Genomic DNA, 72089 nt, shown 5'->3' on the forward strand with positions numbered 1-72089 from the left:
GCGCGGCGGGCAAGACGCGCGGCTCCGGGGGGATCGGACCTGCGGCGTTCGACGAAGAGACACTGCATGTACATGTACACATTTTAACACTACCGACATACGTTGTCAGTAAATTTTTAAGGGAATTCTGTTCCCTTTCAAAAAACAACATTTTATCACTCAAACTTTCAATCGTTTTCGTTAGTAGGTGAAGCCCAATCAAAATTTCATTACTGTCACCCATTTCGGTTATTATCAAGCGCTGATAATAGGGAACAGAAACAAAATTGTAGCGCGACAAAAAAGACGTGCGTTCCGGGCGATATAAAATGAGCGTGTTAATAATGCAATTGAATGATATCTGGATCACAACAAGCTATTTATAAACAAACAATATTTGACGTGACCACATACGGAAGATATTGTAGACGCGAAATTCATGACAATATTACACTATGACGTGCCATAGACAAAAATATTTAACATAAAAGGTGGCATAGACAGAAAAAGTTAATGTAAAATGCTCTGCACATCGAGATTATAAAATGAGAAAGTGAAAGAGTTTAGGCTTGACTGAATTTAAATAAAAACAGGACAATCACAAGATACAACACGCAACATACTCCCGGCTTTGACGGCCGGCATAGTCCAGTGGTAACGCATTGGACTGCCATTCCGAAGGTCGCGGGTTCGAACCCGGCGTGCGCAAATAAATTTTATTTGATTAATTTATGTTATTTCACAATTAATTAATTAAAATAATATATAGTATATTTGCGGCACGTTCCAGAGTGGAAGATACTACCAGTGTCGCCCTGGTGTAAGACCACCATTCAGAATTGAAACGTTGCTCCAAATGGCTTTAGCCGTGTTTAGTGACTAGATCTGAATAGCCAGGTACTTCTCCACCTTCCTCTTTTCCTTCCCCACTTACCTTCAGCCTCACAACATCCCCCAATTGGGGATGCCATAGTCTCACTGGCTCCAGACGGGAGCAGTTGGGACTCTTGTGAGGTATTTACTATAAAAAAAAAAAAAAAACTAAGTTTGTTAACAAAATAATTGTTCATGATGAAGTCGATGGAAGTAAGGTTCACTGTGTTTCACTGTGGGGAATGTCACTGGAGAGTCATTGTATACATTTCACTGGAGAAGTTAGTGTAGGAAAGTCACTAAGGTGACAGATATGATGATGATTATGATGACGATGATGATGTTTCTGGTCAACGGGTAGTAGACAGAGCCGGTTGACAGCCCTTGTTACTGTCGATTTAGAGGTAGCGACAGTAGCTGCTCGTGTGATACCATCAGCACCAGGGTGTAACGTTAGAATGCGACCAAGCGCCCACTTGGTAGGAGGTAAGTTGTCCTCAAAGAGCAGCACCAAGGAGCCTGGTTGCAGCACGTCTGGGGTTTTGGTCCTCCATTTAGCTCGTTCCTGCAAGAGAGAGAGATACTTCTTAGACCACCTTTGCCAGAAATGTTGAACGAGCTGAGTGGTTCGTTAAAATCTGGAGAACCTTCCAGAATTCATAGCGGTCAGGTCCAGTTGAGGTGTAGCAACCAAAGATTCGCCAATAAGGAAGGGACCCGGGGTGAGAGGAGTGAGGTCAGATGGATCGGTGGAAAGGGGAGTGGGTAGTCGAGAATTGAGGCATGCCTCGGCCTGCGTTAAGACAGTATACAGCTCCTCAAAAGTCAATGACAAGTTACGGAGAACTCTAGTCAAATGATGCTTGGCTGACTTCACTGCACTTTCCCATAATCCGCCAAAATGAAGAGATCTAGCTGGAATAAAGTGCGATTGAATAGAATGAGAACAAAAAAAATTCCGAAAATTCTTTCTGAGTCGAAGAGTTCTGCAAAAAAGAGGTTAAGGACTTGAGATCATTTGAAGCTCCTGCAAAATTCCCAGCATTGTCTGAGTAGATATGAGCACATTTTCCACGTCGTGCGATAAAGCGATTGAAACATTTGAGGAAAACCGTAGTAGATAAATCCGTAGCAAGCTCAAGATGAACTGCCTTGGTAGAAAAGCACACAAAGATACACAAATAAACCTTGAGAGTTGTTTTACTACGAATATTTCCAGATTTAATGTAGTAAGGTCCTGCGTAAAGGAGATCGTAGACGTAAAAGTCATGCAGGATGCGCTGACTTGCGTCTGGCGACGATTCTTGTGAATCCAGTGCTAGTTGCCGTAGACATCTTGTCGCTTAATACGGAGCTGATGCTGTACCGTACGTAACTGTGTTGAGTCTGAAATGAGACAATTTGTTTGAAGATGGGTTTGACCAAACAATTCTTTTTAAATCACGATGTTTGGGAGTTATTAAGATCCGACGGTACATTTTTTCTATGTCCGCGGATATTACATATCTGTAAGTTCTGAAACGTAGGATTATTGAAAGGAAATCATCTTGAATGGTCGGTCCAACCATGAGGATGCCATTTAGAGAGAGCCCTTTGGAGAGGAGGTTTTCGCAGATCCATCAAACACCACCCTCAGTTTGGTGGTCTCGCTGGATTAACGTAGAATAGAATGGTGAGGTAAGTAGAAATGATGGTTAGAGGATGAAGTGGAATATGCAATTGGCCTATACAAATTACATTAATATCATTGAAAAAAACATCAAATCTGATCCCAAGTCGTTCTGGAAATATGTCTCATCCAAAAGAAGTGATGGTGGGTTTGTCGACCATGTCACTTGGAATGGACAATCACACTCGGGAATTGATATTCCCGAAGCATTTGCGGACTATTTTAAATCGGTTTACAGTCAGCAAGTTACGGATTTAAGTTCATTTAAACCGGGGAATTATACATCATCAGCAGCGCAGAATGTTGATATTCCTAATATCACAAAATCTGATATGTTAGCTGCAGTTAAAAAACTCAAAGCGAAAACGTCATTTGGACCTGATTATATTCCGTCATTTTTATTAAAGGGTTGTATTGAGCCTTTATTAATACCCCTACTTTACATTTTTAATTTTTCACTTAGCACGGGAACATTTCCTAATTTATGGAAGATCTCTAAAGTTACACCACTGTATAAGGATGGGGATAAATATTTGGTCTCTAACTACAGACCAGTAGCGATCCTCTCCTCTCCGGCAAAATTGTTCGAACTAATAATTCATAAATATATCTACGCCCAAGTAGAACCTTATTTAATAGACGAACAACATGGTTTTAGATCTGGCAGATCAACTGTGTCAAATCTGATGGTCTTTACGGAATATGTATCTCAAGCTCTTGACGGTAACAACCAAGTTGACGTCTCATACAACGACTTCGCAAAGGCTTTTGATACCGTAGACCCGCTGATACTCTTAAATAAATTAGACCGTTTTGGATTCTCGGTAAAATTTTTAAATTTATTTGCAAGCTATTTATCAAGTAGACAGCAATACGTAACGTATGGTATTTCTAACTCGTCGTACTTTCCCACAAACTCTGGGGTTCCTCAAGGGTCTAATCTTGGTCCTTTACTTTTTTCCCTTTTTATTAATGACATTCATCATGCTATAAAGTTTGCGAAATTTTTGTTATTTGCAGATGACTTGAAGCTATTTTTAAGAATCCGGACCTTAGAAAACTGCGCACAGCTCCAGAGAGACATAAATGCTATCGTGGTATGGAGTGAAATTAACAAATTAGGTTTTAATTTTAAGAAATGCGCCATAATGTGCTATACTAGAGCAAACACTGTGATTTATTACAACTATAGGATGTCCCAATGTTCTCTTAAACATATTTCTGAACCGAAAGATTTGGGAATAACCTTTGACCCACACTTAACATTTCACGTTCATATTGAAACGATATGCAGCAGGGCTTTGAGAATGCTTGGATTTGTGCTATGTAACTCCAGGCATTTCTGCAGCTCTGCCGTGGTTCGCTTGCTATATTTTAGCCTAGTACGTAGTATTTTGGAAAGTGGCTCAATAATATGGGGACCAGGGGATGCAACGTACACTTCTATGGTAGAGAAAGTACAAAAGAAGTTTCTACGTTATCTTTATCTTAGAGACTTCGGGTACTATCCCTATTTATACCCATCAGCCTTCCTTTCCGGAATGCTAGGTATCGATAGTCTTGTCAACAGGCGGAAAGCTGCGTTGCTGATGATGGCCTATAACTTGTTGAACGGTCACATCAACAATCCAGAAATTTTGAATAAAATTTTATTTTACGTCCCTGATAACTTCGCAAGAGCGCGTAGACACAAACCATTCATTCTTCCGAGATGTAGGACTAACTTACCATCAGCAATGCCTCTCGGAAGAATGATAGGCCTTCTTAACTCACTAGCCTCTGACATCGACATTTTCCACCTGCACATCACTAAATTTAAATTGCTAATTAGGCAATTATGATTGTATAATGTATGTTTGTTAATGGATATTTTTATTCTGTAAATATACATGTAAAATATAAATAAATAAATAAATAAATAAATAAAGTGTTTTTCTTAATAGATATTTCAGACATATGGTTTAGTTGAATATATTCATTCATGAATTCAGAGTATTGCAATTGTAATGAAGGTGAGAGTTTCCGTTCAACGGAGAGCCATCGTTTTGTAGCTGCGTTTAGCGAAAAACCCAAGTCTTGGGGGTTTCCCTTGAGCGAAAGCTCCACGACGAATCTACCATCTTCATTTCTGTAATGTGTGTCAATGAAGTGGGATTCGACAGCTTTTTCTTCCAAGGACTGAGGTGGATGAGAAAGGTTTTCTTCCATATGCCAGAATTTAGTCATGAGATCATGAAGAGCATTGTTGTCTTTAATGGAAAATAAATGGTGTGTCGGTGTGTGTAATTACCCAGCCGAAAGCGGTTTGTTGAAGCTGCATTCCTGAAATGTTTGTTCGCCTTTGTTCTAGGCAACTCCAGAACATGTCACAGTCAAGAAGGATGTCGATTGATGCAGGTTCATGATAGGTTGGGTCTGCTAGCTTCATGTGTGGTGGGAGCGTAGCTGTTGCGTTGCTGGTGATCTTGTGCACTGGAATGTTTGGAGTAATTTCATTTAAACAGATGCAAGATAATTGTTTTACAAAACTTTTTTATATTGTGAAGCAATGGTTATATTAGTTTTGAAATTACTGTTGAATGATGCGCCGGTTATTCCAGTAATTGGGCTATCTGACTTTATTAGCTGAACGCCTAGCTTCGTAGCTAATTTTGTGGAAATGAAGTTGCTTTGACTGCCAGAATCGTGTAAAGCTCTGGCCTGGATAAAATGTCCTTGCGCATTCTTCACATTCTTAACAGTATATAGTAAGGCATGAGATTCGTTTGCCATGGATGTAGCGGAGATGATTGGACCTTGTTCAGATTCAGTTTGAACTTCTTTGTGAAAAAAAGTGTGATGTTTTTTGTTACATGTTTTGCAACGGAATTTGATTTGATATTGTTAGTAAGAATGACCCTTTCCTAGACAGTTGTAACATAATTTAAAAGTCTTAGATGCATTCATTCTGTCTTGAAGAGTCATTTTCTGAAGTTTAGGGCGTTGATAGATAGTATGATTTTCAGAACAGACATTGCAACAATTATTTTGAGATGTTACAAAAGTGCAATTTGGTTTTTTGCTATTAATTTTATCAGATTAAGTAGCTGTTACAGATGACTTTGGAATAGATTGAAGCATATTAGATTTATCGGTTAAAAACTTTATGAATGTTTCCATAGAATGAACGTAATTATTTGGTTTTGGAATAGGAATTCGTTCCCACTCACGAGATGTTATTGGATCAAGTTTTGTTGATAAATAATGAATTAGTAAGGCATCCCAATGTTCTGTAAGTAGGTTTAAATTTTTCAAAGCCCGTAAATTAATTAAAATTTGATCTAAAAAAGCTTGAATTTCTTTGGAAGATTCAAATTTAATGTTTGCAATATTGTATATAGCTTGGATGTGGTTTTGAATAATTAAGCGTTTATTTGCGTATCGATCTGTTAATAAATTCCATGCAATATGATAATTATTTAATGAGATTTCCAGAGATGTTAATAATTTTGAAGCGTCTCCGGTTAAGCACGATTTAAGATAGTGAAATTTCTGAATTGCAAATAATTCATGGTTTGTTTCAATTAATGATTGAAAAGATTTTTCGAAACAAGTCCACTCAGAGAATGTCCCAGAAAAAGTAGGTAGTTTCAAAATTGGTAACTGAATTTTAGAATTTATATTTAATTGTGATTGATGTGAATTAAGTTTGGAATCGCTCGTCAGACGCGATTTTGCTTCGGAGATGGCCTTGAAATACATTGTTTCAAAGCGATCGGTCTCATCATCCGAATCGAAATTCAAACTTTCATCACACATACTGATTCTAAGTTAAATTTCCATGAATGAGTCATGCAAAGGTTCGATTTTTGCCAATCGGACTTGGATGATTGACGGATCCGTTTGGTCTTCTTCTAACAATGACTGAAACTTCGTTATCAGCCCTTTGATCTGACCATTTCTGGGTATGAGAGCCTTCAGGTTGTCCGCCATTGTCAGATAATTAGAGATCCGTGCCTGTTATGATCAAGAAACAGCAAAAGTTTTAACAGTAAGGAGGGAAAGTTGAAAGGATTGACATAACTTTGGTGCTTGCTGTGATGATTGCTGATTTCTCCTGTGGTGGTCTGGGTGATGATTGCTGGTGCAATCCAGCTCGAAGGACCATGAGCAGCGTCCTCGTTCGTGACTCCAGAAGCCTCCAGTCAGGTTGTAAGGCTGATCGGCTTGTTGGGCTTCCTTCGTTTCACGCCAAGGATTGGCTTGCCGTTTAGATAGATTAAGAGGTTCGCTTCTGAGTAAAACACTTGTGTTTTTTCTTGATATGTTTTAATATGTCACAAAGAAGAGGGTAGACTTTAAAACTTAGAAGGAGAAGCGAGAGTTGGTTGATAATGAATGTTGAATGAATGCTAATGTAGAATTGAATGATATCTGGATCACAACAAGCTATTTATAAACAAACAATATTTGACGTGACAACAGACACAAGATATTGTAGACGCGAAATTCATGACAATGTTACACTATGATGTGCCATAGACAAAAATATTTAACAGAAAAGGTGGCATAGACAGAAAAAGATAATGTAAAAGGCTCTACACATCGAGATTATAAAATGAGAAAGTGAAAGAGTTTAGGCTTGACTGAATTTAAATATAAACAGGACAATCACAAGATACGACACGCAACAGGTGCAGGTGGCGCATACTGGCGATTTCTTCTTTTTGGGGCAGGCATCTCGGTTGTGGCCAACTTTGGCACAGTTGGGACAGGTGGGTAAATCTACTTGGCACTTGGAAGCTGTGTAGCCATATAATTGACAGTGGCCACATTTTAAGCTATCTACCCGCGGTGTAGCTGCCAGTCTATAGCAAGCTTTGTACGTGATATTAGAGAGTGACGCACCGTTGGAGGAACTCATGTGGGAGAAATGTGGATGCAGTTACGAGTGCGAGGGCATGATTTGTAAGAAAAAGGCATGTTTTCTTTTAAGTTTTCTAAAGACAAACTAGTGTCGTCAGAAGATTGTTGATAAACTACATTTATGATTTCATCTGCCAAAATGTCTTGAGGAAGGTTGTGAATGGCGATGCGAGGGAGGCAATTTGGGGCAATGATTGCTTTAAGGCCCGCTTCCTTTAGCGCTGGAGCATTTGCGAGTTATCTGCCTCAGCAAAAGTACTGAGGTGTATAAACACCCCACCTTTTTTAGTTCTCTCATTCCAGTGACACGGATGCCCAGTTCACTTGGATCAATAGCATTTTTCAGCGATTTTATTGTAGACTTGGAAGTGGACGGGGCGTCGGTTGGTTGATAAATTATTACTGAGGGTCTGGCAGGTCTTAGAGGAGCATTATTTCTGGTTATAGGTGGCAATTGGGGAATTTTTCCGGTTCAACTCTCGAGTGATGCTCTTCAGTCTAGAGTTGAACACTACTGTTGATCTCCCTTAAAATTGTATTTTCACATTTTTGCCGCCATTTCGCTCATTACACCTAATATAGTTATAGTATTTGGATTTAATTTGTCCATTTGTTCTTTGGTGAGTTTCGTTGAAGTGTCATTAATACAGTATTACATCTGTTTTATCGCTTCAGATGCTTTTGTTATGTAGCTCTGGGGATCCATCTTGAGTTTATTTTGTAAATACAAGATTACGAAAAATTTGCTATCCACAACTTGAATCACCGTCTATGTTTATGTTTAGTTGATAATTTGCGCCTATAAGCTGTCAAGTAGGCAATAGGGCTAACTTGCCGCACCCTTGAGGTGATTTCTCACGAAAACGGCGCTATATAAATTAGCCAAATATTATTAAATATTAAGTAGGCTGTTGGTACTTGACTTCACTGTTTTCCAAAAGAATTTAAACAAGCTAACCAAATATTAATAACAAAACCAGGCAAAGACCCAATTTTTAACAGAAAATTATCGCCCAATTAGCCTTCTTCCTTGTCTAGGAAAAATTTTAGAAAAAACTATCATCGTAAGACTAAATGAAATTGTTAAGGGAAAATATGTTTAACTATTTATAACTTTGCCGATGAAGGAACATCTGCCATTAATTGATCATTCATTCATTTTTAAATCTCACATTATAGAACCTATTTACGAGATGATATATAAATTTGAATGAAGCAAGAGGTGTATGCCGAAATAGAGTTGTATGGCGGTCGATCCTCTCTGCCTACCTGCGGGGATCGGCTTGATGTTTATTTGGATATAGATTCTCTCGAGAACTTTTTCCCACTCAGATGCTGATCAGCTTTCATTTGGGTCGACGACTTTCTGCTGGTTCTGATACGTTTACAAAAAGTAATTTAAATTAAATTGAAAATAAATAAATCGTACATATTTTTTGTTAATATCAAAATAATAATTTATAATTTTGTTGATATTCAGCTTAAAAAGTATTATTCTTTTTGTATTCAAAGTGTTCCAAACAGTTTTTCATGACAACTGCAAATTTCCGAAAAAAATTATTCGATTACTCATTTTTAATATTCAATGTTTATAAAGCTATACAGTTCAACCAGTCAGTCATTACCTACCATAGATAACGGAAATAATGTATAGGGCCAATTATTGCATGAAACCGTGCACACAAAAGTAACGCCAACATTTTTCACCCATCCTACTGCAAATCCCCCCTGCGTACAGCGGATTTGTTTCTACCACCACACCAAACGCACAACTTGCACTGCGCCACTTTGATAATCTGTGCAGTTTGATCTTAACTTGGCAACGGTTTGCACGATTCCTTGTTTCATTTTTTTTTGTTTATTATACGGCCAGTTTTTTTTGCCTGAACTGTGAGTTTTGAAATGGAAATTAGTATGACGCTCCAAACTCCTAACTAAAATCAAAACTATTTTTTTTATTTTTATTTATTTAATATTTGAATGTTTTTTACAATAAATATACAATTTATACATATTATGCAGTGTTATAAAGGTAAATAATAATAGCTTTTCCTCACCATAAAGAGACGAGGCTCTTGTGTTTGGTGAGTGAATCCTAGCTCAATTATATGGAATCATGTAAGTAAGTAAATAATATATTTGCAAAACCAAAAGGATAAGTAAGACATAGGCAAGATTTATCAATAATACAGTTTCAAGAATTGAATGAAATAATAATAATAGTAAGATATGGACTTTTATAGTAGTTTTAGGTAATTTTTTTATTTTATTTTAAATTCCTAAATATCTTCAATATTTTTTAGATATAATGGAAGGATGTTAAATTTCCTCCAAGTTCACATCAAGAATATTTAATAATAATTGACCAAAACATCAACTATACTTAATATGTGTAGGTATATTACCATCATATACTTTTAGAGAGGATCCGATCAAGTCTACAATAATTGCATCAGCCGATTGGCATTTCTGGGATGCGACAAAGGTGGCTTTGTGGAATTATTCTAGATATATCATATATATTCAAATTGATAGACAGCCTATCAGGTAAAGTGGTACAAACCAATGGCTAAATAAAATACTCTAAAAACCATGTTGCACATAGCGCATGCAGCGATTCCATTATATGTCAATAAATGAATCTGACTGTATAAAGACAACTCGGATTGTAATATTAATATTCAGTGTGTCTCCTTACAAATAACTAGTCTTTTTTTCAGGTTGCATTAAACATTTTACTACAAATCCCAAATCGATAAAAATAGTTCAGGCTTGTTTTCAAAATTGAATATTTTGTTACACTAGTTCAGTCATACTCAACCTGCGGCCCGCAAAGCTATTTTGTGCGGCCCTCAATACATTTAATATCAGGAACATGGTTTACAAAATCTGGCATTCTATATCACGTTAATTTGAGATTAATTGCGACTTTGACGTACAGACATTGAAACCGAAGAGGATAGTTAGTCGTTGTCGTGTCAACATCAGATCTGGTATAAGAGTGTTGCTACTGCACACGCTAGATCTATCTCCAAAAAACAAAGATATGACAGACAAATATGCGCGCAAATAATTTTGCTCGTGGCAACACATACATTTTTGACAGCTTCAAAGTTAAATGCGTCACATTCACAGTGTTGCAAACGGGGGTGGTGGGTTTTATGATATTTTTGTCACCAGTATTAGTGTTGCCAACGAAAAAATCTATAATCCCATGGATTTCGAAAAATTGGGGAATCACATATGATGTTTTTGGCTGTGCGGAATTTTTTTCAGCGAAGTTCTGTAACGACCCCCCCCCCCCATGGATTTCTAATAAATCAAGCTCACGTAGAATATTTGTGGGGAATGTGTTGGCAGAATTTATGCGAGTTCGTTAGGCTAGCATTACACTTGTAAGTTTTTTCGTAAATTTACGACTTCTAGCCAATGGGCGCATTGGATTTTCAAAATGCAAGATGCCCATTGGCTAGAAGTCGTAAATTTACGAAAAAACTTACAAGTGTAATGCTAGCCTTAGAATTACTGCAACTGAAATTGAAAAACGGCGACATTAGGCCAAGATTCGTTGGTAACACTGACCAGTATAGTGTTGCGGCCCGCGTAGCTTTACAAACATATGAATGTGGCCCGCAGAAGAAAAAGGTTGAGTATCATTGCACTAGTTAAACACTTTTACACCCACCTCACTGAATTTAAGCGTCGCTACGCCGGGCGGTTTGTTTAAAAATTAACGTTCAGATCATGAGCAGAAGGGTCCCACAGTGGACTGCGTTGCAAACCTTTGCCTTACTTTAGCGAACATTACTTCTGTCACGTGGTTTGTCTCCATTGTCTATGATGTCTATAAGAAATACGCATTTTGTAGAAGGATTTGCATTTTTTCAAAGCCGATAAGTCACGAGGGTTGTTATTCAATTTCCTATTAATAACTGGAATATAAACCAGCATTAGAAATATCGACAACTACTTGGGACTAATTAGCAACATTCAGATGTTATCACGGGCTTTAGTCAGTTACAAGGTGGGTGGTTTGTTTGGTTACAAGCGTGCACCGAGTACGGGTCTCCAGCGGAAACTGTGAAATGTCTACATGTACGATTTAAAATTAAATTATAAAATTGAACTCCAAGCATATTCAAAATACCTACCTCTATCTTGGAATAACTTAATGTAACAACATTTTTTTTATTATTTATTATCAAAAATATTCATGAATTTAAACCTAAATTTAAAAATTATCCAAACTGCTATGAAAAAAAATAAATCTTTTTTCTGCATCCATAATCTCCCCCCCTCTGTCTGTTGGTAATTTCCTCCAGTATCGTTTGGAAGTTAAGAACGTGTAAGAAGAGGTACAGCTAGTGCGTACTGAGTTGACTTTCCCTCGAGCCTCACCCCATGATATCTGGGCACCCCTGCGAAGTCACCAAATGTAGCGAGCCACTTAAGGTGACCTATGGCAGGGGTTTTGGTTATCCAATGATTGGTTCCTGGGACGGTTGTACCCAAACCTGTCTTCCAAATTGAGACAATAACTTGATAACATTCATCAGTGACACTTTTATGATATTTTACATAAATTTTAAAAATACTCTTCCTTGCAAATACACAGACACTTCTTGGCTGCGATAAATTACTAACTCCATTAACTTCCCTCAGGGCCTGTGTCATTTTCGGGGATGATATGTGGTGGCTATTTTTAAGATGAAGTTCTGGGAAGGAAAAGGATATAAGGCAAGGGGTGAGAACCTAGGAAACAGTGTATCCAGGGGTGCAGGATATTTGAATCCAAATCTCCCACTGCAGTGCAAGGTGATGGGTCGAGAGAGTCTGGCTGGAGATATCAAAGGTATTCGATATGCGCCCCGAGACAATTATTCCTCTTCACACTGTCTCAGGGAAGCCAAAATACATAAACCAAATCACATTTAATTTAAATATTGTGTTTTCTAAAACTATTTAACAATACCAATCAATTTATTTTTAACCCCTTTAATTCAATAACTTGTTTTTTTCTAATTTATAATTCCTTTGCACATAAGGAAGAGCGACTTTGCCAAACAAATAGAATAATACGAGTGAGATGTACGGAACATAGTTCATGGCCGCTGCATGGAGGAAAATGGTTTCATATTTAAGACCTATGAAAGATATATACAGGTGACCACAGATGTGCGCCTGGATGGTCCACATTACTACCAGGAAGCCTGCTGAATACTGGAAAAACATACTTTTTATTAGATAGATAAAAATATCATAACATTATAATATTGAATCAGGTTTTTAAGATAGTAAGATATATACATCAAACAAATATTTTTATACATTTCTTAAAATATACATATATATGTATATATAAAATTTAAATACTGTTAATTTATTATAACCTCGTAAAATTATTCGTTTTCCTATTAAAAACGGGCCTGCATGCCTTTAACGAATAAATTGACAGAGTTCCTAGTTGCATGTGGTTCAATTTATAAACATTTGCTCAGTTTAGTTGTAGGATAACATTAATATATTGTCATTTATTTGTGTTCTTATATCCTATGTTATTTTAATTTTGTTTAATATTATTTTGTATTTTTTGTAAATATTTTTAGCCCACGGGTACTAGACTCTTAGTTTGTTGTTATAATTTTATATTTACTTGTAAACCTGTAATTATATTTAATTTGTATTGTTTATAAGTTTATTATTTGAAGATGTAAAAAAAATATGTTGGCTTTCTTATAAAAAAACAAGAAATTTAAAAAAGATATTTCTTATTAAATGTCCTTATTCCTATACAGACGTAAAATTGTCATTTAATCAATGGTTGGCACTACTGACTATAAATAAACCACTCACTGCTACCAAAATAACCTATAATGTTAAAAATAAGTCCAACTCCAGTGAAATGGTGGCAATTTCAACAACTCGCCGCTAGAGGGAGCTAGCATGTTGACTTGGAAATTCCCTTCAATCGCGGCAAAATGAATTTATTTAATAAAATAAAATACTTTTTTGTTTTAAAACCACGATATTTATTAATTTAAGAACCGACCGGTTTCGCTTTACTTAAGCATCATCAGGGTACAAATTAATAGTATTAATTTGTACCCTGATGATGCTTAAGTAAAGCGAAACCGGTCGGTTCTTAAATTAATAAATATCGTGGTTTTAAAACAAAAAAGTATTTTATTTTATTAAATATGTCAAACCACAAAGTGATTGCTTTCTACAATAATATGAATTTATTTAGTTTTTGGTGGCAGTGTTTTGCACTTTCAGCTACTGACATCATTTAGGGTTTTTTAACCAAACTAGAGACTAGCCATTTCCAACACATAAGTAGGTAGGTACTATATTAATGAACAAAAAAACGCTACATATTATACGAGTTCTATATACAATCACCAAAGTGGATTAAAATTTCTACATTTTAAAATTGCAGATATATATTATAAATATCTAAATATACCCCAAGCCATTTTTTTTCTAGAGGGGTGCTCAGTTTTAATTGACTAAAAATTAAATATGAACCCTGCAGGGTGAAGTTTCCCTTACGATAGCTATAGCCAACCTCCGATAAGAAACACCACAAGAAAATAATAAACATTAATGGGATAGGATTATGTAAATGGCTGTAACAAAAGTTGTTCGGGAGTAAAAATAATCGCACGTGATCCAGAGATCCAGTTCTCACTGAGAACCACAGACATAGGAATTAATAGACGAGAAGCTAATGGCGAGGGGTAAAATCAACTGTTGAAGAACGAAGGGAGTAAGGCTGACTGTGATTCGTCAATAAATCAATCTGACAGTAAATAGGCATCTCGCATTATAATATCACCATTTAGTTCTTAAAAGTAAAATCTGCTTTTGAATGAATAGACATTTCTACATGGGAGCGCAAATTACTCGCCACGTTATGAACTAATTTGCGAAGTCCAAATTCGGCAAAGTAAGGCAGCTTCTATTTTCAGAGTCGTAGTTAGTTTCAGAGTATTTAGTTAAGACACTTTTACAAATGTCTCATAATTTACTTACCCCAGTAAACAACGATGAGCACACTTGAGAATCGCTACATTGAGATGTGATAGTATATGTTTCTAAAACTGATCCATATAATACGGTGTGAATAAGCTTAAAATAAATTAAAATAATGCTTACTTATGGAATGTAATACGACAATTGGGTTTATTCTCTTTTTCACATCTATTTTTACAAGTTTTCATATCACAAGTCAACATTTTGCCGTTTTATTTCGTAAAATGAACCGATGATGCCTCGACCATAGTTCGCACAAGAATGATGACGTCACGTTTTCAAATTTTACTTGAGGCCATATGCGAGCCCAGCCGGCTCAATGGAACCGGTATGGGGAGTGGGGATAATACGCTTTTAATCACTTAGGGCAGGTCTACTAATATTCATATGTCTATGCTGAGAACCAACAAAAAATTTCATTACCCATGCTTTAAAAGCATATTGCTGACGATATATAATTAAAAACAATTTTCCGGGAACTCCAGAAGACAGCACTGGGTCCTTCTATTTTTTTTTTTTTTTTTTTTATATTTACTCCACACAGGAGGCCCTGAAGAAAATAATTTCCCTCAGGGCCTATGTCATCTTTGGGGATGCTGTGTGGAGGGTCTTTTTGTGGAGAGGAAGGAGTGAACATGGGTCTTGAAGAGTCCCATGTTGTAGGAGGGAGGAAACACAGAGGCCGGCAGTTCGTTCCACAGCCGAGCTGTTGAACTTAAGAACGAATCATAGAAGCGACCCGTTCTCATGTGACAAGTGTCAACTGTGTACAAATGTTGGGCGCGCGTTTGGCGTGTATCCCGACTACGCACCGGTGCCGAAGGGATCAATGACGCTAGTTCCTCAGAGCATCTTCCATTGTAATACCGATAGAACAAGGACAGCATACCTACCTGACGCCTGTGCTCTAAAGATTGCAGTCCGTTTGTTAAGATTGGGGAATCTATCAAACGGACCGCCCGTTTCTGCACAGAGTCAAGGGTTTTTTTCAGGTATTTTGGGGCTCCAGACCAGAGATGGCTGCCAAATTCGACAGTAGGGCACACTTGCGATTTGTACAGGGTGAGCAGTTGTGTACTATTAAAGTATCTGCGGGCCCTGTACAGTACGCCCAGCTTCTGAGAGGCCAACTTTACTCTGGCTTCGATGGAGAACCGTACCTGAGCTGGTCACTTATAGTTACACCAAGCATATCAATGGAAGGCCTGTTCGGAAGATTGCTTCCGTTGAAGGAGACTAGATTATCATTTGGATCCCTTTTAGACGTAATCAGACAGGATTGGGTCTTTGAAACATTAAATTCGACGAGATTATTTTTACCCCAGGAGGAAATACTCTCGAGATAACCGTCCATTCTCTGCTTCAAAGCCCTCCGAGCCGTTGGAGTTTGTGTGCCCTTTGGGGGCTTGTCAAACAAAAAGCTATCATGAACTGTACTGTCATCCGCGTAACAATGAATCGGTGCACATGTCAAAAGGTCATTGATGTGCAACAAAAACAAAGTCGGAGACAGAACCGATCCCTGTGGGACGCCAGCATTTATGGAGTGCGAGGAAGAGGTGAAACCGTCAGCAACCGCCTGAATCGACCTATCCCTTAAAAAGTCAGCAATCCACGTACACAGGGATGCGGGAAGTCCGTAAGAATGCAATTTGTTGACAAGTCCTCGGTGCCAGACCCGGTCAAAGGCCTTGGATATGTCTAGTGCGACCGTTTGGGTCTCACCGTGACGTTCCAGGCACCGCCCCCAAACATGCGTCACATACGCGAGAAGATCACCGCACGAGCGGTTCCGCCGGAATCCGTATTGACGGTCGTTGATAATTTTGTTCTTCTCGAGGTATGTGAGCAGTTTGTCGTTGATCACACGTTCCATCACTTTGGACAGAACTGATGTGATCGCTATGGGGCGGTAGTTGGCCGGGTTGGAGCGGTCACCTTTCTTGGGAATAGGGTGAATTACCGCTTTTTTCCAACCAGAGGGCACAGTGCCACACTTCAGGGACATTTTGAAGAGCTTTGTCAAAACTGGAACTATTTCCGCAGCACACCTCTGCAATACCAGGGCAGGTATTCCATCAGGTCCACTAGCTTTGTTAACATCGAGCCCCCGTATGACGTGGAGTACATCCCGATGCCGGATCCTCAGCTTTTTCACATAGAAGCCGCAGTGAGGAACCGACGGCGGAACAGCACCCCCGTCGTCGAGGGTCGAGTTTTCCGCAAACATTTTCCCTAAAAGGTTTGCCTTTTCGGTGGCGGTGTTTGCTGGTGAGCCGTCAGGTCTGGTAAGAGGTGGCAAACTGGGTTTGCAAAAATTTCGACCTATTGAGCCCGCAAGCGACCAGAATGCTCTGCTGCCATGCGGGCAGGCAGCCAGCTTTTTGCTGATCTGCAGGTCGTGTTCGAATTTTGACCTATTGATGATTCTCTTGCATTCCTTTGCCGATTTGTTGTATGCTGATCTGCTTTCGGGCGTTCGAGATGTGTTGAATTCTATGAATAAGCATGAATATAATAAATTAATGTTTGACATACCCATCCGGTTGTGTACTCGTACATCTTGTGGTATGGCTTCTCTGCCAGAAAATAAACACCAAACAATAGCATACTGCTAAAGTGACCCAGTTCTAGACCATGCCAATTTGCGGAGAACAACAGTGTGGCCAAAATACTGAAAAACGACAAGGATCATCATTACAAATAACAATTTTCCTTTTCAAACCATTACATAATTTGGAATAGTTTAAATAGTTCTCTGGGCACGAGAGTGGTTTATTTATGCTGGGCACCCTCTGTTGACGATAAAGCAGTGATGGTGTATCTAGAGGGAAAAAACGATCAATAGATCAACAGAGGTGCACAACCCGCTAGCTCTGTTCGAGACTGTTTCGAGCTACCCAATTAACAAAATAAAATATCATTCCGGAAATTTGCATAACACTTTTACCAACAGTTCTACTGACCGATATTTGGTTGAAATATTCTTGAATAGTTCCTTGTGTATATACCTCCCCATGAAGTATTGAATGTTCTTATTCCACAACCTCCAGAAGTCACTTTGCCAGGGCGTCCAGTAGATCTCGTACAGAGTCTGAGTATTGATCGTCTCGAAATCATACTCCAGCTTATCTGCTTCATCCTGTGTTCTACAAAAGAAATAGGTACAATCAACAGAATAATACTTTGTAGTACCAAATCTATGGCGTGTCGGGTGTGACGTCATGGCTTCGCAATGACATTACTGTTAGCTACTTCCCAAAGAATCCTTACTTACATATTTTTGAGGTGGCTATAGTCTTTGGTGGGTCCATTGCACGGCTCGCTCCGGAGGGATTTGGGGTAGGCACCTACACCCACGATGCTGGTGATGGCTTGCACCATTAGCAGGCCTGACGTGAGTGATGCCTTGAACCTTATGAGGTGGATGAAGTTGAAGTAGTTTTTGTAGAGGAAATGGCTGCTGGCGAACTCGGCGATCGAGAGGTACTGGACACAAAAATAGGAGAGAATTGATGTCGTTTAGAAACAATATGTGTGATCAGAAAAGATGAATTCGAATAAATTGAATTAATGCATGTGGGGTTTCGGGAATGGTCTAAATAATTCCAGTTTGGTCAAAAAATGTAATCTCGGGTTATTCTCAATAAATCAGGCCGATATTTAAGAGCTTATCACAAAAAATCTTTTTTCAGGTGATGCCATGTTAAATTGTGTTTTGGCTTGAAAATTTCACAAAGAAATATTATAAATGCTTTATACAGCGAGTAGAACACAGTTTATCCTTGAGTTTAATCAGGCAGTTTTATGGTGGAAACACATTATTAAAACCCGACGCGACCCGATGCAACGCGATGCGTGTTGAGTCGAATCAAATGTATTGTTTTCTTATGACCAGAATCACACTATGAACATCCGACGCGACGCGATGCGCGCACACGCCACCCGATCTAGACGTGCCAGGTCGGCGTGTTGCCCATGGTGGGGGTAAACACGCCACCCGACGCGGCCTGCGCAGTATGTTTCTAGACAACACCCGACGCCACGCGTCAGTCGTTCGAGAACTGTCACACCGAGCATATAAGGAATTTTGGACAATTTAATATTATTTTTGCATTTATTTAGCGAAATGACCGACGAACAATTAATTAAGTTGGTAAAACGATATTCTGTTCTATATGACATGAGTTTAGCTATATACAGGGATCATACTGTGAGAAATAATCTTGTGTATGTCACTTTGAATAAATTCGTGTATTTCTTCAAATTGTGTTTTAGTAACCCGAAAATACATATGAAATCTTTCAATATCTTAAAGTAAGTCTGGATACAGAGTATGATATTCACCACACATACTCCTCTTTTGATTTATTTAATGAACCCAGTAACGCCTAGTTATTCTCTTTTTCTTGAGTCGTTAAAGTATCATATATGTACCCATAATTTGCATCAAATCTTCTTCAAAGTCTTCATCTGAGTCGTTATTTATTAAATACATAGTACAAAACCATTCACTTCCACTGCTGTTAACTAACTGTTTTCAGAAATTGCTAGTATGTCGTGGCGTCGCGTGTTGGTAATGTGCACGGTGCACATCGGGTGTCGAAACGTGGCGTCGCGTCGCGTTTTAATAATGTGTTTCATCCACAATTCTTTGTCTATTTTTAAAAGTCTAGAAAAAATAAACCTCGTATCAGTAAAAAATCTTTACAGCATAGAATCTCCTCTTTTCCGGATTTAGTATAATGTGGCAAAAAGAGATGTTTACGAAAAAATCGAAAAAACGCATTTGTGCCCGAGCTTCACAAAATAAAATATAGCCTGCTTTTTATGATATCTTTTTGTATACATCGAAACAAGAGGCCGACGTCAAGTGGCAAAAAATTCAATCTTATCGTCTTTACCGTGTTCAAATTCTAAAGTTTTTAAATCAGTCCTCAGTTTAGTGAGCCTCTTTGTTTTTTTTTTAAGCCATGTTTTTTAAATCAATCTGTTTTTTCCCAATAAACAATATGCTATGAAAACGTTTGGAACCCATCGGGACTTGAACCCGAGTTATAAATTGGCTAGCTCAGTAAAAGGGTAAGCAGATGAAACTCGGATACGATCAGGGGTGAGGAACTTCTTTATTCATTACTTCGTCCATCGGTCAGGAGTTTGGAAAGGCCAACACCAAATAATAACACAGGAGTAACAGGCACATGGTATATTAATCATTTAAAGAAACACAGAGTTGAAATAGAATCTCTACTCTCTTCTCTCTCTAAGACGACCGGGTGAAACGGGGATTTTACATGAAGTTAATGGATTTGAACACTAGAAAGGGGTATACTGGAAGCTTACGGTTCGCCTTGAGGTGAGGTAGGGTACATCATGCCGAGCTGGTTCTGCCCGCGCCCAAAAGGGCTGCGGTACCGTGGTGGTGTTGTGAGACACAAGATGATTTGACGGAAGCGTGGTCCCGGCGAACAAAGGTTAACTTAGGATGTTGAGACATGTTTGTGTATTGGTTACGCGAAATATTTAGTTATTCTCAAGCATGAGTCCGCTTTTTAATATGGCGGGATTTCGCGCGTCGAGCGTTGCAGTTTGCTCCGCGCGGTACACTGTTGATGTGACCGGGGTCGAATTTGGACTGGCGGCGCGGCGGGTAGTGATAAGTTTTGTGCCGCGGTCACTCTGGGTGGTCTGTCACGTGTGCTGAGCACGCCGCGGCCATTTGCATGGGGGAGAGTGGTGTTAGAGTGACCATCCTTTTTAATGTAAGGTGACTTTATTACGTAACACATGATAGGATAAAATCGTCTAGCAAAAAAATGTTTCGGTGTGATAGCCAAAAAATTTTCCCTGACTCCTGGAATAGAATCTAATAGGCAATAAGGATTTGAGTCTATTTTTTTAATCTACATCGACATTTAATCTTAAATACTGGTATTTTTTTACTAGGTACTTTTCTTGGTTACATTATTTTTCCAAATTTTATATTTTTGAGCACGCCAAAAAGATCGCAATCCGAGCGATAAGAAGCGGGTGGGTGCGTGACGTCATCCGTGCGCTCAACCTCCTGTGGTTGGTTCATTTTTTATCGAGATTATTTTTATTCCTTAGTAAAAAATTCCAGTACACTTTAAAATTAATTGTTTACGTTAGAATTTGTTATGTATTAAATAAATCATCTCAAAAACTCAGATCATCGTGCCTAACTACACAATCAAACCTGTATAGCGACCTCTCCCTCTTATTATCAAAGTTCGCATGTAACAAAAAGAGATGTTTGTTGTACAAACTTAATACGGAGTACATTTGACATTAGGTTTTGTTCGACCAATCATGGAGCATATGCACAGAAACCTTTTAAACCATTTTTCAAGAACGATGTTTCATTTTAAAGATTTATATAATATTGTCAACAGATGTCACTTTAATTTAGTAGATTCCTATGTTACCATGATAATGTCTTTTTGTGTTTTCTGTTACCATTATCTATCTTCAAATTTTCTAACTCTGAAATGAATAGCTTGTGACAAAGAGTCGTCGTCTTTTTTATTTTATAAAACAAAAGGATTGACATGAAAAGAAGTGCATCATTTAACAAACGACTTATTCATTCTGAAAGTAAAAATACATATGTATATTCAGAATCGGTGTTTTTGATCAAATGAATATATTTTTTTAAAGTGAAATATTTTTTACTCAAATTCCTTATTCCAAAACTAGGAATTCTATTTTAAATAGATAAATTTGTTTCAACAAAGATGACTGCGATAAGATGCTGTTTTTATAAAAAATATGACTTTGATCCAAAACTCAGCGTAACTCGACTCATGTAACACAATGAAGCCCTGATTTACATTTATGAATTCCACAAGAAGTCTTCAATAACAAAAATATAATTTCCATTCGAGGTTCATAGTATCCAAATCTCATATATCGTGAATATACTTGAATAATTATTATATAAATTCGATAAAAAGAGTCAAAAGCCTTACGCAATATATTTTCGGGGTCCTATCATCTGGCATATTTTCTACATGACCATCCCACCGCAGTATTTGGGACCAGAGGCGGTTCCTTAGTGCATTTGTGCATTGTACTGATAGTCTTACTCCGGGTTGTCCTGCAGGCAGTCTATCCACCTCTTCCTCGGCCTGCCACACAGTCGCATCCACTCGATCATAATTTCCGGTGTCCCATTATCTGGCATCTTTTCTACATGACCATCCCATCGCAGTATTTGGGACTAGAGGCGATTCCTGAGTGCATTTGTGCATTGCTCTGCTAGTCTTCAGTCTTCACATAACTTACAACAACACCTGTGCCCCACAGATCACACAAATTACGGCAAATCACGTATTAGAACTGTTGGGGACGGATTTAGCACCGTCGCAACGCGGAATAATAGGATTTGAAAGGTTCGGAATGCCGACTTACCCTTTTCTACTCTTCCACGGTTTTCAATCCTTATTTGCGCTGGTTCACAACAATTCACAAATTTCACAATGCGCGAGCTCACGATGGCTTTGATTTACGACACGGTCGATAAGAGGGGCTCCGTAATCAAACGATGTTGACAGGACGAATATTTTAACTCAACTAACGTCGGCATAGGAGAGGAGAGGAGGGGAGAGGTCGATAGGCCACAATAATTTTACAAAGGATATAAAGGTAGGTAGCACGATGCTAGGTGCCAACATTTCCGCCCACCTAATTTGAACGAATTAATAATTATGATACAAAATTTAATAAAAGGTAAATTTAAATATATACATAGGTAAATTGTTCATTCAAGTTGTATCCGTAATGCCTCGCAGAAAACAATTAAAAAAAAAATAACTTTTACTAAATTAAGTATAACTTTTCGAAGAATGGTTCCTGGACCATAACAAAAATTTTGGTTTTGAAAAATATTTAAAATTGCTAATAACTCCTTTGGTCTAGAATCTGAGTAAGAAACAAAACGAGAATTAGAGTATAGACATCTAAACAACAACAAAAAAAATATACATAGATCCCAATGGTAAATAAAATAAAAATAAAACATAACAAAACTGGAAAATGAAAACGTATTCTATTTTAGATGTATATCTTAAGATTTATCACTAATAATACTTTTATTCCTCCGGTAACGGGCAAAGCTTTATCACTGGTCGAACCAAGGAACCAGTTTGAGTTTTAACAGTAGCTACCCTAACTATTCCATCCTTACCGGAATGAACGTGGATAATTCGTCCTAAAATTTCCTTCATCGGTGGAAAACGATTGTCCTTTATTAACACTAATTGACCTAATTTAATGTTTGGATTAATTTTGCACCACTTTGATCGTTGTTGAAGCGTATTTAAATATTCTAAATGCCAACGTTTCCAGAAATGTTGCGACATCTTTTGGAGATGTTGCCACCTACTTAAACGATTAGACGTGGTGTCAAGAAAGTCATATTCAGGCAAACCTAGTAGGAATCCACCGATTAAAAAGTGACCCGGGGTGAGTCCATTCATATCCTCGGGGTCTGAGCTCATTGAACAAAAAAGGGCGGGAGTTGAGGATGGCCTCAATTCTAGTGAGAACTGTCGCAAATTCTTCATAAGTTAGAACGGTCTCACCTATCACCCGTTTTAAATGGTATTTTACAGATTTTATCCCTGCCTCAAATAAGCCTCCGAAATGAGGACTTGCTGGAGGGTTAAAATACCAAATAATGCCGCTCTGAATTAGATGATTAGATATAACATCACGCTGTGATGCCAATAATTTATTTATACCAAGTAGGTACCGATTTGCACGGACGAAATTGGTTCCGTTATCACTTATAATTTCAGAACATAACCCTCGACGATCTGTAAACCGGCTAAGGGCTGCAATAAATGCTTCAGAAGATAAATCAGACACGATCTCTAAATGAACTGCTTTCGTCGCCATACATACAAATAGACATAAATAACCCTTTGACGTTTTTGCTCCCCTACGTTTGTGATCTTTCAAGGTGAAAGGTCCTCCGAAATCTACACCAACTCGAGAAAAAGCACGGCTTTGTTGCACTCGAGAGGGAGGTAAATCACCCATTAGGGGAGGTAGCACCGACGATTTCATTTTATAGCAGACAATGCATTTCGACAGTTGTGAGCGAATTTTATTCCGTGCAGCCACTATCCAAAATTTACGCTGAATGGTGAATTGAAGGCTTCGTGGCCCAACATGAAGATATAGTTTATGATAATAATCTATAATTAAATAAGCTAAATGACAGATTTTCGGAAGTAAGATCAGAAATTTACTTTCATATGACAAATTTGAATACTTGAGTCGACCGCCCACCCTGATAATACCGTGGCTATCAAGAAACGGTTTCAAGTTTTGAATTTGCGTTGAACATGGACTGCCATTTCGCATATTACGTATATCAACAGAAAAATACGTTTTCTGTTCAATGCGTACGATTTTCATAAGCGAATCATTTAATTCGCGAGAACTTAGATAAGTCGAGTTTGAATTTCCACTACCAGGACGTTTCTGACAATTATTTACGAAACGCATTATCCAAGCGACGACGCGTTGCAATTTATAAAATGAAGAATATTTACTAATAATCGAATTAGGTTCTATTTGAGATGATACAAACGTTTTAAGGTTGCATGTTTTGAGTTCTGGTATTTCTCCGTCAGATTGATTGTACACAGCTGAACAAGGCCAGAATGCTATTGGTTGGTGAAGCCATTTTGGTCCCGTAAACCACAAAGGGTGTGATATAATGTATGCTGGGAAAAGCCCTCTTGAACCAGAATCGGCATAATTTTCCTCCGAGACAACATGCTTCCAAACAGCATTTGGTGTATTTTCCAGTATTTGTACAACCCTATTAGCGACAAATGTTTTCAATAAATATGGCGGTGTTTTTAGCCACGCTAGTACAATAGTCGAATCTGTAAATAGAAAAACGTTTTCTATTTGTTCGGCAAACTTTACAGATGACATAATATACTTTACAATTTTCGTGAGAAGATAGGCCCCACATAATTCTAGTCGTGGAATTGACAGGGTTTTCAAAGGAGCGACCTTCGATTTTCCCATTAAGATGTGAGTGGTATTGCTACTACGCTCTAATAAATATACTACTGCAGAATAACCCAATTGTGAAGCGTCACAGAAACCTACGAGGAAAAGACGACTTGTCATCACCGTGTTGTAATATCTAGGAATATTGAATGTTCGAAGTAATGAAAGTTGACTTACAAATTTACTCCACGTATTAAAAATATTTGATGGAACATCACGATCGTCCCAATCGACACCTAACTTCCATAGTTCCTGTAATAGACATTTTGCGAAAAATGTCACTGGGGTGATGATCCCAAGTGGGTCGAATAAACGAGCTACCGTTGATAAAATTGTTCTTTTTGTGCATATCTTATTTGAAGGTAGATCGACCTTGTAGGTAAAATTATCAGTCGTTGGACTCCACTGAATGCCTAATATTTTAACAATTTGATCAGTTCCGGCGTTATCAAAAGAATTACCATCTTGCTGGTGCTCTTGCGAAACGTGATCCAAAAGTGACGGTGTATTAGATTGCCATTTACTAAGTTCTAATTTCCCAAGATTTAACAATCCAATGATATCTTGTTTTAGTCTGAGGGCTGTGCTAATCGTTTCTGTCCCTGTTACCAAATCATCTACATAAAAATCATCGCATAGAACCTTGGCAGCGTCAGGATACTTTGATCCTTCATCTTGTGCTAGCTGGCGAAGAGTACGAATGGCCAAGAATGGTGAACTAGACAACCCGAACGTTACAGTTTGTAACTCGAAATCAATAACCGGTTCATTCTGAGATTCACTCCACAAAATATTTTGGAATTTACGCTGAGATGGAATAATTAATATTTGCCTATACATCTTACAAATATCAGCTGTAAATACATACTTATGAAAACGAAAATTTAAAATCATACGTGGAATTTCAGTTTGCAATTTTGGACCGTTCAATAATAAGTCATTTAGAGATAAGTTATTTGGTTGGGTTTTTGCCGACCCATCAAAAACCACACGTAGTTTTGTAGTTTTACTGTCAGGATCAAAACACAATGATGAGGTAAATAGAATGCATCTAAATTCCGAGGTAACCGTGTCATATGTCCCAGACCCTCATATTCTTGTATAAACTTTCCGTAATTAATTGCTAACATGGGATCCCTTTTAACGAATTTCTAGTTTGTTCAATCGCGATTCCGCAAGTTTTAATGAATTTTGAGAAGGCATAATTTCAGATTTTGTTAATAATGGTACAACATATCTACCATCACATTCTCGATAGTGATTTGAAGCGCGTAGATTGTTTCGGCTAATTCGTCGTCCGGATTACTCATCACAATTGAAGGTGTTTCTTCAATTTCCCAATATTTTTTAAGAGTATTGCTTAACGAATTTGTTTCAACAAATAAAGACGAAGGCGTTTGAAATGACGAATTTTTCATCTTCCCCATTATAATGTAACCGAATACACTGTTTACAGCACATGGAGAGCCGTGAATTATTTCATGGCCACTATTAAATATATCCAAGTATACGTCAGCTCCTAACAAAAGGTCTATTTTGCCCGACATGTAATATGATTCATCAGCTAATTTTAAATTTTTAAATTGTGACGTTCCACTAGATGGTAAATCGTATGACGGATGATTAGAAGTGATTTCTGTAATCACGACAGTTTGAAATTGAAGAATAGGCCCTTTTTTACTTCGAGGTTTTATAAAACATTTTGTTTTTCCATGACAAGAATTTATACTAGAATTTCCTAAACCGTTCAGTGAAATACGATGTTTTTTAATTGACAAACCCAAGAGCTGAGCACATCTTTCCGTAATCAGAGAGACTTGACTCCCACAATCCACGACGGCGCGGATAGGTATATAATCATTATATTGATTTCGGACCTCAAGTTGTACAGTTCCTAACAAAACGGTAGAAACGCTCGGAATCGTTGTTGCGGCCAGGGTTGCACTTGAATTATTAGGTTCATTTTCGCCCGATGGTTCGGCGGCAATGTGCAACATTGAATGGTGTTTTTTATTACAAACCTGGCATGTAAATTTTGATACACAATCTTTTACATGGTGTTGTTTCAAACAATTGAAACAACGGTTTAAAGTTTTAATTTTGTCCCTCCTTTGATGGGGACTTAAAGATGTAAAAGATGCACATTTGTAAATAAAATGTGCACCTTTACATAATGGACAATGAAGGTTATTATCATTCTTATTGGCAGATAACAACGTTTTAAACGAACCTTTTTTCTCTTTTGTAGTATGTGGAGATAACATTTCTAAAATACGCGTTTGATTTCTCAGAAACTCGAAAATTGAATCCAATTCTGGAATCTCTTCACCGGGCAATTTGGATTCAAATTGACGTTTAGTTGTCAGATCCATCGATCGTATCATAATATGACCAACAAATTTATCAAAGATATTTTCTATCTTCATCGCCTTTATAGCGGCGCAATTCTCTTGAAACGTACTGAGTAACCGCGCTATACCTGACGCAGACTCGTTTTGTAATATTTTGAAATTAAGAATTTCATCAACATAATGCGTGAAAAGAATTCTAGAATTTTGGTATTGATTTACCAGAATATTCCAGGCGATGTCATAATTCTCTTTGATAAGAGGCAATGATTGTATAAGTGCCAGTGCCGGCCCTGTAATTACCGATAAAAGATAATGGTATTTTTCTACATTAGTATATGCATTGCTGTCATGTATAAGACTTTTAAATAATGAATGAAATGAGCACCAACTTTTAATGTTACTATCAAAAGTGGGCAGCCTTATCACTGGTGCGCGAATCACCGAATTACTTGCCGTTTTAGGAATTGAATTTTCATTATTACTAGTGATAACGCTTTTCATTTGCATGATCTCGAAATAAATTGAATCAACATTATTCGCAATGTTTCCTAGTTCTGACATTTCTGTAATCTTGTCTAATGACAGTAATTGTTCCTCAATCTCGTTTTGAACTGATTCAAATTCTTGTAACCAATCTTTTAACTTTTCACATCTAGCAAGAAACGTGTCTTTTTTCTTGCTATCATCATAAGTGCTCGCTATGAGCTCTTGCGTGATACGAATACGAGATACTATTCGCTCACGTCGGGATTGCAACAAAAGTACTTTTTTCTCTGCCATTGTATTGAGAAATTAATCTGCACGAAAATGCCGAGTACAACAATTTATTTTAAATGTTAACAAATTTGTCACCAGTTTAGTATTTTTTACTACCTACAGGCAATTTTCGCTAACAGCACGGCTGACGCGAATTTTACACATAGATCAACTTTTATGAACAATCTAACCTTGAAATAATTAAACGAACCACAATTTTTTCAATTAATATTAATTATCAGGCTCGAATGACCAATGTTGGGGACGGATTTAGCACCGTCGCAACGCGGAATAATAGGATTTGAAAGGTTCGGAATGCCGACTTACCCTTTTCTATTCTTCCACGGTTTTCAATCCTTATTTGCGCTGGTTCACAACAATTCACAAATTTCACAATGCGCGAGCTCACGATGGTTTTGATTTTCGACACGGTCGATAAGGGGGGCTCCGTAATCAAACGATGTTGACAGGACGAATATTTTAACTCAACTAACGTCGGCATAGGAGAGGAGAGGAGGGGAGAGGTCGACAGGCCACAATAATTTTACAAAGGATATAAAGGTAGGTAGCACGATGCTAGGTGCCAACAAGAACAGTGCAGAAACTCATCCCGTGCACTATGCGCCTTAAAGACAAATGTAATTTACATAACATATAAAACTTCAAAGAGCAGTGAATATTTTCGATCGCATGGGAAGTCTCTTCAAGGGGATGGTAGCAAGTAAACGGAGCTTTGGCTCTAATTGCGCTAATATTACAAAATAAAAGCAAACTTCAGACCAAAAGGGGAACTTGTGAACAGCCCTTATATCAACAGCCCCGCGTATGTCGATCAATAAACACAATATATTTACCTCGATTGGATAGAAATAGCCTATGGTTTCGAAGGCTATCACTTGTGGGATCGTGTGGAGGACCAGGTTCTTTACGAGGGCTCTGGAATCACAGCTGTTGCAGAAAGGTAGATTAAGGTAGTCGTCCCAAGTTCTGAATCGTAAATTTGGACCTGAAATCCACATATTTAAAAACGTCTGTAACTTTTAATAATAACAAACATGGGATCGCATATTAATGTACGTGAAGTCAGTTAGTGGAAAAGGTATGGCATGGAAGCGTGCTGACTGTCACCGACCTAAGAACTACACGGATTATTAAAGCGTTGCAGCGAAGCCAATCAAAGTTATGGCAATTCCTTTGGTTGAATGATGTTGGCGACACTTGTACGTCGAGTTTCAATCTAATAATAGTTCGTTGCCCATCTCCGTTGTTTCTATTATCTTTGCAGATATTCAAAGAAATATCATAAAATTATAAAATCTAACTAAAAAAATATAATATGGTCATTTTAAAAAACATGTAGGATTACGAAAGATTTTTTAAATATTTATGTTGAGGGATCAGTAGGATTTATAGGTCCAATTAGATTTTCTACTGAGCCGAACCCTCTGATATGAAAATATCTGGAGTCGGTGAATTATTTTCCCATTTGATCTCTGGTGATTTGACGTGTTGTTCTTGTATTGTTTTGTATTTATTATGCTTATATAATGCACTTGCATAATGTGGATTGACTAGATGATCATTTGTGGAAATGTGTGTGGAAGGGTTTAGTTTTTCCTGTGGGGAAGATTTAACCCGGACATAAAGTTGAAAGAATAAAAATTAAAAAAAAAAACAAAAAATAGATATTATGTGTCCTTTGACTGTGTAGGTTATGAAATTATTGAACGTATTTGTACATTAACTAAGTGTAGGGAGTGTTGCGAACCCATCGATCAGGGAGTGAAAACACTACCTGCAATAGCCATCTCAAGCTAAGATGTGAGCTACCGTGCTCTGGCTAAATGACCTGGGGAACAGTCGAACGAACGGTGACTCCAAGAAACAGGGTCGCATCTCGGAGTATTTAGACCTTACTCCAGCAATCGGGGCTCTGCTGGAGTAGACCTTCTATTTACCTAGGTACCCATGGGACAAAAAATGGACCAATTGAAAACTCCCTTTTCCCTAGTGGGGGCTTCAGTGAACCAAGGAGGAGTGAAGAGGAGAGACGAAACCCTCATCAATCGTGGGGCGTTTAGGGAACCAAGGAGGAGTAGAGAGGTAAGGCGAAGGCTTCTTTCCTATTGGTACCTTCAGGGAACCATGGAGGAGTGGAGAAGAACGACGAGACCCTCTTTCCTAGTGGGGCCTGCCTGGAACCAAGGGGGAGTGGAGAGGATAGATTAGGCCCTCTTCCCTCGTTGGGCCTTCGGGGAACCAAGGGAGAGTGGACTCTCTCGTCGTGGGGCCTTTAGGGAACCAACGGGGAGTGGAGTCTTCCCTTGTGGGGCCTTCGGGGAACCAAGGGGAATTGGAGAGGAGAGATGAGACCTGGGTACCCACATTGTGGAACCAAAAGACAGAGCCACAAATCCGATAACAACCCTGGTGAACATTATAAAAGGGACCGGTGACTGTTAAAGGAATGAGTTAATATGGGAGATAGTACAATGGGCTATGGCCTAAGTGCTCATGGGAACTAAAAAAAGTACATTAACTGAGTTTTTATAATAGGATTGTTATCACGTAAGTATGAACATCTGTAAAACCTTGTATAAATAATTAAATAAATTCGTACCGACGACCATTCCAACAAAAGAAAAAGCAAAATGGAAGAGATCCATGAAGCTGGGGTCTATGGGTTCTTCAGCATCATGTTTGTCCCTTTTGCCTTCCCCTTCTGCCTCATTGTCTTTGGCCCTGTTGGTGAGGTGGATGTCGTACGCAACTCCGGCTAGTTTGAGGATAGTCAGCATTTGCTGGACATTGCCTGCGCGAGGTTGGAGTCTTGTTGAAGACACGATCAAGCGGAAAACTAGTTGGTAAGTGAAGAGAAATGCCAATGTAGTGATATGGCACTTTCTGAAAGAATAATTATAATATATTATTATTATATTCAGGGTGTTAAGGTACGTACTTCGACGTACGTAGACTTCCTTTAACCAGTGATTCCTGAAATTATTTGGAGTAAAAAATGTAAGTGAAATTTTGGTATACGGTGACTGTTTTTAGTATTTTTTCTTCAAAAAGAAACAAAAAATAATTTCTTCCGCATGTTATCTCGATTGGTCACTTATCAGTAATCGCCCAACCCATCATTCGGTACCTATCTCTGGAATAACTTCTTATTTATTTTAATTATTTGTGTGAAAAAAAATGTCACAGGAAACAAAAATTAGATACAAATGTGTAATTATGTATGTCAATTTCATATATTTACATATTTATTTTACTCCAAATAAGGTCCGGAATCACTAGTTAAAGTTAAGTCAAGACCCTTAAGACCCTGCAAACCAAAACGGATTGATAATTTTGTAAATGTCAGGGGTTCCATAGTCGTTCAATGATAAAAGATAATAAATTATTATGTTTAAATGAAATAATATTACTTTGTTAGAACCACTAAAATATTCCGATACAACCGTTCCTTCCCCAGGGCAAGAGGAAGGAACGGTTTTTCCGAAACCGGTCGGCGTTAATAAAATATATTAGTGGTTCTTTTTTAAATATAATGGATGACCACAAAGTTATAGCTTCTTACAAAAGTAAATTATTATGTACTTACTGTATTTTGGATTACCGCCATCTTTTAGATCATTCCAAACTAAAATTACAAACACCATTACTATTTAATATCTATATCAATGATATTGGTCACTGCTTTTTATACTCGCAGACCATCCTATATGCAGATGACATGAAAATCTTCTCACCTATAAACTCAATCGAATACTGTCACAAGCTGCAAAAGGATTTACAACGTTTAAGCGCGTATGTTAATGCCCATTGTCTGGAATTAAATATATCTAAATGCTTCATCGTACGCTTTACTAGAAATAAAAACATATTTATACACGAATACTCAATTAATCATCAACCTTTAGGGGCCGTTCAAGTATTACGTAAGCAGATTTATTACAATTGTTTACCCCCTCTTCCCCCTTGTCGCCAAAAGTAAGCAAAGCTCTTACCCCCCCCCCCCCCCCCTCCCAAGCTTACGTAAAAATTTGTACCTATATGCATTTTTCTGTTAATGTATTCTGTTTTTTAAGCGAGTACCTAAACGTATTAATTATTTGTGGGAATCCCCGAATATGTATTTGGTTTTCAAGGTTGCCAATGTGTAAAAAAAATAACTACTGCTGAGCAGTGCTGACGTAATCACTATCTCGACCCCCCCACCCCCCCATGTCATCAAAAATAAGCAAAGCAAAGACCCCCCTGCCCCCCTATAGTGCTTACATAATACTTGAACGGCCCAATATCTACCAAATCAGAAATTAAGGACCTTGGGGTTATACTTGATAGTAAACTGAATTTCAATAAACATATTGACCACGTAGTCACTAACGCATCTTCTATGCTGGGTTTCATAATCCGTTCCTGTAAACAATTCAAAAATATTACCTACTACTTTAAAAACACTGTATTTCTCATACGTTCGTAGTATCCTTGAATACGCATCACAAGTGTGGAACCCAGGCTAAGCAATACATATATATAAAAATATTATATTCTATAAAAATACAATTGAAAGTGTTCAAAATACGTAGATTTTTAAGGTACCTTAATTTCCGCTCTTTTCGATCTCATATTAGTAATGAAGACTCTGCAAAGTTCTTCTATATACAGACGTTAACTTTCCGAAGAAATATAGCAGATTCGGTAATGTTATTTAAAATTACACACAATTTAATCGATAGTCCTGATCTTCTTCAACGCCTATTATTCCATGTTCCCAATCGCAATAGCAGACAGTCGCTTACTTTTAATCTCCCTCATTGTAAGACCGATTCCAAATAAAACTCATTTATCTACAGATCCACACATTCATTTAACTTAAATTATTACCATATTGACATTTTTAACTCGACTTTACGCGACATAAAACAAAAACTCAATAATCAACAAAACTCAAACTAGAAGTTCAATTCCTATATATTCCCGTCCTTCGCCTCTTATTCCTTATCCTATATTTCCCCCTCCTCCCCCCACCCTCCTTTATTTTGATATTTTCTAACTAAACAAGAAATTAATTTAAGAGAACATCTCTATGACATTGTACACCTTACCATTAACTATTCATCAGTGGAAAGTTCATAATTGGCATAATTAACTATATTATTATTGTATCATTACATAATTAAAGATTTTTTGTCAACTTTTCCTAAAATGTATAAATAAATAAATAAACACGAGACGGATAATCTTCATGTGTCGTGTAAAGCCGCTATTCATATAAAAAGGGTTGATATCACTCACGATTATTTGGCTAATAACCTTTACACAAGGTGAACATAGCTACCAATATTATTATGTTCAGCGGTCGGCGTTGCACTGTCTATGCAAAATACCGATGATTATACAGGGTATTATGGTTCTTCCACACCAACGCCAACCTTCCAACTCCGAACTTAGTTCGGAGTTGGAAGGTTGGCCGATCGTGTGGTTGCCTCAATGGAGAAACTGCTGCCAACCCTCCAACTCCGAACTTAGTTCGGAGTTGGAAGGTTGGCCGATCGTGTGGTGGCCTCAATGGAGAAACTGCTGCCAACCCTCCAACTCCGAACTTAGTTCGGAGTTGGAAGGTTGGCCGATCGTGTGGTGGCCTCAATGGAGAAACTGCTGCCAACCGATCGTGATCGTCATGATCGTGAAGCCGATCGTGTGGTGGCCTCAATGGAGAAACTGCTGCCAACCCTCCAACTCCGAACTTAGTTCGGAGTTGGAAGGTTGGCCGATCGTGTGGTGGCCTCAATGGAGTAACTGCTGCCAACCCTCCAACTCCGAACTTAGTTACGAGCTTACGTAAAAATTTGTACCTATATGCATTTTTCTGTTAATGTATTCTGTTTTTTAAGCGAGTACCTAAACGTATTAATTATTTGTGGGAATCCCCGAATATGTATTTGGTTTTCAAGGTTGCCAATGTGAAAAAAAAATAACTACTGCTGAGCAGTGCTGACTGTATCTACCAAATCAGAAATTAAGGACCTTGGGGTTATACTTGATAGTAAACTGAATTTCAATAAACATATTGACCACGTAGTCACTAACGCATCTTCTATGCTGGGTTTCATAATCCGTTCCTGTAAACAATTCAAAAATATTACCTACTACTTTAAAAACACTGTATTTCTCATACGTTCGTAGTATCCTTGAATACGCATCACAAGTGTGGAACCCAGGCTAAGCAATACATATATATAAAAATATTATATTCTATAAAAATACAATTGAAAGTGTTCAAAATACGTAGATTTTTAAGGTACCTTAATTTCCGCTCTTTTCGATCTCATATTAGTAATGAAGACTCTGCAAAGTTCTTCTATATACAGACGTTAACTTTCCGAAGAAATATAGCAGATTCGGTAATGTTATTTAAAATTACACACAATTTAATCGATAGTCCTGATCTTCTTCAACGCCTATTATTCCATGTTCCCAATCGCAATAGCAGACAGTCGCTTACTTTTAATCTCCCTATAACTTAGTTCGGAGTTGGAAGGTTGGCCGATCGTGTGGTGGCCTCAATGGAGAAACTGCTGCCAACCCTCCAACTCCGAACTTAGTTCGGAGTTGGAAGGTTGGCCGATCGTGTGGTGGCCTCAATGGAGAAACTGCTGCCAACCCTCCAACTCCGAACGTTTGAACGAATCCGAGTCCGACAATATTAAACCGTTACTCCACTCTGCCGTTATGTGTTAACAGATTGGCGCGAAAAAAATAATACGTAAACGTCACTTATACGCAAATGTCATTTTTGTTATGATTGCCTGCCGTTCGCAGAGATATGTGGACAGCTCGGACGGCCGGTTCGTGCGGGTTGGCCATAGAGTTGGCCGTAGCGATCGCCTCGAAGGCGATCCCAGGCCAACTCAAACACCAACCTTCCAACCCGAACTTCCAACGCACGAACTACCCCTCCACACGATCGTCCAAACGTTTGAAGTTGGAAGGTTAGCTTCGGTGTGGACCAAGCATTAGGGGGTAATTCTAAACAATAGTACTTCACGAACTGCATACAAGGGCCGTGGTCTAGTGGGTTAATGCGTCGTCCCTGCCCAATTCAAGCGAATAGCTGTCGCATCTCGGTTCGAACCGCGTGCCGGCAATAAATTTTTATTTTTATAAACTTTTATTTCTTATTATAATTTGATATTAATAAATTCAACAACCACTCGTCCGAACGAGTGAACGGACCTAAATATGGAAGATTTAATAGAAAACATAAGAATCAATATTAATAAAATAACAACTGTAAAAGACTCGAAAATAAAACAAAGTTTGGAAAACAATATTAAAAAGCTGGAAGAAGCAATAAAGTGTCAACAATTAAAACTACAAAATAAAATAATTCAATTGCAAGACCAAATAATTATTAATAATGCAAATTACAGTCAAAAATTAGAAAAAATAATCACAACAAATCAAAATGTAAAAACATACGCTGAAGTTAGCACGCAACACAAATCCCCGGTTTTATATCCCATTATTATAAGCTCAATAAACGAAAAAGAAGACAATAAGGAAATAATAACTTAGAACGTCAAGATATCAAACACCGGCGTTGGTATTGCTAGCATCAGAAAAACATCGAAAAACCAACTTATAATTTACCTTAATAAAGAAGAAGATAGGATCATGACAGTATTGTCACATAGTTTGACCCGGAGTGACGTGCATTTTGTGCACGGCTGCTCAAGTTTTAACACATGATGGACGTGCTAAAATTAATCGAAAACATTAAAAGTGACCTAAAAAATATACCTACAGTAAAAGATTCGAAAGTGCGAAATAACCTCGAATTAACCATAAACCTATTAGAAGAAACCTGGAAACAAGAAAGAAACAATTTCCTGGAACAAATAATAGATCTTCAAAAAAAAGTTATCACCAAACTCGAAAAAAATAATGAACCAAAATCGTACGCAATGGTACTAAAAGAACGAACGGTACAAATCGAAGAACCCAAATATGCCGTTATGATTGCTGCAGAAGGCAAAGAAACATCTGAGGATATAAAGAAAATTATTACAAAAACAATCAAAGTACCTAACCTAGGAATTGGTATAAATGTAATAATATAAATAAAAATAATTATGACTTGCTCGAAAAAAGAAGACGCAGATAAACTAAAAACGGAAATAAATAAAAATAAAAACGGAATATCTGCTTCAGAATTAAAAAAGAAGAGACCGTGCATGATCATTAAAGGTGTGGGAGGGGAGTATAGTGAAGATAATTTTCTTAATGACCTTTTGTTGCAAAACAATGAACTAAGTGATGCCCCAAATGATTCAATTAAAGTAACTAAAATATTAAAAAAACAAGAAAAGTGACCAACTGCGCAATGTAATAATAGAAACAACAGGCCCAATCCGAAAGATATTACTTGGTAAACAAAGGGTCAATATTGGTTTTGTCCGAGCGCACATAGAAGATTGCAATCCCTTAATGCAATGTTACCACTGCCTTGGTTTCGGACATACTTCCCTAAAATGTCTGAACAAAATGAACAAGCCCAGAAGCATACACTGTGCAAAAGATCATTATTTTAGCGAATGCGAAAAAACCAAAGATATCGTAAAATGCTATAACTGCGAAAAAAACAATGTATCGTTTGGGACAAAAAATAATACTGAACACAGTGCAAATAGCGAAAAATGCCTTTACCGAAAAAGAATGTCCATCATAGCACAGCAGAGAATCGACTATGAATAAGTCATGGATGACTTTATAACGGAGGAAATTGACAAATTAACTGAAGTTTCACAGTATACTTGCGATGAATCAATACAATGTAATGCCTTATTAAATAAAGTCCCGACTGCATTCGTTGTTCTACATCAAAACATTCGAAGTTTACAAAAAAACCTGGAAGAGTTTGTACTAACTTTAAGCCTTCTTGAAATATTACCGGACATCATTGTGTTAACAGAGGCGCATTTAAATATATATAATGCTGACGCCCGATACGATATACCTTACTATACATATCACTCGTCTACAACTCATATTAACAAATGCAGTGGTATTGCGGTGTTTATACTGAATAAACACAACAATGTTACAGTTACCGAAATTACTATGCAATTAGCGAACTGCTTAAAACTGAGTCTAAAAGTGAACAAAATCATTCACCATGTTATTGCTATCTATCGCACACATGGATCTGATCAACATAATTTTATAATAGAAATGGAACAATTATTACTTACTCTGAAGGATACTTGCAATATCGTCATAGGCGATATCAATATAAATATTGATGACAGTATATGTAGTAAAGTGAAAGAAGATTATATAAATGTAATGACATCACTAAATTACAAATCATATATAAATAATGCTACACGAAATGTGATCGGACAAACACCTTCCTGCATCGATCACGTATGGTGCAACTCAAATAACATTGAAAAAACCATGTCAATATTATGGAAAACCAATATTACTGATCACTACACTTGTATATTTGTTTACAATATTGATAAAAGAAATATAAAATCTAATCAAATTGGTGAAAAAAAAAATGGAAAAAAAAAATTAATCTGGAAATTTTAGGAGCAAATCTTAAAACGGAAAACTGGTCATCAGTATTTGAATCGGAAAATCCAGATACATGTTCAGAAAATTTCGAAACAATTTTTCAAGATCACATAAATTTATCTACAATAGTAACAGTTTATAAACCAAAATCTAAACATAGATTAATTAAGCCATGGATAACAAAAGGATTAGTCATATCAATCAGAAAAAAAGAAAAATATTATCAGGACTTCAAAAAATTCCCAAACGACCAAAAAAAGGTTAATTTTTACAAGAAATACCGAAATAAACTTACGCTCCTAATTAGACTAACAAAAGAAAAGTACTTTCGTGACAAAATAAAAGACGCTGGTCAAGACAGCAAAAAATTCTGGAAGATCATCAGCACAATAACCAACAAAAACACAAATCGAAAAGTACCTAAGGAAATCTCACATCAGGGAATCACCATTGACACCGAAAAAAACCCAAAACTATGTGGTAATGTTTTTAATAATTATTTTGCAAATGTTGGAACAAACCTTGCTCGTAATATTATCCTTGACAATACACAAACTAACCAACCAGAACAAAACACATTTTATGGGGAAGGTTTCCAAACCTTTGTTCCAGTAACTGACAAAGATGTTGAAAATATTATAATAAGTTTAAGATCATCAGCAAGTCCTGGATACGACAATATAACGGTTACAACATTGAAAGCCGTACATAAGGAAATCAGTAAACCAATTGCTCATATAATTAATACCAGTTTAAAAAAAGGTGTATTCCCAAATAATTATAAGAAAACTATCGTTACCCCAATTTTTAAATCGGGTGATGAAGAAAATATTTCTAACTATCGTCCAATAGCTCTTACATCAAACATAGCAAAAATTTATGAAAAAATTGTTAAGAAACAACTCAACGACTACATAAAAGACAAAAAGATAATGAGTCCTCATCAATTTGGCTTTAGGGACAATCTCAGCACACAAGATGCAATTCCTAAACTAACATCGACAATCATGCAAAAGTTAGATAATGGAGAAAAGTGCCTCGGTATCTTCATTGACCTCCGCAAGGCATTCGATAGCATATCACATTCCAAACTAATAGAAAAACTAAAGCAAATTGGAATAGATGGAATAGCGCTATCATGGTTCCAAAGTTATTTAAATGAGAGACTCCAATACGTTAAAATAAATAATACCTTAAGTGAACCTGAAACCACCTCTTTTGGCATTCCGCAAGGAACTGTCATCGGTCCAATCCTTTTTACTATTTATGTAAATAATATGTTCACACTCCCAATAGTTGGAGATATCATACCGTATGCAGACGACACTGTACTGATAACAAAGGGAAAAACATGGGAGGAAACAACGAGGATAGCAAATTCCAACATAAACACTCGAAAAATATGGTTTGACCAAAATTGCCTGTCACTAAACACTGAGAAAACATATTTTATCCCATTCTCATTGAAAGAAAAAAAACGTCGAAAACAATGTTCGAATTAAAATCCACTCTGCCGAGTGTGAAAATAAAAAAGAATGTAATCATGTGAAATGTTCACCCATAATGGGAAAAAATAGCATTAAGTATCTGGGTGTTATAGTTGACAGTCAATTAAAATGGAGCGAGCAAATTAAAAATACTATAACTAGAGTAAGAAAACTAATATATATATATTTATTAGATTAAGAACAATCCTATCATCCAGTATGATTACAATTATATATTTTTCTCTTGCTCAATCCATATTACAATATGGTATAATCGGTTGGGGAGGGACTTTCAAAACTAACCTTTCACCTGTAGAAAAGGTTCAGAGGTTAATTTTGAAAGTCATCCTAAGAAAACCATCGATATTTCCAACCACGCAGCTGTTTGACTCGTTTAGGGTTCTTAGCTTAAACAAAATTTTTAAAAAGAATGCACTGTTACAAATTCATAAAGACCATTTCAATTCAACAATTTCTACAAAAATAAGTAACCGATCTAGATCACGTGGTATCTTAGAAATTCCTAAATGTAAAACTAGTGCTGGTCAACATCATTATACTTATCAAGGTATAAAATTGTTTAATGCGCTTCCGGATAAAATTAAAACTGAAAAAAATTACAAAACTTTCAAATCACAAATCAAAAAACTTTTAGATAAACCCAACGGTAATCACAAGTTTTAATTTCATTGGATACATTTTTCAAATAATTGTTTATATGAACTCATTTGTAATTTTTATTGATTAAATTTTCCTAACTTCACGTTATGAATTTAGGAAAATTGATTGATGATTAATAAAAAAAAATATATAAACAAGATTTAATATTTAAAAAAAAAAAAACTACATATATTTTTTTTACATATCCTCTAAAGTTATATTATGCGCTTCCTAATATGCGTTTATTGTTGTTGCATTTTATTAAGTACCCATTTCATACAAGATTGCCAGCTCAGTCTTTGAAAAATTTACAACTAGTACTGTACCTACCTTCTATTATTTGGTACCTAATAAGTACATTTTTATTTTTATATCTTATTTTTTCTAAGTTTAATAACTATTATATTATTTAAGTTATATTTTTTAGTTTGTAATTAAATTTCTTAGTTTCTTAATTATATTGTGTTATCAAATTTATCATCTAGTTTAATAACTATTTGTTAATTTTTAGCTTCATCAACTAGTGAATTTTTACAACCTATAAACCATAATGACTCTCAACACTCCCCAACTCAAACACGAGAAATAATTTCTCAATTGAGTTGGGCAGTTTTCGTTAAAAAAATCTAATTTTTTCGCAATCAGCCTCGAAATATCTACATTTATAAATTATTGTAATGTGTAGGTATATTCAATAAAAAAAAATAAAAAAAGACAAAAAAACGAAAAAATGAACCTAGAAGGAATAAACGTGGGCGATTTAAAAAAAATAAGTCGGTGTATGATTTTCAAAGGAATCGACGAGAATTATAATAATACAGAATTTATGAATGACTTAATCCTACAAAACGAAGACATAAAAACATTATATGTGGAAGAAAAATTAAAATAAAGGGAACAATCAACAAAAAAAAAAATATAAACAAATAAACATTATTATCGAATGCACTGAATGCAATAAAAAAGCAAAAAGTAAACCTGGATTTCTCCCAAATAAAGGTGGAAGACTGCAACCCATTAATGCAGTGCTTCCACTGCCAAAAATACGGCCACACAGCCACGCGCTGTCTACGAACTAACGAAAAACATATTTGCCCTCATTGCGCTGGAGATCACGGCATTAGAGACTGTAATAACAAAAATGAAGTCCCAAAGTGCATAAACTGCACAAATAACAATCTTTTGAAAAACAAATCTTTTCTAACAAATCATGAAGAATGCAAACAACGCATAAAAATGTTACAATTTGCAAAGGAACAAATCAACTAAAACTAACATGGATGATTAAATTGCAAAAAAATCGACCAAAACTACAACATTACAGAAGAAATATGCGAAAACGTTACCGAAATTAACAAATGGTGTCAAAATAGGGATTCTACTTTTCTAGTGCTAAACATGAACATAAGAAGTATTTCAAGAAATCTAGATGAATTATTAATAAATATTAATAATTTAAATACATCACCGGTGTGCATAGGGTTAACTGAAACACACTCCAACAGCGATCAATGCATAAGTGCGCTACCCAACTACCGAGGAATAGCAACTAAAAAATCTATAAACAAAAATAGTGGGATAATTATGTTTGTACGTGACGATTGTGAAGTTATAAACACAGAAGAAGTAAATATTGAATTTATCAACTGTTTAAAAATAGATATTAAATTTAAAAATTCTATTTAGAGAATCATAATAATATACCACTCACACAAATCAAACATAACGAATTTTACAAACGAACTTTATCTACACCTGAATAATTTAACAAAGATTTTTACGATTATATGTGGTGACTTTAACATAAATATTTCTAATAACCATAATTCTATAGAAAAAAATAACTTCTTGAACATGATGACTCATCTTAACTTCAAATCGTGTATTAACAACTATACCCGTGAAGTACCAAATCAAACGCCATCTTGTCTAGACCATATTTGGTGTAATGTAAACCTGAATTATATAAAAAATGTCAAATCCTCAATCTGGATGATAAACATAACTGATCATCACGCAACCCTTTTTAACAATGAAACAAAAAATAAAACTAAAAACCTACCTTAATCAAGTACCACAAAAACCACATTTAACTACCAACTATTAGAAAAATCACTCATAACAGAAAAATGGACTGAAATAATAAACAGTAAGTGCGCCAATCAATGTGCATCATTATTTGAAAAAAAATATCAGAACACATTTTAAATGCCTCTGAAATTAAAAATTTGCATCAAAACTCAAAAACAAAGAAAATAAAACCCTGGATCACTATCGGATTAGTAAAAGCAGTTATACATTAAACTTTACAAATTAGGTAATCAACCGACTGCCAAAAAATCAATTCGTTCTTATTATAAAAGATATAAAAAACATTTACGAAAAACAGTTACTACTCCCAATTAATTCTAGATGCTAAAAACAGTAACAAAAAAATATGGACTACAATAAACGAAATAATAAATAAGAATAGAAAGAACAGTTGTATATCCGAAATTTCAGATGGGAAAAAAACGTATAGTGTCCATCTTAACACCAAAAAATGCTGTAATATTCTAAACAACTATTTTGCAAATGTTGGAAAAAATCTGGTTAACGCCATCAAAACATGTCCCAACAATAATAAAATGAAATCCCCACGCTTCCCAACACCAATATAATAATTTCAACAAAATAACAGAAACTGATGTCGGAAAAATTATCGATGATTTAAAGGGGGGTTCCGCTCCCCGTTATGACCAGAGGCGGATTTTCCCTTAGGCCTATGTAGGCCCGGGCCTATGGCGGCCAGATATTAGGGGCGGCTAATCGTGACAAAAAAGTCACAGATGATAACAAGAAATTACTTCCTAAGTACCTAAATATTCTACGTACGAAATGGCGATATGCAAGAGCGTGTTCACACACAGCACACAGCGCGCCCCCACGCCCCGCAGCCGCCCTCGCCAGACCTATCATGCTCCGTGGCTCGCCCGCTCGCGTATTTCCAATCCCTACCGTGATTCAGTTGCGCTAGTGACTGAACCGCGTTAGGTATTGTTATGCATAATAGCGTGTTCACACACAGAGCTATAATATGCGTGGGATGGCGTATTTCATACTTTCCAATTTGGAATGTACGTTATGTACACGTATGAGAACTGTTTTAAATGTTTTATTCAAATCCTTGAAACCTTAGAAAGTATTACAAACTAGCAGCTATTATAGTTAACTAAATTTCTGAATCGATTTCGATAAAAGTTGTCAATAAAGTAAATTCATTATGTAGTCTATAGTCTATATCAGGGGTCTCCAAACAACGGCCCGCCAATGTCATCAATCCGGCCTGCGACAATCGACAATTATACAGTGATTGAACTAGCGAATTTAGCAAGCGTATTTTTTTACATTAATTCCACACAAGAGGCTTTGAGGAAAATATTTTCCCTCACGACCTATGTCATCTTAGGTGATGCTGTTTGGAGGGTCTTTTTAAGGAAGGGAAGGATAGGAAGTTCTGAAAAGGAAAATGTATGAGGGGTGGGTAGGAATCTGGGGATTAGTGTGTCCAGGAGTGACATACGTATGAATACATCCCTCCAACTGCGGTGCAAGGCGATGGGTCAAGATAGTCCGGCTGGAAAGGTCAAAAGGCCTCCCTCACCCAGTCTCTCTCGATCCGGCCCGCCACGCAGCAGGTGGGCAGATGTATCCGCCGCCAAGACCTGGACAAATCTCACCCCATGAACCATGAATGATAATGGCAGGAAAATTAAAACGGTTTTTACCCTAGGAACTTACTGAAAAGTTTGGATACTCCTGGTCAATATGATGGGTACTGAAAAAAGGGCGGCTACATGGTCTGGGGCCTAGGGCGGCCAAGACTGCAAATCCGCCTCTGGTTATGACAACATAGATGTAAACGTAATAAAAACAATGAAACAATATCTAATTTACCCCCTAACTCATATAATAAGTACTTACTTTATAAAAGGTGTATTTCCTGATAATTACAAAAGAACAATAATAACACCAATTTATAAAGCTGACTGCCAAAACGACCCACAAAATTACCGCCCTATATCCCTTTATCAAATATATCAAAAATATTTAAAAAATGTAAAAAATCAAATCTGGTCCTTCCTAGAACAACATCAAATTATTAATTCTAAACAGTATGGTTTCAAAATAAAACACCAGCACCCACGATGCTATTGCAAAAATAACAAATTATATATATACCGCCCTAGACTTAAATGAAAAATGCATTGGAATATTTATTGACCTTAAAAAAGCATTTGATAGTATTTCACACACTAGCTTAATAAAGAAATAAAATTAATTGGAATAAATGGAACGGTACTATCCTGGATTATAAGCTTTTTGGAAAATAGACCACAGTTATTAAAATTATTAATTACAATTATTAAATAACACATCTGCCCCGATGATGGACACTGCAATGCTGTCCGAAACGTTGGCTAAAGAAGGAGTTAGCGCAACACGACATAACACCTCAAAAACAAATAACAAAAATATATTTTCATTTTATAAAACGAAGGCCTCAGCACGGGCAAGCCACCCAGTGGGGCCAACATTATTGGAAAACTTTGAAATTTAAAAAACATTGTACCAAATAAAATAAAATAAATATATACAAGTCTCCCTAAAATATACTGCAGAAAGGCTGATAACCGGTGTTTTCAAATATTCCCACATCTCACAACATTTGCGGAACCTTCATTGGCTTAAGTGCCCTGAGAGAATCCAATTCAAACTCTGCTGGATGGTTTTCAAAGCCGTACTTGACATGGCGCCACACTACTTGTCGGAACCGTGCATTCCAAATGATGTTAATACTAGGCGAGCAACCCTTCGATCAGCATCTTCAACAGCCATAGGTAGACTCTCAGTACCTATGCACAATCCCAATACCAATTTTGGAGACCGGGCTTTTGCAGTAGCAGGCCCAACAGCTTGGAACAAACTCCCTTCACATTTACGAAAGATCGACAGCTCATCTGAGTTCAAAGCAAAACTAAAGACTCACCTTTTCAACTTGTCGTATCCAGAATAATGACCTTATTTGTTTTTTTTCAGTAGTATTTGATTACTCAGTCCAGGTGATTTTTCTCCTTGACTACCGACTTTAATGTAATAACCATTTATTATACGTAAACTATTTTTGTAATATTTTATACCTGACTACCGACACCACGGGCAGAAATCATAACAATATATATTTGTAAACGTAAATATGTAAGTCGTAAATCTCTAGTTTAAGCCGTAGTTGCAAGTCATATTACAGCGGTTTTGTGTAAATACCCACTAGATCATAAAAATATGTATAGTTTTAAGCCATTAGTTAGTTGTAAATCACTCGAAATTAATCTTAGTTATAAGCCACTAGTTATAAGTCACTAGTTATGAAACCTAGTTATAAGCCAAAAGTAATAAGCCTAATTGAAAGGAATAAATTAAGTTGTTAAGCGCCCTTAGGGTGATTTACTCACGAAAACGGCGCTATATAAATAATCCAATCATTATTATTGTTTTCATAAAAGACTCACCTTTTCCCCACCGATCTCATGAGGAAGATCGCAGCAATGATCATTAAAATATGGTGCCAAGAGTGAGAGCGCATGGAAAGTACTGTGATCACCAGTCCGCAAAGGGTGGAGGTCCATTTCCGGGCCTCTCGCCCGATCACTGTCCTCTGGTAATACGCAAATACCCACATACTCAAAACCAGGATATTTACCCATTCTAAAGAGTAGATAAAATCACATATCATTAAATATACTATTTTCGGTTATGGGTATGTCTGTGATGTAACTCTAGTTCAATGAACTCTGATTTTATTTTGAATAAAAGTGTCATTTTAAAAAATTTGATCTGAACGTTTCAAACAAGCAATAAAGAACTATTTACAGTATCCATAATATAATATTTTTCTTAATTAAAGTGGTAATTTTCAAAACTGGTACTGATGTGTCAAGAATTTAGGCAGGCGTACTTTCAGGTAAATTACTTTTTTAATACAGGGTGTCCAGAGGTAAAGTGCGCTAACTTCGGAGGGTGATTCTACAAGATTTTAGAAGTAAAAAAGATTAAATACTTTGGTCAATATTCGGGATCGCTGACCACGCTTAATATGATTTTTTTAAATAAAACCTTTTGATTCACATTAATTACTGTAAAAGGAAACTAACTCCATTTGGTAATTTTTTAATTTAAGCATTCTAATTTTTAATGAAGTAAAATAAACATTCGATTTCGTAATATGGGATTGTATGGGATGAAAGAAAAAATAATTTATGTTGTGACATTTTCTTATGTTGGTATTCCTGATACTATACGAGTGGCTAGATATTACTAAGCACTCCCTGCTTATTTACGGAATCATAGGTTGGGGAGGATCTTATAAAAACAACCTAAACTCAGTAAAAGTCTCGCAAAAAATTATTATAAAGGTAATACTTAAAAAAAACTCTACTTTCCCAACAAAATTGCTTTTTAAATTGTTTCCAGTACCAAATATTGATGATATATTTAAGCAAACTTCAATTATAAAAATGTGTAAAGAAAAAAATAACACAGAATATCAAGAATTTTACAAACTGATGAGAAATGGAAATCAATTTATTACGCCAATCTTTAAAACAACTCAAATGCAAAACCATTATATTTACCAAGCCATAAAAAACTACAATAATCTCCCTTCCGAATTGCGCTGTATTACGAACCAACAAGAACAAATAAATAAAATCAAACTTTTTTTCCACAAAACCTAATCTTAAAAAAAATATATGTATATAGATATATATATATATTATATTTATATTTTACACGTAACATCATATTATAACATTGAATCTAAGTAAGAATCGTGGCTCCCTTATCAGGCACAAGAGCTCCTCTTTTCTGATAAGGTATACATGACCAATCATGTACCTAAATATTATATTTTCCAAAATATATATGTATTAATGTAACTATGATCTATATTAAAATAATAATAAAAAAAATGTTATTACCAGGTTCTATTTAAAAAAATATTTATAAAATAAAATTAAATAAGGTGTTTAGGAATGTAATAAACATAATAATAGAGATTACGCAGTAACAAAAAATTATAATACAAATTAAACTGAATGATTAAAATTAATATTTTAAAGAAAATAGAAAAAATGTAGTTTTCTTACTGTACATAGTACATCTGTTTTAATTAATAATTGTATTTAAATTTTTTTTTTTTGGTTTAACTGAGGACTGAACTTTCCTCCCAAGGGTTTTTGTTGTTTGTAAAAAACTTACAAAAACTTACCTTCCTCCCAAGGGATTTAATTTTAACTACTGTGAACTTTTAAATTTAACTACTGTGAACTTTTCATTTTAACTACTGTGAACTTTCAAATTTAACTACTGTGAACTTTTAATTTTAACTACTGTGAACTTTTAAATTTAACTACTGTGAACTTTTAAATTTAACTACTGTGAACTTTTAATTTTAACTACTGTGAACTTTTAAATTTAACTACTGTGAACTTTTAAATTTAACTACTGTGAACTTTTAATTTTAACTACTGTGAACTTTTAAAATGTTTTTTAAAGCTAAAATAAAATAAACATATTTCATTGTTGAAAAGATACGGTCACATATATTGCTTGAACCGAAGTCCATTGCCTTTCCGGGGCACCGCTCTACCAATTGCTAATGGGACCCTATGTCCTTCGGTCATATGCAACTGTATCATACTTCGAGTAAGAACTACCAACATCATCTTCATTTTTATCGGCTGCTATGTTGATGTATGATCACATGATTCAATTTGAACTAAATGCAATCCAGACAGTGTCTTGGATAAATATATCTTATTTTTATTTTAATGTGCGACATCTATTGACTTTTTGGAATAACTTATATTTATTTTTTGGAATAACTTAATGAGTATGTTTGACTAAGTATTGAACCTTCCTTCCCAGGAACTGGAGTCAACCGCGACAACTGAGCCAAATAGGACCAAAATTTATTTCGTATATTGACTACTGCAATTTCGAAGAAGTGCATTTATGACCGTATGTGCATTGTGCATGCGTGATTGCCACCTAAAGTCATTAAATTAAGGTAAAACGCCAGCCATGGTGCGTGTTTGTATGCGGTTTGGCTTTTTTAGCTATTCTAATACCGCAGCGTTTCATCGCGGTGCGTGCATCTACTTAAAAACATTTTTAAATATAGCTGTATCATAGTGAAATAACTTTAGTTTTGAACGGGTTGATTTTTTTACTCCAAATATGCTCAGGAATTTCGGGATTAAATCCTTCGGGGTTCCATGATAACTCAACACAGTGATAATTCAACACACTTTTAAAAAGTGATATAAATTCATTAAAAACGATGAAAAAAAATATCTAACCTAACCTAACCTAACCTAACCTAACCTACTTAACCTAGCTAATAAGGTTTTTGTTTCATCAATTTCCATGACTTTATATAACTTTTTAAAGATGTCATGAATTATCATTGTGATGGTTTATCCGGCCACCGTGTATATATATCTAAGTGGGTTTTAAACTTCATCGAAATTGTCGATATGTCTATAAATTATTAACGGGAAAACCTACAAATAATCACATCATAAAAAAGTCAAAGGACCTAGAAATTAGATTCAGTGATTGAATCCCACGACGAAACTGAATTTTGCGGTGAAATGTACCCTTTGGCCCCATAGAGCGCCTTGAGTTCAATTCTTAGGCTAGCTCATTTGAATAGAAGTTTTTTTCCAATGTTGTTGGGTTAAAACAATACAGCAAAAATATTTCACAAAATAAAACTCGGCACACGCACCTAAATTGTGGAAAATTGTATCCATGGTGCTATTTTCAACACTATTCGTCTTCTATACCAAAATCACTACTGAAGTCTTCGAAGAAAATCATGTTATTATAATATAAGTTGATCGGGTCCATTATGTTTTTTGTTGTTATTACATTATTGTTGGCAGTGGGAATTTGTACCCGCTAAGCTACGAACTGCAAGAGTCTGCAGCATTTACATGTAATTAGTCAATGTATATAGCCGTTGAATTCACCTATATTTTATCGTATATCCTTTATTTTTAGGATTTATTAAAAAAATATAAAAATATCGTAAGTGCAGCAAATCGGAGAGTCGAAAATAGCATATTATGGCGTGCGATAACTCAAGACGTTTTACAAGCTCAGCATAATATGCCGAAAATCACTTGAGTAGATAATAATAATTGGTGATCTATTTCAGTCACACAAAACGTTAAGACCACTGATAAAGACAAATGGGGAAATTCAGCAAAATTCAAACGCTACAATATTTCTGTAACTAACTAACCAGAGAGGACGGACCGCCAAATAGCTCGGTCTTGGCACACACTTCTTGCCTCATTCACATTCATGCATCGTCTTAAAGATACTCTTCTATTATTCTAACATGGTCCGAATTGAGTAGGTATATATATATTTTAAAATTTTTTTTATTTATTACTTGTAAATTAATTAACATTATAAATGATGACAATATGCAGACTTATATATATATAATTTTTTCGTTATTATTCTACTACTCCATAATTTGAGCTCCAGGAGCTCGTGTTTATGGGAGGAGTATTTACCTTTAGTTCTAATGATTCACTTGATCGTGCCATGTCTTCCTCGGGCGTCACCGACTTCTGCTACCATTCGCATTTGCATTATAGATCTTTCTTACACTCCTTTCTTCGCTCATTCGCTCTACATGCCCAAACCATCTAAGTGTCCCTTTCTTAATCTTACTCATTACGCTTACACCAGCCTTGCACTCTTTGCGGATCTCCACATTTCTCACACAATCATACATGGTTTTACTACACATACGCCTCAGGGATCTCATTTCAACAGCATTCAATCTACTTTCATCCTTTCTCTGCCAGTTACATGCCTCACTTCCATAAATCAGGGTACGTACCAGCACTCCATTGTGGACTGCTAACTGCGCTTCTTTGGACATTTTTTTTCTGCCTCCAACTGCGTTCATTCTTTCATGAATGGCGTTACCTGCATTTACCCTTCTTTCAATATCTCTGTCGGCTTTACCATCTCTCGTAAACATACTTTATAAATACACAAACTCATCCACCTGCTCCAAGTATTCCTCATTCACAACTATATTGCACACTGTTTTCGTACTCTCTTTTTAAAAACACAATTACTTTAGATTTACTTACATGCATCATTAACTCATTCTTCATACATACTTCGATCATCCTAGACACGAGATATTATTATTATCCATGAGTAGATTGAATAACCACGGTGACTTTTAACTTGACTATGACTTGTTTAACACCTTTAGTGATATCAAACCACCCCGTAAAACCACCGTTCACCCTTCCTTCATACAGAGACGCAATTGCCTGAGTCAGATTCGTATTCACTCCATACTTGGACAACACCTTCCATAGCTTTTTCCTGTCGACTCGGTCATATGCTTTTTGGAGATCTACAAAAGCACAGAAAAGTTTTTGGTTTTTTGACAGAAACTTCTCAGTGAGCATACGCAATGGGAAGATTTGGTCCATGCACCCCCTTCCACTCATAAAAGCACCTTACACATCCAATATTTTATCCTTTGTTTCCTTTCTTACCATTTCAATCAAAATTTTATCATACAGCTTGCCAACTGAACTTAGCAGGCTAATAGCCCAATTTATTTATTTATTTATTGCATTTCACTAAACATAAAACATTTTTTTCACATAAAAATCAACCTCACTAGAACTAAGCCTGTATCGAGGTTAACAATTTACATTTGAGTGAAGCAAACATAAAAGTAATCACAAACATAAAGTTATTCTACATACAAACACAAAATATTTCAAAATTAAAGAAAAAATAAGTATTAGATGTGTTACCAGATGGGTAATTTGACAGTATATTGTAACAATATTTGAACCATAACTAATCATTAATCACTATTCAAAAGCAAAAAAAAAAGCAAAGTAGATAATAAAGACAGATAGGGTGACATTCAATTTTTAGCAAATGGGACTTATATAAAATCTGATTATTTAAGAAAGGATAAGGATGAAAAAATATTAAGACAATCGTCTGTCAATACAAATAACTTAATTAACCTTTTAAATTTAACTAAGGAATTGGCAGACTTAATATGATTTGGAAGGCATGTTAAACATAAGTGGTGCCTGATATAAATAATTTCTTTGACCACAAGAAGTTTTAGTATGTACCGCCACAAAGTTCAATGTAGAGCTAATTCTAGTTGTCCGCATTTGTTGTGTTCTTTCAGCAAATTTAATATTAATAAAAAATCGACAAAGTATTTGATTTATATATAGATGTTTTATGCACATAACATTACATTCCTTATAAAGTTGGTTGGATGGATAAAATAATTTTTTTTGTACATCTCTTTAAGGATCAATTTTTGAGTAATATTTAGTGGTTCAACATTGGACTTTAGACATGATCCCCAGCATACTATGTTATAAGAAAGTCGAGATTGGACTAAGGCAAAATAGACAGTTTTTAATTTCTCTTTATCCAATATGTGTCGAAGTTCTTTAAAAATAAATGTAAGTCTCCTGATATTCTTTGTTAACATATCGATATGGTCATTCCATCTTATAAATTTATCAATCTTTACACCTAGATACATGATACAATCTACACTTTCCAAGGGGTGGCAATTACAATTTAGCTGACAATTATGTACAATTAGATTATGAGCAGTGGCGGCCAGCTAATATGTGCTCCTGAGCGCCGAACAACCAACAAGATTTCCGAGATGGCTAATGACAATACAAAACTCGGTTCGGTTATAATATCTCATTCAAAAGGTACCTACTTATTAAGCGCGCTTAACTCGCAGACCGACTTTGACTTGTGCCTATGTTCGTAGCAGTTCGTTTTCGATTGCGATCCAAAATTCAACTGCTTAGTCGCATATTCTGTAGAACAGTCGAAAGCGTGGGTACATACCAGTACATACTATTCTTTGCAAATAATACCATATCAAGGACGGCGTTCGGGGTTTTACCACCACATCAGAAGGAACCGTATATTCAGTAGAAAGTTAAACTAAAATGCGTATGTTTGATATTATTGTCGATATCGTGGTTTCAATTTACCATTTGCTATTTTTCAGCGAATGTTCCACTTCTTCGATACAAGCATACAGGATAAAACTTGTCATTAAGAGATGAGTGATGGTCAGATTACTTATTATCAGTTCAGTCAGTACTTGCCGTTGCCGGGCATTGTCTGTTGAATTTAAAACTTTTCTTACTCTGCGAAAGTTTTGAAGATTAATTGCAGGTTATATCGATCTTGTATATCGATTATTAATGAGGCATATCAATTGCAGGTTATACTAATTTATGATTCCTTTTGTATTTGTTCAACGTATAAATTAATAATGAGTTTGAATGTGGAATACATTAAAAACAATAGGTCGAGTTTTGAAAACAAAGTGATAATAAAAAATGCCGGTCCACGTAAAACCTGAACTGATAGTAAAACAAGAGTGCAAATCTGGATCGAAGAAGTTTACTCGATAATTTTACAAAACAATATATAACAAAGCTCCGTAGTTCTGTGCATGTGATCAATTGAATAGTTTATTTTGTTTTACGTGTTTAATTTACGGCGTTGATTCAGTTTGGACAATCAGTGGTGTTACTGATGTAACTCACCTTTCTGAAAAAATCATAAAACATAATTCTTGTCATTTACATTTACAAAAAGTTTTTAGCTTAACGGTTTTAGGAAAATTTGACATCAGAATGCAATTGGATTCAAGCTACCGTGCCTAAGTTAAACACCATAATGAGCTATTTAATAAAAATCGATACAGGTCAAATTTCCCAGAACATGATTTCAATGTGACGCTTAAAACGTACGACTTCCTAAATAAAGTTCAGTAAAAAGTGAACTCTGTGCAATTAACGCCCGCGACAATTTTTCAAAAGCTAACGGCGCTTTATCAATTTTACATTTTTTTATAGTACTTGTTTATTAGAAGACTTTCCCGAGACTGTGAACTTACTAAAACTTTTGTGCACCATTCATGACCTTTGGAATGACCTCAGTTGAAAGCTAAATATGTTTCTCAAAACGTTAAAAATAATAAAATCTTTTTTAAACACGTTGAGCCAGGACAGACTGAACGCACTAACAGTGTTAAGCATTGATAGAGGTCTTTGTTAAACAAAAGGAGCAGAGAATAGAACTTTTTTATAAATAGGTATGTACCTTTATTTAATTTATTTTATGACTAAATGTTGTAATCCGGTGAACCCCCACATATTTTGACCACCGGCCGCCACTGATTATGAGTCTCAGAAGGCTGACTTTTTGAATGATTCCCACGTTCAAAACGTGACCCTTTACCTTTGTATAATGGCATGATCACAGCTCTTCTCCAATCTAAAGACATTTAACCCTCCTTTAAATATTGGTTAAAAAGATTGCACACCATACGGCTATATCCTTTAAAATATTCAGCAGCAATATTGTCGAAACCTACAGCCTCGCCATTCTTCATACATTTAATTGATCTTTTTTATCTCATCCATGCTAATTTCGGTAGCATTCACTCCATCATCATTTATATCTGATTTGCCGCTGAAATCACTGTCTCTCAGGTTACTTTCGAAGACTTCCTCGAAATACTTCATTCAACTCTCTTTTATTTTTTCCTCATTCGTCCACATTTTTCCATCTTTCGATTTTATCACTTTCATTCTTTCGTTTTCTGGGCCATTCTGGGACCTTTTGACTTCCTTCCAAAACAACTTAATATTTTCTTGGAAATCGTTTGTCATTTTGATTCCTTCTTCCTCTTCTAGGCGTTTCTTTTATTCTTTCACTCCAACTCTAACTTTTTTCTTACATCCCTTATACACTTCTTTTGCTCGATCCTTCTCCTCACTGGACCAGACGTAACCATGCTTTCTATGAGACCAGTGATTAAATCTCATCATCCCACCATGCATCACCTTTCTTCCTACCTTGCGTACTTATTCTATAAACCTCGCTAGCAGATTCACAAAGACTCACTTGTATGTGGTTCCATGTTTCGTCTATGCTTAGACCGTCAATTTCCTTCTCATTCAATCTCATATCTGAACAATTCAGATACTTACTTCTCACATTATCGTTTTGCATTTTTTCTATTTTGACTCTTGTTGGAGTTTCCACTTTACCAAGAAACGGGTTTACTCTCGACACTACCAGAAAGTGGTCAGTTTTAACCTCAGCCCCTATGAAAACTCTTGTGTCCTCGGTGTGGGTGGGTCGTGGGTCTTCAGGTACTCCAGTGCTGACGGGAAGGCCGAAAGTGCGGTGGACCTTGTAGGCGGTTGAGCGGGAGGTGCGTAGACCAGTGAGAATGCTGCGTGTCCTCGTGGTGGTCATAGTGCATGGATGAAGCGCTGGTCAGATGCGCTGGAACCAGGGCGCTGTGATCTGTGTAGCGCTGGCCAAGGACGGTGGTCAAGGCGCTATGATGATGTTCCAATGGATTCCATGATTGAGCCGGCAATATCGTCCTAACTCGTTGAACCTTGCTGACTGACTGCTCGCTGCGTCGGGCTTATTTATACGGTACAGCCGACGGCGACAGTAGGTAGGTGAAATCGCAAATAAAACGGAGACACTCGCTCAGACTGGGTCGTACTGGAACTTTCGTTGGCTCTGCTATTCCGCATAGGCGATAGGCTAGAACCTTTTAGTGAGTTGGCGTAATGTTCCAGACCGACTTGCAACGTATTTTTTTAGGTAGGTCGCGTTGTTTACGATTAATTTTCGGTAGTAATTTGCAAGTACTTAAGTAGGTCGAGCTGTTTACTATTCATGAGTTGATTCTGGATTATTCTCTCGACGCCACAAGTCAATTACTACAAAATCAATAATTGACCATTCATTTCCCCTTTCCCACGTATATTGGTGGATAAATTTAAGATCGAAGATAGTATTCGATACCAACAGGTTCCACTCTAAACATACTTCAAGTATTCTGTTCGTTATTTTCAGGCCGAATCAAATCCGTCACGTTTAATTCCCACCCTCCCATTCAAATCACTTGCCATTATAATCCTTACATTCATATTTTTTAGTCTCATTACATCATTCACACCAGTCCAAAAATCATCTTTCACTTTGTCGCTTTCAGAATGAAAAGGAGCGCAGCAAATAACAAGAAACACCCTTGTCAAACCGATTTTGAATCTGATTAACATTATTATCGGACTTACACATTCATACTGCAACATACATTCAACCATTCTGGGAGACAGTAGCGCTGCAACACCTTGACAAGTCTTCTCCGTATCTGGTCTCCCAGACCAAATGACGAGCCTATCATTATGCTGCATTTTACCGCTCGCTTTTTTCATACTCTCTGTTATACAAAGTACGTCCAAACATTTGTTCACCATTGTATCACACAATTCATTCATCCTTCTTTCCATTCCTCCTCTAATATTCCATGTACCAATTTGACCTTGATCACGTTCCGTCCTCCTCTTTGCGCCACCTATGGGTTGGTGAAGTGATGGATCGACTCATCAAACTTCATGGACTTCTTTGTTGGCCATTCCTTTCTACTTATATCATCTTACTTATTAAAATTTAACATACCTTTACACACATAAAAAACATACCTATTAATAAAATCTATAGCTCTTGTAAAAACAATAAAAAACAGATAAATGTTTAATTAAATCCTAAATTCATTCAAAAACGGTACAAGGATTCGGTTACTCGGTTTCATTCTACAAAATGGCAGAGACTTTCGTAAAATTTCTACATTAAAAATCTTTATTCTTCTTTAGTTCGTAGTCAAGTCAAATATAATTATTCTATCTGGTCCCCTCACTTCAAAATCCACTCTGACTCCATTGGAAAAATTCAGCATAAATTCCTAAGATTCATTAACTATAAACTCGGTCTACCAATTGAAACAATAAACTACAATCACTTGATGAAAGAACTAAACTTATTAAAACTCTCAGATAGAAGACTTGTTTCCGACTTGATTTTTATTTATAAAATTGTTAATGGTATTATAGACAGCCCTGATTTATTGAGTCTAATTACCTTTCATATACCTACAAGAGCTAGTCGATCTAAAATTCTTTTTAATTGTAACAAAATAATCAGAACTGAGTCATTTAGATACTCGCTTGTACCTAGATTACATGCAGTTGGCAATGTTTTCTCAGATGTAGTTGATGTGTTCAACCGCACGGAATATAGTTACAAGAAGGCTATAATAACATACCTCAAAAATACATATTAATGTGAGCTTTTGTTTTATTAGTGCTAAATTATTATAATTACATCACATGTTTGTAAAAGCCACTATGGGCGTGTAATATAAATAAAAATAGATTCGATTTCGTTCGAATTCGATCGACTGCATATCCGAATTTAACACTTTGAAACTAAATAACTTTTTTTTTCTAAATTCATTTATTTATGAAGATTTTATTGCACATGTTCAAACCATCGAGATATAGATGTACACAATTTGTTGGGGGATCAAAAAATAGTGGTCAAAGTCACTTTTCGGAGAGGGGTGACTTTTACATACAATTTATAAACTTATTACAATGACACGCCAATCAAAAAAATCTAAAAAACGAATCACGCTTATATATATATATATGAAATACATGATAATACACAACTGTAATATGTAGTGAACAACTGCTGACCCTGTACCAATCGCAAGTCACTTGTATTAGTAGTCACCTATGATCTGGTGCCCCAAAATAATTTGAAAATCCTGACTCAATGCTGTGCAGAAATGGGTGGCCCTTTGGAAGACTACATTTTAGATTACAGGCGTCATGTAGAAATGCCATACTTGTTCTACTGGTAAGGAATTAGCATCATAGTCGGGAAACAAAACAATATATTATTTCTTATCCAAAAGTATTATAAAATCGTTGACAGCCCTGTTATACTAAAGCTAAATTGCGATACTTGCCCAGCTATTCCAAGTAGAATTAATTTTGAATGCAACAATAAACTCACTACTAATTACATTATTATCATATTTTGCTAGATTATACATGTGAAAAAATCACTTTTTTATACATATTAATATTCTGTTCAAATAAAATATTCTCTGTTATTATAACATTCTAGGCTTTAATAGAATTTACTTTATATTTATTACTATTCATTATCATAAACACCTCATACCTCGATTTATGTCAGGTTTTATACTAACCTAGTATTCATTCAACTATTTCTATACTAGTAGATATTTCTTTTAATTATGTATTGTTTAACTGCACTTCTATTAACAACTGTATCACTTGCAACAATATTTTTGTGTACACATTACTTGTTCTGTAATCACTCTATTGTATCACTCTATTGTAAAAGCCATTTTATGGCGTTTAAATAAATAAATTGAAAAATCTTCCGAGAAAAATAAACACCGACCGACGGGAATCGAACTATTTTTTCTCGGAAGATTTTTCAATGAATATTTGTGTTTCAGGCTAATAATGTGTTATCGTTTGTGCTTTGCATAAAACCTTTTTTTTATATATATTAACTCCACACAGGAGGCCCTGAAGAAAATAATTTCCCTCAGGGCCTATGTCATCTTTGGGGATGCTGTGTGGAGGGTCTTTTTGTGGAGAGGAAGGAGTGAACATGGGTCTAGAAGAGTCCCATGTTGTAGGAGGGAGGAAACACAGAGGCCGGCAGTTCGTTCCACAGCCGAGCTGTTGAACTTAAGAACGAATCGTAGAAGCGACCCGTTCTCATGTGACAAATGTCAACCGTGTACAAATATTGGGCGCGCGTTTGGCGTGTATCCCGACTACGCACCGGTGCCGAAGGGATCAATGACGCTAGTTCCTCAGAGCATCTTCCATTGTAATACCGATAGAACAAGGACAGCATACCTACCTGACGCCTGTGCTCTAAAGATTGCAGTTCGTTTGTTAAGATTGGGGAATCTGTCAAACGGACCGCCCGTTTTTGCACAGAGTCAAGAGTTTTTTTCATGTATTTAGGGGCTCCGGATCAGAGATGGCTGCCAAATTCGACAGTAAGGCGCACTTGCAATTTGTACAGGGTCAGCAGTTGTGTACTATTAAAGTATCTGCGGGCCCTGTACAGTACGCCCAGCTTCTGACAGGCCAACTTTACTCTGGCTTCGATGGAGCCTCCGTACCTGAGCTGGTCACTTATAGTTGCACGAAGCATATCAATGGAAGGCCTGTCCGGAAGATTGCTTCCGTTGAAGGAGACTAGATTATCATTTGGATCCCTTTTAGACGTAATCAGACAGGATTGGGTCTTTGAAACATTAAATTCGATGAGATTATTTTTACCCCAGGAAGAAATACTCTCGAGATAACCGTCCATTCTCTGCTTCAAAGCCCTCCGAGCCGTTGGAGTTTGTGTGCCCTTTGGGGGCTTGTCAAACAAAAAGCTATCATGAACTGTACTGTCATCCGCGTAACAATGAATCGCTTATCTTGTAAAAATGTGTTTACCTTTAATAAAAAATAAGACTTACTTGCAATATAATTTGACCACACTTTAAATTCAGCGCTATTCAAATTCCATGCTAAAAAATCTACTCGTCCGAATTAATACTGCCCCACTTAAAAATAAATCCCATGTTTGCTTTATGGATTCACCGGATATGGAACTTTCTGTTCTGAGAAATAGTTTATTTTCGAATAAAATATTTGTTCTAAGAAATAGTTTATTAGAAGTATACTCGTCGCTCTTCGGCGGTAACCTGTTGAAAGGTACTCTAACTATTATCAATGTTTGTTTTTAAAAACGGTATCTTCTCAGTGAAAGAAGTACCTACCTGCGTATAGTCAAGTTTCAAAAAATCAACAGATGAATTTATTAATAATTTAGAAATACAAAATTCTGAAATATTTGCTCAACTGAAACTTGGTTGAGCGCCTCTGTCCATGACTCAGGTCATGTCAACTATTCGACAACCGCTATAAAGTGTACAGGCGCGACAGAGACGGATACTCTCGCGAAGGTGGTGTATGCAATGTATGCATAGCAGTAAATAATACACTTTTTTATATGTGTTTATTCAGTTTTTTTTTATTTGTACATTATTTTCTCTTACTTAGATCTTACAAAACTGATCAATCAGTTTAATTGTAAGAAATCTCTTACTTTTTCTATTTATTAGCTTATAACAATATATTTAATTTCAACTTGATATCTTGGTACCACAATATTAATTGTTTTTATGTTTGACGGAGGTAGAACGATCTAATTTTCGTTTTTATTTTTGAATGACATGTCTCATTTTTCATATCTTCTGGTAATGAGTTAAACAATTCCGGAATTTTATGTCGTTTTGTTCTATCTCCGTATACATTTTGCGATATTTTAATAATAAACATTTGTGCTTCTCTATGCCTAGTAAGGTAGTTATGGTTAACAGGTTTTTTGAATTCTGTATTCCAGAATTCATCTAGCGTTAGTTGGTAATCTATCCTGCTATGTATAGAGAGCACATTACACAAAGAAAACATTTTTTTATAATCGCCTTCACATAATTGTATTTTTTTTTGCATGATATCAATTTTAGGAAACGGATTTGTAATTGTTCTATTTTATTTAAGTACGTTTTATACGTTAATCCGTAACTATTTACTCCGTATCCCATAATTGATTCCTCTAATGCATTATATATACAGTATAATATATTTTTATTAACAAAGTTTTTTAGGTGATAAAATTTCCCTAATAGGCCAGTGCAATTAGCGCCAAATGGGGGTCGCGATCGAAGTAATTCCGGTAGTCCCAATTTTTTTTATATGTTATATAAACTGATCTCTTGATGTAAAATCTGAGTTTCCGACCTTGGCGCACCTGTGCTCGCGCCGCCATTTTGAAAAAACTGGCCGAAATCTGGCAAAAATCTAGTTTTTCCCAAATATCTCATTTTCAATGCAAATTTCGGCTAAAGTATCTTAACAAGTATAATAGAACATAGAATAACCTACAACTTTTGTAAGAGTAAATTTCTTCTATCTCTAATAGGTACCGAGGTAGAAAGTCGTAAAGGTGCGTATATTTTTGAAAAAACAAGTTTTTTGCGCGACTAGGTTTGGTTTTTTATAAATACCTCGTTTCCAGTGGAATTTCATGAAAATTTTATTGATACTAATTATGTAGAACATAAAATTTCAAAAAAAGCTGTGCAGTTTTTATGTTTATATAGTTTTTTTTACCGATATAAAGAATAAACAAATCTAGGTAGGTACGCACAGAAAAATCTATCACGGTTTATTATCACGTTATTAGATTTTTGTTTGCATTTTTAAATACATACATCTATAAATTTACTAGAGGGCACTTCGGTATGGGGGGGCTACCCCCCACCCTTCTACTCCTCCCCTCCGGTTTCCTTCAGTTGCCGCGTGTCACGTCTTGAGCCTGGAGCGGAGCTTCACAGCTTCAGCATGATTTATGAGCGTCAGTGCAAGCAGCGTTCAGTGCAAAATGATTGCCGATATTTTTGCGCTATTTTGATATTTATATAGGACGGTGGGCTTGTGTTAAAGTTTATTTGAAATGTCGGTTTCAGCAGGAGCAGTTTGCTTCATTTGTGACAAAAGTTTGAGTGGTAGTAAAGTGGTGTTTGTGAAGGAACGAGGAGTTGCTTCACTTTGAAATGCGAGTGTGAAACGAGGAATCACCTCACATCAAACATTGTTACAGGACTTGACTGAAGTTACGCTGCACGTTTCTTGTCAAAAAAATTACATGAAAGAGAAGATGGATTCAATCGAGTATGAAAGATTTACAAAAGAGGGCTACTTTACGATTCGACGGTCTCATAAATTTTGGTCAGGGATTTGATCTGACATGACCATCGAACAAACTCTGATGAGATCGATGAAAACATCTAGAGGTTTGACCCAAGGACGGGGAATCACAGACAGTTCCATCCTTCGTTGGACTGCTGGATTCGTTTATCTGCGTAACATTTGTGAGGGTATCGAGTCATTTTGTGGGATTGAATCAGGAACGTCAGAGCAACGTGTGGAGATGAGGCCTACAAGAATTAAGAGGGATGATCGAGACGTTCAAACTCTCATTGATTGGTTTGCTTGACATGAACCATTTCCTAAAACAAACGTGATTATGCCTATTAGCAGTGGCACAATCGGGGATAGCAAAGTCACTTGTCACATGGCTGAAAAGATGGGGAAATTAGCTATGTCTAAAGTTATCAACCAGAACTTTGGAAACCTACACTTAAAACGCAATGATGCGATAGTTTCTCTTGCGGCGGTGACCAGCAGTGTCAAAAATCAGGGTGTGACTATGGCAAAAGATCCATTAATGCTATTCCATCGTATGTGTATTGCCAAAAAGCCTGAAAGTGAACTTAAAGAATATTTTCAATATGAAATCTCTCCTGTACCATTGTCTCTTTTCTCAGAGGAAGGCACGCGCAAAGGAACGAAGTCTATATTTTATTCATCATTCAACCCTCTAACAAATAATACAGAACTGGGAAGCAGTAAAATACACATAATTGATGGAGGATATTTACTGCACAAAGTTGTATGGGGTCGTGCTCAATCTTTTTCAGTAATTTTCCAGCAATATGTCAGGTATGTACAAAATCATTATGGATCCAATGCAGTAGTGGTATTCGATGGATACCCAGATTCTATGGAAAAGAAAAGCACTAAAGGGGTGGAAAGAGCACGGCGTGCCAGAGTTACAACTTCTGCTGAAGTTTTGTTTTTTGAAAGCATGCACCCACAAGTGCCACAGAAAAAGTTTCTGGGAAATGAGAAGAACAAGTCTCGTTTTATTTCACTACTCAGAACCTCATTTGCACGATCCCACATAACGACAGTACAAGCTGAAGAGGATGCTGACGTTCTCATAGTGAACACAGCAAATTCGTTGTCATCTCAACATGATGTAGTCATAATCGTTGGTCAGGATATTGATCTGCTGGTACTCCTCACAGCTCTCTCACCTCCCAACGTATATTACCAAAAATTTGGAAAAGGTAAATCACCTAACGCGTTGTACTCGAACAAATGTTTTAAACACATTGAAATAGTTGAAAAAATTTTATTCCTTCATGCCATAAGTGGTTGCGATACAACTGGAGCTCCGTTCGGTCAAGGCAAACACAAATTTTGTAATATTCTTCTCAAGAACCACTCAGTGAATGATCACTTTGGCTGCCGAACAACTATTTGCACTTTTGTATGGCGGCAACGAGAAATCAAATTTGGAAAATTTAATGTACATCATTTCACAGACTTGACTTGGTCACGATAAAGATCCGACTGAATGGGGGTGGAAAAAAGACGCTGTTGGGTTACTTACTCCAGCAACAATGTTGAAGGAAGCTGCACCTCAGGCCTTGCTGAACTTCATATCATGTCAATGCAAAAAAGGTTGCGCTGGAAAGTGCACCTGCAGAAAGTCGGGTTTGAAATGTTCTCTACTCTGCATTCATTGCAATGGCAACTCCTGCGAGAATGCTGTAGAAGCCTTCGTTGATGACGATGACGAGGAATATGATGACCCAGTCGCCACAAATTTGGGTGATAAGACAGATGAAGAAGCTATTCAGGGCCAGAAGTAAGAAACTATAGTCAAGGGCTCGTACTTCTGTCTAAACTGATCTACCATTAATATTATTTTATGTTATGCTGACAACTTAACTAATAAAGAAAAGAATGTCAATAAATATTAATTTTACGAAAATACCAATTTTTTATCTTTTTTATTTACCTTATCATCTTAATTGCATTAATAATCTTAAATGTATGTTGTAATTACGTTGATAGGCATGTCAGACCAAGCTGCGAGCACAAATGTAGTGGCTTGGCCTATTTTAGTGGTCTTCCCATTGGGAATGTATGGCGACTGATATGCTGAAATAGTCTATCTACTATATTTATAGCTAGGTCTGACACAGGCATGACGATTGTTGTCAACGTATATGTTCTTAGAACAATAATTGTTAAAGAAAAATAAAATCAAGGAATGCCAAGATTAAAACACCTAACCTCTGTTTCAATTTTTGGCCTGTTTTTGGTGGATTAGAGTTTGGATACGTAATAGAGATAAAAAATATAAATTATATATCTATTTCTGTAACGAAATTTTATTTTCTACAAAATTATTGTCAATAAATTTTTCACAAAATTAACTGGAAACGAGGTATTTATAAAAAACCAAACCTAGTCACGCAAAAAACTTGTTTTTTTTTTTCAAAAATATACGCACCTTTACGACTTTCTACCTCGGTACCTATTAGAGATATAAGAAATTTGTTTTAACAAAAGGTGTAGGTTATTTTATTTTCTATTATACATGTTAATGTACTTTAGCCGAAATTTGCATTGGAAGTGAGATATTATGGAAAAACTAGATTTTGGCCCGATTTCGGCCAGTTTTTTCAAAATGGCGGCGCGAGCACAGGTGCGCCAAGGTCGGAAACTCAGATTTTACATCAAGGGATCTGTTTATATAACATATAAAAAATTGGGACTACCGGAATTACTTCGATCGCGAATCGCTAATTGCACTGGCCTATAATATGGATCTTAATCTATTACATACATTTTCAATGTGATTTGACCAGTTAAAATTGACATCTATTGTAAGACCAAGGTATGTATATTGGTAAACTTTTTCTATGTTTGGACATTTACATGGCAGAGATTGGTTTTTTGTGTGAAAACAATCGTATGAATGACTTTTTATATGCAGTTCTTTATCCTGACAACTTGCATATGGAGAGTGTATAAGCATATATTTTGTTTTTTTTGCGTTAATAATAATTCCATTGTCGTGGGACCATTTAATTATGTTATTTAGGTCTGTTTGTAAAAATTCCTCAATTTTCTGTAGATTTCTGTCAGCACATATGATTCAAGTATCATCTGCAAACATGTAACATTTACAACGTTTTATTACGTTAGGTAAACTGTTTACTTGCATTATATAACACGTAGGTCCCGATATCGACCCTGTTGCTACTCCAGTGTCTGTTAACATTTCATCACTGAAAATTCCGTCAATTTTAACTTTAATTTTTCTATTTAACAGATATTTTTTAAACATTTTATTTAAGGGACCTCTAATACCACATTCTTCCATTGTCTTTAGTAATATTTGATGGTCCAATGTGTCAAAGGCCTTTTTAAAGTCTATACAAATTATACCAACATAATATTTTTCATTTAAATGACAATTTATGTGGTCAGTGAAATTAGAAAGTAATTGTGTAGTACTTCTTTCTTTTTGAAATCCGTACTGTATGGGATTTATGATTCTGTTTTTTTCTATAAAAAATTGTATTTGGTTAAAGATAGCTCTTTCAATAATTTTATCAATACACGAGAGAATCGCAATTGGTCGATAGTTTGTGAAATCTTTGTGATTTCCTGATTTATAAATAGGTCTGATGATGGATGTTTTAAGTTCGTCAGGCATGATGCTTTTATTTACACAAAGGTTAATTAATTTAGTAAGGACTGGAATTATATTATCAGCAATTAACTTCAGGTCTTTAATTCTTATTTGGTCGTTGCCTTCTGACTTTTTAACATCCATATCATTAATTATTTTTTTAATATCTTTTTCTGTTACAGGTCTAAATCTCATTGACATAATAGCAGGAGTTGGATACATGTTACGATCTAAGAATTTTGTAGTACAATTGTGTCTAATGTATTTTATTTCATTTACGAATGTTGAAGCAAATTTATCGCCTAAAAATTTTGTGTCTCCTTGATTTTCCATATGTTGAAGGATTATTTTATCTAAATTTTGTTTAGGTTTTCCTATTAGGTTGTTTATTTCGTCCCAGAGTTTCTTCGGGTTTCCGTTTAAGCTATTTATTACATTTTTGTGGAATGCGTTTTTATTAATATTAATATGTTTGTTGGTTTTGTTTCTATGTCTAGTATATTCTAAACGAAATACCGGGTTATTTGGGCTATTCTTACATTTTCGGTAAAGATAATCTCTTTTTTTAATCATGTTCTTAATTTCTTCAGTAACCCACGGATTGCTGTGCCTAAGATTATTTTTAAATGATTTTTCTTTCTTCGAGGACGAATAAATATTATCAAATATATTTTTCAAACTCTAGTACAGTTCTGAGGTACATTCAGTTTGTAATAGTTTTCCCCAATTTACTAGTTTTAATCAATCAATCGTTTTAATCTAGAATATACCAATTTATTATCAATGATTTCCCTTTTTTTATTTAAATCCTTTGTAAGTACCTCTTTCCCGATTGCTACTCCTGTTATATAATGGTCGGATATTTTGTTAGTTACAATACATGAAAATACAGTGTTATAACGGATACGTATTGCAATATGGTCGATACATGAATAAACATTTTTACCGTTTAATATTTCATCCCGGGTCACATCTAATATTACACTTTCTAAACCATTTTCAATGAGTAGATTTTGATATTCTGTAATTACACTATTTTTGGTATCCAATAAGATCAAGTTAATGTCACCACAGTACAAGTAATTTGAATCAGATGAGGTCATTTGTAATATTTGCTTTAGTTCCTTCAGATATATATTCTTGTTGCTGCTCGGCGGACGATATACTGCAAGTATGTTTATGATATCTTGACAAACGGTGGTTATTTCTCCGCAGATAGTCTCGCAGCTTTTAAAAGAAATGTTTATTTCCTTAAAAGTATGATGGTTTTTTAAGTACATGATAAGTCCTCCTCCTCTTCTTTTTTCTCGAGTATTTGCAATCGCGATGAAGTTTGGAATATTGAACATAGATATTGTTTCATTTTTAGTATTTATTTCCGTTAGAAAGATTACGTCAATAAACTGCAGAACGTCATTAATTTGTGCAATAAATGAATTAAAATTCTTTTTTAGTGATCTTATATTTAGGTGAATATCCACAAACCTCATTTTGATCTTTGTATCATTTATCCAGCTATCCAAATTATAGCATTTGATAAATTTATGAGTTTGAAATAGTGTTGAATCTTCCATGACGTGAATTTATAACTGATAAAATAAGTGTTCCGAGTCAAAAGGTGTTTTTATTTTATTGTTAAATATATCTGTTTATATCACTCTCATTTTTGATGTGTATGATTTTGCCTTCACCTTCACTTCTTACTAATATTTTTGCATTTTGAACCCATATATATTTAAATTTTGTTTTCATTTTTTGTTTTGTGATGTACAGGAGGTCTATTTTTTCTTTAATGAGATTTTCGTTGATGTAAATTCGGCCATTATTTCCATTTTCGTATATATCATTGTTTGCCAGTGTGATTTTCTTTTTTTGTAACCACTCGTCTCGGTATTTTTGACGTAAGAACTTCACTATTACACTAGCCGGTTTGGAGTCTGTTCTATTCGGAAGTCTCCAAATTTTTTCAATGTTGTCGCAATTGGTGTTTAGTTTTTCCGCAATTTTTTTTTAATGGGTATTTCAATGTTTTAATTTTTTTTCATTTCCAGACCAAACAATTCAATATTAAAGTTTTTTTCTGCTTGTTCAATCTCTTGAATCCTATATTCCAGTGCTTTGTTAAATTTTTCTAGGTATGTATTTTTGTTTATAACTTCATTAAGTTTGTTCTCGTTTTCTTTTAGTTTTTTACCCAATTCCAAGTGTAGCGATATTAGCTCGTCGCTGTGTGAGGGTCTCCATATCTTTTTTCATACTGTACATAATGCTAATTTTTTGATTTATTTCATTCAGAATATTCTTATTTTCTAGGATATTTTCTTGGTTTGAACCTTGTGACCCGCTGCCCTCGGCTCGTATGTTCACGGCTGCGTTATCACCTGCGTTCACGTTTATCGCTCGTTGTGTATCACAGATTTCGCAAATAAATTCCTTACCGACACTGGCGTTGTTTGTACATGATTTATGGAATGTTCCACTACAGACGTTGCACTTGATTGATTCACTGTCTTTAGCGAGATATTTTTTTCATTTTTCGCACTGCACCATTTTTGAATACTTTGAGCGCTACCCGTTTATTTCTTTTACTTTTACAAGTTTTATTGTTCGCACTATGGTTTACACCGTACGTGTTCTCTGAGAGATGCGAAGACGTCCCAACGGATGCAAAAACTTGAAACAATTTCAAGTCTTACATATGTGTAGTATATTTTTATATCACCGATGACTCCGAAAACCGTATTACAGAGTTTTCTAATTAGAGGTGTTATTTTGAATAGCCCGCTATTTCGGTAGATGTTACTTTTGAAGCTGTCATTTTTTGACATTTAACAAGTAGAAACTACTCCATTAATAAAAATGGAACGATACACGCTTCAAAAACGCATTGAAATTATTAAAATTCACTATTATTAGAATTCCATCGAAAAATTATCTTGAGTGATGAGGCCCATTTCTACCTCAGTGGCTTCGTCAACAAGCAAAATTGTCGCATTTGGGGCTTGGAAAACCTAAGAGTTATTGTTGAAAAGCCTCTCTATCCTCAACGTGTGACTGTTTGGTGCGGTTTATGGTCGGCGGAGTCATTAATTTTTCGAAAATCAGGCTGGAGCAACAGTAACGGTGAATGGATTGCGCTGTCGAGAGATGATTAATGATTTTTTCTAGCCGGAATTGGATGGTATTGATCTGGACAGCGTTTACTTTCAACAAGACGGCGCTACGTGCCACACAAGCAACGAAGCCATTGATCTTTTACGGGAAAAGTTTCTTTGAATATCAAAATAACAACTCTTATTGGAAAACCCTGTACATTCCACGAATACATCGACCGAGAGACATCGAAGGTATTGAGCAACAAAAATATAATAATTCTGGGCGATTTCAATCTCACAAACAAGCCCGAGGAGATAATACGTAAACATTCATATTTCCTAAGCTTAAATGGTCTCAGACAATATAATGCTATAAACAATTATTTCAACAATATATTCAATCTTGTTTTAAGCAACTCAAATATTTGTGACTTCTGTCGAAGTGACGAGCCTTTAGTTCTAGAAGACAAATACCACCCTATATGAGATATTCGAATAAAAATATCAAAATCAACGTACGGCCGTCGAAATGCCAGACGTAACGCTCTTCGCTTACGCCCGGCCGGACTAGTGGAGCCATCTATCGACAATATCAAAATCAACGTACGGCCGTCGAAATGCCAGACGTAACGCTCTTCCCTCACGCCCGGCCGGACTAGCGGAGCCATCTATCGACAGTATCAAAATCAACGTACGGCCGTCGAAATGCCAGACGTAACGCTCTTCGCTCACGCCCGGCCGGACTAGCGGAGCCATCTATCGACAATATCAAAATCAACGTACGGCCGTCGAAATGCCAGACGTAACGCTCTTGGCTCACGCCCGGCCGGACTAGCGGAGCCATCTATCGACAATATCAAAATCAACGTACGGCTGTCGAAATGCCAGACGTAAGGCCAAGTATAATAGATACCCTGTTCAGAACGAAACTACAACAATGCCCCCCAGCGGAGGAACTAGGTTTTACTAGCCATTTAAAGACATTTCTGTACTAAAAAAAGTTTTGTTGAAATTTGTAAGATGTCACTAATTATAACTGACTTATATTGTATGTCAATATTTGATTTTTTAAAACACTTTCCCACTGCAGAAGGCTCCGCGGTGACATAAAAAATACAAGCGGTAGGTACCTAGGTAGGTACATCAATGCGCTCTGACCGTAATAAAAAAACGTGCTTGAAGACTATTCAAGAGTAAAAAATGCATTTTTTGAAGGATAACAAAAAAAACATGCTTTTTGTAAGCTTTTTTTAATAAGGATCATAGAAGAAAACAACGGTGCCTAAGTAAATAATATGTAATGCTTTATTAAAAACAATGTCATGACACAAGTAAATATAAATTACTACTAAATTGCTACTTATAAATTCACATATTTATAAGTAGTATGTGATAAAAAAAAATTAAAATATGGGATTCGAACCCGGGTCCTGCATAACGAGTGTCGAACGCTCTGCCTCTAGACCGCAAAGAGAGGTATCTTGCGCGACGAGAACCGCGTATACGACGTGTACTCCTCAATTGACTAGTCCCACGCAATTTTAAATTTTGAACAACTCACTTACGGCTGTGGGTAATTAGTCGCGTTATCGGGCTTGAGTCACTTGACGGTCATGAGTCGGTTTTACTCCGGTCCTCGAAAAAGCATTATTTTTTTGACAAAACATATTTATGTTGTAACTTGAAAACCCATACCCATATATTCAAACGTAGCGACACTTTTTGAGAGATGAGGTTTGTTTGAGTTGCCTTCATGAGCGTTGACTCACACGTGCATCATAATCAGTTCGAGTCGAGAGTTTTACAGTATAGTGTACAGAAAAGCATAACCTAAGCCAGTGGCCGTTTGAATTGAATAACTGAAACCGATTTATACGTTGAATATTGGCTTATGGACATGGGAAGAGTCGATAGCGAACTCATGCTAACACAAACTCACATACCTAATAGGTTAGATTTTTTTTCTTTTTGTACTTATTTAAGTACATTGATATAAAAAAAAACAAATTCCTGTAATATCGAAAAATCTGTTTTTGAAAAAATGAGAAAATATACAGATTTAGGAAATGAGTTCAAAAGAATTATTTGGCATTCTCACTATAAAAATATTACCATTTGTAATTTCGGCTACTGGCATTATACCTAGCTCTCTTATAAAAAATTTAGGCGTATTAGATCTATCAAAAAATTTATATATAAAAATGCAAAAGTCAGTCATTTTAAATACATGTAGGATTACAAAATATTATCATATTATTAATATTTAATTTTAAAAAATATGGTATAATATCATATAATTTAATAATAATAATATTTTAATATATTTTAGTATATTTTAATTATAATATACATTTTCATAATTATCATTTAATTTAATAAATAATAACTTAATTACAACAATACTCTTTTGACAGTACAAACATATTTTGATCTTCTCCTGTCAAAATCAAACTATTTACAGTGAATTATTACACATAAATATTATCGAATATTGACAAGCAGCACTTATTTACTAACATAGCAGTATTTAGCATTGGAAGTGCTTGTGTACTGTGTCAATAAAAGCAATAACAAATCATCGACTCCCAACAGTGATAAGCAGTGAATAGTGAATTTTTAAACGTTTCACAACGGATGTGCAAAATTTCATCTCCAAAGCAGAAATAGCTGTCAATGCCTTAAATAAGTTACTTTTTGATCCGGCCAACAAATTTAATAAGGATCAAATCTCTAAAATTTCCCCAATTGCATGTGAAATTTTAAGTGCCATAAGTACCATGTCTTTAGCTTTAGCATCCAAAACTCCTAATTAAGAAGGTGAACTGCGTGCATACAAGGATATTAGAGCAAATCCTTCTCAAAATAACTTTAGTATTTGTGAGGCAATTTCGGAAATGAATGAACAACAAGTGCGATCTAAAAATATTATTATTTGCAATGTGCCCGAAAGCATTAAGACGACAGAAGCTGGCAGGATCTTGGATGACCAGGCAGCTGTCATCAGTATAATCAGTGTAATCGACAATTCAGCAAATGAATATATTTATAAATTTTATAGGATTGGAAAATTATTAAATGACAAGCCAAGACCAATAAAAATTGAACTACAAAATTCAATACAATCAATAAATATTCTAAGCAAACGAAGTCTTCTCAAGAACAATGTCAGAATTTACCCCGACTCGACACCGGCGCAACAAAAATTTCTAAGCGATCTGAGGGTTCAGCTGGAGAAAAGGAAAGAAAATGGTGAAGATGTCACCATAAAATACATTAACTCCACCCCCCGAATCGTGCCGAATCGACCAAAAAACTAGGAAGTTACAAAGATATTCAAGCAATCCCACCTAACCGAACCAGAACTATAAAAATCTATTATCAAAACATCCGCGGACTGCGATCAAAACTCGATGACCTACAAGCAGCTCTACCTTCTCATCATCATGACATCATTATACTTACGGAAAACTGGCTAAACTAAGAAATCAAATCGACTGAACTCGGTCTAACTAACTACAAAGTATTTCGTTGCGACAGAAACATCAGATCAAGTTCCAAGTCAAGAGGTGGAGGAGTTTTAATTGCAATAAAACAGAAGTTGTCAGCAAGAAAATTAACCACGAAACACAATAACATCGAACATCTTTTTGTGCAAATAACGACTCCTCTCGAGAAAATTATATTTGGAACGGCCTATCTACCACCACTTTCTGACCCTCAGTCATATAGAAACCACTGTGAAGACATCGAAACAATTTCATCAAAATATCCTCACTCGAAAATTGTTATTCTTGGGGATTATAACTTACCAAACTTAATATGGAAAGCAAATAACTGTGGTCTCATCATAAACGAAAGTGAAAACGATCGTGCACGTGAAATTTTGGACATGGTAAACTTTCTAAACTTTCATCAACATAATTTTATATATAACAGTAACAATCGCTTATTAGACTTAGCTTTATCAAAGTATCCTAAAATGTCTGTTGAACTCTCAAATGATCCACTTCTACCTATAGATAATCATCATCCTCTCCTATACATTAAATTAAATATGACATGTGATAATGAAAGGAAACCTTCACGAAGCGTCCTAAACTTTAAACGAGCCGACTTCGACTCAATTAACTGCCATCTCTCAAATACAGACTGGTCTTTTTTATCCGATGAAAGCGTTGATGAATCGTTAGATAAACTTTATTTATATTTTTCTAATACTATTGAATCCTATGTACCTTTTTACACACCGAGAAGCTATACCTACCCGGTTTGGTTTTCATCAGAGCTTACAGCCTCTCTTCAGCAAAAAAAGAGTAAACACAAAAAATTCAAACAAAGTAAATCCATAAATGATTATATAATTTTTAGCGAAACTAGGAAAAAATGTAAAGATCTTTCCAAACAATGTTACAAAATGTACATAACCTCTGTCGAGGACACTGTCTTTAAATCCAAAAACCTTTGGAAATTTCTTAAAAAAATGAACAACGAAAACACAGACTACCCGCCAATAATGCAAATGAATGGAATCAGTGCAAACAATACACAGGATATTGTAAACCTTTTTTCGGACTTCTTCAAAAATGTATATGATGAAGACACTCCAGATGATAAAATACCCGAATACAAATTTAATATGACCACAAACTTAACAAACTGCCAAATCACACAAAAGTGCTGCGAACAAAAATTACTTTCCTTAGACACTGACAAATCCGCTGGCCCAGACAACATTCCACCAATATTAATAAAAAAAATGCTCTAATACATTATCTTAACCACTCAAATTACTATTTAACCGTCTCTTGTCCCTTGGAAATTTTCCAGACCGCTGGAAATCTAGCTTCATTACACCGATCTACAAAAAAGGAGACGATACTGACGTAGCTAATTATCACCCCATTTGTATACAGTCAGTACTGCCAAAGCTTTTTGAATCATTGGTTCTTGATAAAATCTATCCCAAATTAATAAAATTAATTAATCAAAAACAGCACGGTTTTATCAAAAGAAGAGCCACCGCAACTAACTAAACGGTATTTCAAAACTTCATTATACAATCATTTGCAGAAAATAAATAAGTCGACTGTATATATACAGACTTTTCGAAGGCATTCGACAAAGTATCCCATAAACTACTAATCCA

General features: G+C 35.9%; 1 protein-coding gene across 1 annotated transcript; it reads right to left on the bottom strand.

Moving 5' to 3' along the window:
* Positions 1-11288: 11288 nt before the first annotated feature.
* Positions 11289-48251, bottom strand: LOC149419244 (membrane-bound acylglycerophosphatidylinositol O-acyltransferase frj-like). The gene is made up of 8 exons (XM_089637955.1): positions 48193-48251; positions 44912-45107; positions 30242-30525; positions 28476-28627; positions 17739-17950; positions 17473-17610; positions 17000-17135; positions 11289-12646 (listed from the first exon to the last, which is right to left on the bottom strand). Exons 1-8 carry the CDS (start codon positions 48215-48217, stop codon positions 12422-12424), a joined length of 1368 nt encoding a protein of 455 aa, XP_089494081.1. The 5' UTR covers positions 48218-48251; the 3' UTR covers positions 11289-12421.
* Positions 48252-72089: the final 23838 nt, after the last annotated feature.

The sequence above is a fragment of the Hesperophylax consimilis genome, chromosome 12 (assembly GCF_061612785.1).
Source record: "Hesperophylax consimilis isolate HC1 chromosome 12, BYU_Hcon_1.0, whole genome shotgun sequence".
Taxonomy (NCBI): Eukaryota; Metazoa; Arthropoda; class Insecta; order Trichoptera; family Limnephilidae; genus Hesperophylax; species Hesperophylax consimilis.

Excerpts from the sequence above, each read along its gene's own strand:
- LOC149419244 (XM_089637955.1), bottom strand. The coding sequence starts at position 48,217 with ATGGATACAATTTTCCACAATTTAG. Across the intron at positions 28,628-30,241 it reads TTTTGTTGGAATGGTCGTCG|GTCCAAATTTACGATTCAGA; the intron begins GTACGAATTTAT and ends TGTGGATTTCAG. Across the intron at positions 17,611-17,738 it reads TATAGCCACCTCAAAAATAT|AACACAGGATGAAGCAGATA; the intron begins GTAAGTAAGGAT and ends TTTCTTTTGTAG.